The following is a 72089-nucleotide window of genomic DNA, read 5'->3' as shown; positions in this document are numbered from 1 at the left end:
TGAGGTCGGCCATTTAGGAATGAGACAAGGAGAAATTTCTCCACCCACAATTTTGAACCTCTGGAATTTTCTGCCACAGAAATCAGTTAAGGGCAAAACATTGATTGCTTTCAAGAAGGTGTTATATATAGATATTAGGGTTAAAGGGTTCAACTAGTATGGGCAGAAATTGGGAACCAGGTACTGAGTCGGGTGATCAGCCATTCATAGAATCCCTACAGTGTGGAAACAGGCCCTTCTGCCCAACAAGTCCACACCGACCCTCCAAAGAGTAACCCACCCAGAACCATTCCCCTATCCTATTACCCTATATTTACCCCTGACTTATGCACCTAACCTACACATTCCTGAACACTATGGACAATTTAGTACAGCCAATTCACCTAACCTTTGGATTGTGGGAGGAAACTGGAGCACCTGCAGGAAATCTATGCAGACACTGGGCAAATTCTACACAGACAGTTGCCTGAGGCTGAAATTGAACTCGGGTCCCTGGTGTTGTGAGGCAGCAGTGCCAACTACTGAGCCATCATGTTGCTATGAACATATTAAATTGCAGAGTAGGCTTGAAGGACCAAATGACCTATTCCTTCTCCTATTTTCTTTGTTTTTCAAATTTCTATGCATACGTTCAGATTGTTGTGGATGATTTCAATTATTTCTTATACTTATGCATGTAAATCAACTACAAAGCAAACTGAAAAGCAACAGAAATTATCATGACTGACTACTGCATTAAAAGTGTGGAATGATCGTGCAGTAATACAGTGCTGCATATAAATGCACAAGAATAAAGAGTTCTGCTGCAGCTATGTACTTGTTAACTACGGTATTCTTGATTGGGGTTGTATTTTGACCTAGTCTATGTAATCAACTAAATCACTCATGCCCCACTGCAAATGAAGAAGAATGATAGCTTCATGCTATCGCAACTTTCAGTTATACAAACATAGCCACTTGGATCCAGAATTACCTTGTGTGCAAGACTACGGTACAATGCTATTTTAACACCCCAATAACCAGAATACTGGGCAAAAGAAAACTGTCAGCAAAATAAACAAACTACAGGAATAGCAGCATTTCATTGCAAAAGTAACTAAAGCAGAGGGTGAACTGTAGTAGCAATCACCAGAAAACACAAATCATCAGTTCACTGGATGACCAGTTTCAAAAAAGTCTGGTGCTCCCATTTCATTAGTCGAATGGCTTGCCACAGATAACTACAAATGAATGTTCGAGAGAAAACCCCAATACAAAATGCAGAAATAAAAAATCATCAAAACATCAGGAAATTGGGAGCCATAACTGACCTACTCTCTTTTACTGGTGAGAATCAACACCCTGCACAAAATAATCATGTGGAAAAACCTTTTTCTAAAAAGTCACATGAGCATATAATGAACTTGTTGCCAAATAACTCTCTCGTAATTAATTCTGTGCCCATTTTATTTATCTAACATTTTAGAGATTGAAATTCTTCACTTTTTATAAATAATTTTATCTCATTCTACATTTTAAAAAAAATCATTCAAAGCAGGGTCGATGACCGATAAAGAAAACTGAAAGTGCGCATGAAATGAAACACAATCGGAGGATGCATTGCCCAAATGTGTTGGCAGTGATTGATTTTCTAACCACCTACTGACAAAAACTTCATTGTTGTCAGATTATATATTTGAAAGAACCATCAGAGCAACAGGACAGCTACTAATCTGCAGCCAAATATAACCAAAATCCATCTGCTTGTACAGATCACCTGCCAAGCTAAAATCCCAAATATTCATAGTTTCCTCGCTGTCACTGATGAACGATACAGGTATCAACCAACTGCAGCTTATGAAGCAATGGCCATTTATGCACAGATCCCACAGACTGTCAACTTAGCAGATAAGGCAAAAGTGAGGACTGCAGATGCTGGAAACCAAAGTTTAGATCAGAGTGGTGCTGGAAAAGCACAGCAGGTCAGGCAGCATCCAAGGAGCAGGCAAATCGATGTTTCAGACAAAAGCCCTTCATCAGGAAATGTCAATTTTCCTACTCCTCGGATGCTACCTGACCTGCTGTGCTTTTCCAGCACTACTCTGATCTAAACTTAGCAGATAATGCATTTTGCTCTTTGAATGAGTCCATTGCAATTTTTTTTTAAAAGAACTCTGAATTTAGTCCCAGTCCCCTATTTTTGTGTTCTCCTGCAAGGTGTTAATCCAATATCTTTCTTCCAACTACTGTTGAATTTGTTCCACCACCCTTTGGGTAATACACTAGTCATCATGCAGGAGACAGACAGGATCACATGCAGGTACTTTACTTGGCATGATGTGACTAATTGTGCCAGAAAGATTTATGATGAGGGCTTAACTGCTCACCTTATTTCTTAATGACTTTGGGCTGGAATAGAAAGTCATATTGACATTTCACAACCAATTGGTGGCATTGTAAGTGGAAGCATATAATTATCAAGATGTATTGACGGATTAGGTAGAGGGACAAACAGATTTTAATCTAAATAAATATGAGATCATCCACTTTGGATTTCAAATTTATTAAACACGGTACTTCTTAAAATGAAAATAAGCAACAACACAGGAGGTCCAAACATCTTACAAATGTTTGGTTACACGTGAGTTGTATCAAAACTTTTGGAAACTTTTCCATTGTGAAGCCTACTGAGATTTTGCATTGCATCTTACCAAAAACTTGCTTTATTAACTACCTACCCATCCGTGTGGCACCATCTGATTCTATCCTTACTGTACCATAAGCTGTCTTTGAAACAACTCACTGTACGTCCACCAAAACACTAGCACTAGCCTGGCATACATGTCACATTCAGAAGCCTGAGACAGAAGTGGGTACCGCAGATGCTGGAGATCAGAGTCAAGATTAGAGTGATGCTGGAAAAACACAGCAGGTCAGGCAGCATCCGAGGAGCAGGAAAAATCAATGTTTCGGGCAAAAGCCCTTCATCAGGAATCAGATCCTCAGATGCTGCCTGATGTGTTGTGCTTTTCCAGCACCACTCTAATCTTGACTCATATGCAAAAAGCCACCTAGTGACTTCAGCTTCCTGCTTTCTGGGAGGAACTTCAATGTTTTTCACTGCAACTGCATCTCAGCGCAGGAACCACGCCCATGTGCTGGTCGGAGCAGGCAGAGAATTAACTCCAGTGCTGTCTGGAATCAGCCTTGTGCCATCTTCAACCTGACCACAGGTACCTTGGTCAAGTACGCCACCACTGTCACAGATTTTATCAGCAAGTGCGTGAAGGACTGTATACTGAGGAATTCAATCTGGTGTTCCCCAACAGGAAACCCTGGATGAATCAGGTCATACAGAACCTGCTAAAAACCAGGTGTGAGACCTTCAGATCAGGAGACCCACTCAAATAAGGAATCCAAGTATGACCTTCGCAGAGCCTTTAAAACAGCCAAGGACCAATACCAATCCAAACTAGAGACCCAAACAGACACCCGGCGACGATGGCAAGGACTGAATGGCAACACAGGTTCAAAAACGAGACAGTGCAAGATAGCAGACAATGACACATCCCTCTAAGATCGTCTCAATGCCTTCTATGCTCGCTTTGAGCAAAATTTCCGCGGAAAGGTAACACCTATTCCGACAAGTCCTGACGATCCTATCCCAACAATCACTGCATCAGAGGTCAGATCAGTTTTCTTTCATGTGAATCCAAGAAAAGTGACAAGACGGAGTACCAGGCCATACACTCAGAGCACTCGCAGACCAATTGGCAGAGCCTTCTTGGATGTCTTCAACCCCTCTCTTCAGCAGACCACTGTCCCTGTCTGTTTCAAGAGGGCCAACATCATCCCTGTGCCTAGGAAGGCTCATGCAGCATGTCTCAATGACTACCGCCCAGTGGCCCAAACTTCGGTAGTCATGAAGTGCTTTGAAAGGCTGGTCACGGCATTAGGTAAAAACAATGACTGCAGATGCTGGAAACCAAATTCTGGATCAGTGGTGCTGGAAGAGCATAGCAGTTCAGGCAGCATCCAAGAAGCAGTAAAATCAATGTTTTGGGCAAAAGCCTTTCATCAGGAATAAAGGCAGTGAGCCTAAAGCGTGGACAGAAAAGCTAGAGGAGGATGGGGGTGGGGAGAAAGTAGCATAGAGTACTCAGGTGAGTGGGGGAGGGGATGAAGGTGATAGGTCAGGGAGGAGGGTGGAGTGGATAGGTGGAAAAAAAGTTAGGCAGGTAGGACAAGTCATGGGGACAGTGCTGAGCTGGAACTAGGGTGAGGTGGGGGAAGGGGAAATGTGGAAACTGTTGAAGTCCACATTGATGCCCTGGTGTTGAAGTGTTCCTCCTCTCTCTTCTTCCTCAGGCAGCTGAGAAAATCTGGCATGACACCGAATACCCTTGCCAACTTTATAGAAGCACCATCGAGAGTATGCTGTCTGAAAATATCACTACCTGGTATGGCAACTGTACCATTCAAGATCGGAGACTGTTACAAAGAGTGGTGAACTCGGCCCGGACAATTACAAAGGCCAACCTCCCACCTACAGAATCCATCTACCAGACCCACTGTCAAGGAGAGGCCGCCAGCACTCTTAAAGATCCATCCCACCTCGGCAATGCTTTCCTACAACCTCTACCATCAGGGAGAAGGTACAGAAGCCTGAACACACGTGCCAGCTGGTTTTGAAACAGCTCCTACCCTAATGCTGTTAGGATACTGAATGGATTCTCAAACTCTGAGCATTTGCCTGTACCTGTGTTTTTGTTTTTGCCGCTGTTTATCTATTATTTACTTATTTATGCTATTTAACAATGTGATCTGCCTGTATTGCTCGCAAGACAAAGCTTTTCACTGTGCCTCGGTACATGTGACAATAAATTCAATTCAATTCAATGGGTACTAGTCGCAAGCTTCCCTTGTCAACAGACATTGATATCCATTCATTGCTAACCCCTCAGGATCCTTGTGGTACCTCTCCAATATCCTTGTAGACAGCTTAGCACGGAAGTTGCCACAAAAAAAAATTTTGCGGACAGGGACAGATAGCCAGCTCACTGACTGGACAAGGTTGCATCTCAGGATTGGGACTGAGTCAGCTGTAACTGGAAAACAGTAGTTAGTGATAGTGAGTGTGGAGGAAAGGCCACTCTTCTGCAAACAGCTATTGGCTCCTGGCCAATTCTTACTTAAAAAAACTAAAAGTTACAGATTTTGTTGAAGACAGGTAATAAGAGATACAGGGTAAAATAAGGTGTAAGGACAAGACCTCAGATGAGTAATGTTCTCTTTGAACAGCAAAACAGGTGTGAAGGGCCAAATGGTTTTTTTTTCCAATCATTTCTGCTCATCACAATATGTCAATACCTGAAAAGAAATATCCTTCTGCCAATCCTAATCTTTTACTTATCAATCTAAATCTGTGTCAAGTGGTTACCAGCTCTCCAGAGAGTGAAAATAGTGGGCAATTTTAATTTTTATGCATTTAACTCACCGACTTCATCAACCAGAGGCAAGTTCCACAATAGAGTTATCAACCTGGTTTGTGATCAAGTGTTAGCTGGAGGAGATAAGAAGACCACCCCTTCCTTTTTTCCCACCACCAATCAAGGCCAGGTCAGAATGCTTGCAGCTGGCTCCCCAACCTACATGCCAAATGAAGGCCTTAGGTGCACAATTAGTGTTCACTTACGGGCCTCACCTCACCACTGATACTTACAAAGTCAGATTTGCTGCCATACATCCAAAGTGGACTGCAGCAGTTCCCAAAAATGAAACTTAAAACTGCAGATGCTGGAAATGTGAAACAGAAACAGAAAATTGCTGGAGAAAGTCAGCAGGTCTAGCAGCATCTGTGGACAGAAAGCAGAGTTAATGTTTCAGGTCAAGTCTCTTTTACAACTGGTTCGACCATATCTAGAATATTGTGCCCAGGTCCACTTTGTCCGTTGTGTCCAAAGACGCAAAGATACGATGGACATTGGGCTGGATTTTCACACTTCCAAAATGTACATACCCAATCCACGTGTGACCATGTTTGGAAATTCTTTCTTTTCACACATGGTTTACAGGGAACTTTGCAAGCTGTGATGGAGTCTTTTAGGCACATGGTGTGGAGTTTGTTCTCCAACATAGGTGTCCAGCTCTCTGCATAATTGAAAGGCCCCAAAACCTTACACCTTACCCGCATACACCTAATACCCTCTCACATCACGAAAACTAACCATAATAACTTATCCACCACCCACCTCATATCCTTTAAGATTACCTAATCCTAACTCCATGTCCCTCAATATACCCTTCATAGGTGATCTGGTATCTACTACACACAGTACTTTAGGGGCCATGCAATACCAGTGGGAATTACTTTAAAAAGTCATTAGTTAAAATAACCTCAAACAATCAAGTGAAACCTTAAATTCAAACACACTGGGCAGAATCTTGTACAGATGTGTGTTGGACTTTGAAAGGCTAAATACGAGAAGGATGGCTTTGCAAAGTCTAGCTACATTTCGTCACACATATGCAATGCATGCAGAGTGCACGTACTTGTGTGTCAAATATTGGTCAAAAAGAGATTGCATCATGGCTTGGTGCTAGGCAAACTAACATCGTCATTTCAGCAATGCAGAAGTTAGTGCGGTTAAATAATAAGAAAGAAAATTATGAGCAAAAGCACCCCATGACTTGTGGAACAAGGGGAACATTACTACATCATAGGTCATGAAGTATGACAATGGTCACTAATGAATGCAATATAATGTGCAGTGATTGAGATGGAATGGGAAGTGGGTCAAAGCCTAGCAGACATTCCTTTTTTCAGATGGAATGCATTATGCATGAGGCAACATCAGAATAAATTGATAGATCCTCTTTGTTATAGCCTCAGAAAATTCACTGAGGAAAACACATATGTGCAGTCTATGTGGAATTTAGCAAGGCTTTTAACATGGTTCCAAATGGCAGACTAATTAGAAAAGTAAAAGATACAAGTGGAAGATGCAATTTGCAACCACAACTAGCTCAATGTCTCGAAGCAAAGGCCAATGGTAAATGTATATATTTGTAACTGAAAGGCTGTTTCCTGTCTAGTCCCACAGTGTGATGTCAGCTTGAGTTATATTGCTAGCTCCTATAACATGAACATTGAGGCAAAGTTCTGAGATCAAGTATCAACAACTAAATAAATTATAACTCCATCACAGACATGATCATGGTCTAGGCTCTCTCACTTAAGATGCTGATTGACAAAGTGAGTTTCCTGATAGATTCCAAAGTACAGCGCCCAGTTCCACAAAGTGGAGATGACACATTTTATATAAGGGTGTTATGAGGCACGATGTCATAATATCACATAGCATGATGACATACCTAATGTTACACATTTGTCTGACCATGGGAGTGTTAGCATTAATATAGCAATGGGATTTAGATTTAAATGTTGGAGGGTACAAATCATAACAAAGTTGGCCATGTGGTTAATAGTGAAAATTGTAGGAAGACATCACTCAATAGATCTAATAACATGCAAAGAAATGGCAAATGAAATTCAATCCATCGAAATTTGAGATGATGCATGGGGGGGGGGAGGGGGAGACAAAGTAGGAAATACACAATAAATGATAGGATACAGAGAGGTATAGAGGAACAGAGGGACATTGAAATACATGCACAACTGCCTTCCCATACAAGTGTTCAGGGCCACATGCGATACCTGCCTTCATTACTTGAAGCATAGATTACAGGAGGAGGTTGGTTAAGCTGAATTGTACACCACACTGGTTAAGTCAGTGTAACAGTACAGTGGAGTCTTCTGGTCATCACAGTACATGAAAGATATAACTGCATTAGACGGAGTACTGAGGAAGTTTACATGGATGCTGTTAGGATGAAAGAATACTAGCTATGAGAAAAAAAATTGAATAGGAAGAGGCTGTTTTCGATGGAACAGAGAATTATAAAGGGAGCATAAACAGAAATCGTTGACAAAATGCAGGTCTGGCAGCATCTGTGGGAAGAAAGCAGCGTTAATATTTTGAGTCTCGCGACTCTTCACATCAGATGAAGAGAAGTATGAAGGGAAATTTATTTGGTGCATTTGTAATTAGGAGTACCCTAGATAGATTGGATAAGATGACTTATTTCCCTCACCAGAAAGATCAATAACTATGAAGCATTGATTTTAAATAATTAAAAGGATTGCTCTTTTTTTAAGGAGGTGGAGAGATTAGAGAACAGAAGAGAAAATCAAAGAATAATTTTACCCCAGAAGGTGATCTGAATCTGAAACTATCAGGAAGCTCTGGAAACAGAAACCTCTCATCACATTTAAAACATATGCGTATGAAGTGTTGTAACATGCATAGATTTGGAAGAAGATTTAAAAAGCAGCATTTGAAATGTTTAGATATTTTTCAACTGATACTGACAATAGTTTGAATGGTCTCCTTCTGTCATAAAGTTAGATGATTCTGTATATCAGAGACTGAATTGTAACTTACAACAATCACCATGTTCTAACTATTTGGCACAGTAGATCATAAAATTCCTATGGTGCAGGACAAACCATTTGGTCAGTCCACTCTGAACAGCATCCTACCTAGATCTGTGCCCCCACCTATCCTCATAACTTCCAAGTTTACTAGTCCACCTAGCCTGCACATCCCTGGACCCAACAGGACAATTTAGTATGGCCAATCCATCTACCCTGCACATTTCTGGACTGTAGGAAGCCATCACAGCATCAGCAGACACCCATGCTGATACAGGAAGAATGCGCTAACTCCATATAGACAATCAACCAAGGTAGTGCTAACCACTGCGCCACAGCTCGGTCCTAATTTCTACTGCTGGCTATTTCTGAGATCAGCAAAAAAAAAATCATGTCATGAACAATCTTTTGGAATTTAGTCATAAATAACTTTCACATACATCATTTATGCAATACAGTTCCATGTTCTGTCACAATATTCAACCGAAACAAATATTTATATCCTCTGATAAAAAAAACTGAAACCTTCAAAAATGCATTTTAACTCCATGGCACAAATAAAGGTTTTTATTGCATTTGGGTACAGCCATAATGAACTCTAGAACACTATAGTCTTGAGTCCTCTCTCTCAACCTCTGACATTGACTAGGAAAAACCTTCAGTAGAATCATCTCTATTAAGTCTCGCCCAACCTATCATCCTGATCACATATCTGATTCCAGATTCTCCTTTACCAGTTGAAGCCAGTCTCTGAGCAGTTATTCCTATCCATTGGTCTGTTTCCCAAAAAAACTTTGCTTTGCTACCCTTTCCCTGTATTTAAAAATCTAAAATTTTATATAACACACATGATACTGTATCACAAGTTAATGATAAATTACAGTTGCCAATTTTACCTTTGTGGCACAGACTGTATTTAAGTCCAAAGTCAGAACACAAAAATACAGTACTCAATACTTTATGCGTTAACATGGGTGGGTTGGCTCCTCCCTCAAGTACTAGCCTTATGACTAAGATTTGTAAAAATGTTGACAAGTTCACAATTTTGTTTCATTCTTCATTCTGCAAATCATGGTAGCATCACTGGCAAAATTATTTATTGTTCATTCCGAATGACTCATATGTGGCAGTGATATTCCTTCTTGAAATTCTTTTTATTTCAAAAATATACTTTATTCACAGAAAATAAATCTTTGGTACAGGGACAGTTCATGAACCCGCTCAGATCCATACTCTTTTTACTTACAGACAAATTAAGTCTTTGATGTACACCATAATCTATATTTACAGACAGCCTGTTGGGCTATAGCTGTGGTGACAGCAGGGTCCAAGAAGGATATTCCTTCTTGAAATATTGCATTTGAACTAAAAATTCAGTGCTGTTAGGAAGAGAGTTTCAGAATTTTGACCCAGTAGTAGGAACTGTGATATATTTCTAAGTCAGGGTGATGTATAGCTTTGGGGGGAGTATTTAGATGTTGGTGTTGGATTCCTTGCTCTTCTTTGCAGTAGATGTTACAGATTTCAAAGATGCCATCAGGGAGCATGGAAGATATAGACACTGCTGGCACTTTGTGTCGGTGATGGAAGGAGTGCATGCTAAAGGTGGAAAATGAGGTGACTATCAAGTAAGCTGCTTGGTCAGGATTCATCAGTATGGTTGGAGCTACACCCTTTCAGGAAATGGGCAGCATTCTATCACAATCCTGACTTGGGCCTTACAATGGTGGCCAGGCTTTGATGAATCAGGAGGTGAGTTACTTGCTGCAGAACTCAATCACTGACTTTTTATTGCAGCCTCAGGATTTATTATTGCTCATCCACGTTAGCTTCTGATCAATAGAAATGTCAGGGATGCTTATGGTGACAAAAAAAAACTGCAGATGCCTGAATCCAAAGTAGATAGGCAGGAGGCTGGAAGAACACAGCAAGCTAGGCAGCTTCAGGTGATGTGGAAGTCGACGTTTCAGGTATAACCCTTCTTCAGGACTCCTGAAGGGTTACACCTGAATCGTCAACTTCTACAACTGCTGATGCTGCCTGGCTTGCTGTATTCTTCCAGCCTCCTGCTTGTCTACTAAGGATGTTGATGGTGCCAGAGTTTGCAAAAGTTTGCTGTTGAATATTGAGGGTTAAACCTTCTATATTTGGAAATAGTAATTATTTGGCATGAAACATTATGTCAGCCCTATCAGCCCAAGCATAAATTTTATTCAGATCTTGATGCATGTGGACATGGCCTATTGCAGCATGTGAGGAGTGGGGTAAGGAAAGGAAGAGATCAAGCAGAGCAATCAGTGAACATTCTCATTCTTATCTCATGGTGGAGGGAAGTTCATTGATGAAGAAGTTGGAGATGGTTGGATCATCATGAAGATAATGTATCCACTCACAAGCATAAGGTTCACTTTGTTGATTTATACTGTATAGAGACAAAAAAACTGCAGATGCTGGAATCCAAGGTCGACAAGCAGGAGGCTGGAAGAACACTGCAAGCCAGACAGCATCGGGAGGTGAAGTAGTCAACATTGCGGGTGTGACCCATCTTATTGTATGATACAATGACATCCATTTTATAATTACTGGATGATGCATCCCAACTTATGTACTGTGAAAAAATATCCAAAATAACAATGTGTTGAGTAAATTCTTGAAGCATAATTATATGGAATATTTCAAATACAGTTTGATATACCTTCTCAGGGGAAGAGGGAATCTGATACCTTGTCTCACACTTGATATCAATCAATCATGAAAGTGCACTTATATTGGAGAAGAAGTCGTATTCTGAATTCAAATCAATCTGTCACTGAGCTAACATTGCCAGGGTGAATGTAGATCATTTAGAATATCGTTTAAATGTTGTAAGTTTCAGAAACAGTTCATCAATCTTAATTTAATAGCTTCAGACCTTATTGGTGTGAATTTAGGAATTTAATTAAAAATCTGAATCTGTTAGCTGACAACCATAATGGCAAGTGATCTATTTCAATACAGTAAAAATTCTGACAAATGTGTGTACTGACTATGACGATCCTCAGATTTTGGGAAATAATAAATTAATCTCTTAAATGAGTACAATCAACTTGTTGATGAATCATCCACAGGCTTAGCACATATTGCCAACCGATTGCATACTCCGCCCACACAATAATAATGTTACCCAATAAACAGGATGCTCACATTATTGTCTTCTATTTATAATGCAAGATGTCGAGAGAAAAATTAATAGCATCAGTTAAATCACCTGTGGTAATTACAGGAATTATTTATTTGTACTGTTCAATACTTAGTAACAAAATAAACATAACACATTACGTATATCATGTCTTTCTTACGTGCTAACTGGACAAGCTGGAAAGCACTACCGCACTGTAGTTCAAACTTGAAAAGACTGGTTACATTGTCAGACATAAAATAAACAGTCCAAAGATTAAGCTGACAAATGGTAATGTCTGACAGGCATATACTGACAGAGGCATACAATTTCCATTGTTGCAAATGGAAAACCACTTACTGGGAAAATGACTAAGTACCCTGCAGTCAAGTAACATCACAAAAATGTTTACAACAGTGAAAAAAAATCTAAATAATTAAATAACACATTACTATTTAGAGAGTTCAGATAAAATTCCATTTATTCCTATTCATTGTTACCTGTTGCCAGGTAGCTCTCTATCCAAGTTAGTAAATTGCCCTCGATCTTATGCACTTCAATTTCAAAAGCCTTCCAAAAGTGCAACTAAACCAAATTCACTGGCTTCCCGTTGTAAACTCCACTGGTCACATCCTTGGATAATTCCAGTCGATTTGCCAAGCACGATTTCCCTTTCATTGATCCTTGCTAACTCTGTCCAATCCCATTACTGTTTCCAAGTACGTTCATTTCAAATATAATAGACTGTGCATCTCCACTCTAGTCCAAAACTTGATCACCCTTAAGATTCTGACCTGTCGACAACAAAAGAACATCAATACATGCCTAAGTCAGCATGACACCTGTCTTGGAGAAGTTGAATGTTTCTACCCATACGTTTGTGTACCTCCTTATGTCATACAAACTTGATTGAGTTTTTTTAAGAAGTAACAAAGAGAATTGATAAGGGCAGAATGGTATATGTGATCTATATGGACTTCAGTAAGGCGTTCGACAAGGTTTCCCATGGGAGACTAGTTAGCGAGGTTAGATCTCATGGAATACAGAGAGAGCTAGCCATTTAGATACAGAACTGGCTCAAAGGTGGTGGTGGAGGGTTGTTTTTCAAATTGGAGGCCTGTGACCAGTGGAGTGCCACAAGGATCGGTGCTGGGTCCTCTACTTTTTGTCATTTACATAAATGATTTGGATGCAAGCATAAGAGGTACAGATAATAATTTTGCAGATGACACCAAAATTGGAGGTGTAGTGGACAGTGAAGAAGATTACGTCGGATTACAACAGGAGTTTAATTCAGATAAATGCGAGGTGCTGCATTTTAGGAAAGCAAATCTTCGCAGGGCTTATACACTTAATGGTAAGGTCCTAGAGAGTGTTGCTGAACAAAGAGACCTTGGAGTGCAGGTTCATAGCTCCTTGAAATTGGAGTCGCAGGTAGATAGAATAGTGAAGGGGTGTTTGGTATGCTTTCCTTTATTGGTCAGAGTATTGAGTACAGGAGTTGGGAGATCATATTGCGGTTGTACAGGACATTGGTTATGCCACTGTTGGAATATTGCATGCAATTCTGGTCACCTTCCTATCGGAAAGATGTTGTGAAACTTGAAAGGGTTCAGAAAAGATTTACAAGGATGTTGCCAGTATTGGAGGATTTGAGCTATGGGGAGAGGCTGTACAGGCTGGGGCAGTTTTCCCTGGAGTGACAGAGGCTGAGGAGTGACCTTATATAGAATAACAAAATTATGAGAGGCATGGATAGGATAAATAGGCAAAGTCTTTTCCCTGGGGTCGGGGAGTCCAGAATTAGAGGGCATAGGTTTAGGGTGAGAGGGGAAAGATATCAAAGAGACTTAAGGGGCAACATTTTCACACAGAGGGTGGTACGTGTATGGAATGAGCTGCCAGAGGAAGTGGTGAAGGCTGGTACAATTGCAACATTTAAAAGGCATCTAGATGGGTATATGAATAGGAAGGGTTTGGAGGGATATGGGCCGGGTGCTGGCAATTGGGACTAGATTAGGTTGGGATATCTGGTCAGCATGGATGGGCTAGACCGATTGGTCTGTTTCCATGCTGTACATCTCTATGACTCTCTGACTCTAAATGTCACCAAGGAAAAGCACAGATTGGGAAAAGTCTTTTCCTCTCGTCAATATTCTGAAAGTTTACAGCTTGGGATGGATTTTGACAGCGTGCCAAAAGGATCTGCCAAAGAATTTCAGGCCCCAACCCAAAGCCTGAACAGAGTCACTCTTACACTGTGATTCTTACTGTGAATTCAAATGACCTAATGGGTCAGGAAGCCAGCTTCACCCCTAATAAATGGCGCGAAGTGGCAAAGATAGGTGGCAGTTATGTTTGTGTCTGCTGCTCCTTGCTAAAGAGGGTAGGAAGCACCAGACAGGGGCAGCAGCATTGACAGGACTGCAAGAGGCCAAAAAGGGGGAGAGAAGGCCCTGGACCCACACCTTTGCAAGTAAATTCCAGAAATAACATGTTAAAAAAGTAAATAATTTACATGGCTCAAAAGTAAAACTGTACACCAACACTCTCCAGATTCTTAGTTTTTGTATAAAATAAAGTTTCAAAGTTCAAGTCTGAATTAATTCAATCAAGCTCTGGATAAACTCCTTATGGAATTTAATGAACCATTTGTCTGCAAAGACTGCCTTTCCCACTTCCACCACTCTGTCAGCCTTTGAAAATGGTGAACTATCAAGGAGGTATCAGGACTTTGAGATAACCTCTTGATGTCATAATGTTTGAACTCCCCCTCATTGGGTACTGCACTGGGTGAGAGCCTCTCTTGTTGGGCAGGACCATGATATCCTATCAGGGAAGTATCAACTTCTACAAGCATGAGTGATTCATCCTGGCTGAACAATAATTTGTCCACCCAAATCTAGTATCTACCTCTGTCTCTTGCTCCTCCCTTCTTTAAAGCTCCATTTTTTGTTGCAGCTCCATCAACAGCAGTCTAATTTTCCCTGACTGTCAAAATATCTCCCAAGAATTATTCAGCTCATTAAATATTATCAATTTTTAAATCAATCAATCTGTTCAGAAATGTTATGATATACTTCTGAAGTAGGTGGGACTTGAATATAGACTTCCTTTATCAGAGGCAAGGACAATATCACTGCAGGAGAGCTTCTCGTATTGGGCAGGACCATGAAACCCTACCAAGTGCATGCATGACACCCACTGACTGACCCATTTGCACACCAGTCAAAATTACCCCTATCTACTCACACAAAGTATTTGGCATGTCCATATTTGTTTCTTTCAAAAAGGTGCCACAAAAAAAAATTCAACTCTATTTATCTTTCTTTAATTTGACTCTTTTTTTCCTGTTCTCCACTAAAGAATTGAATTACAAGAAAATCTCTTCACTTTCTAAATCAAAGCTCCTAGTCTCGTCATGAAATGGAGTTCCTAGCTGTTAATTACTGCTGGAGCTCAAAGATTCAAGTCGTTGCTGATTTTCAGTGACAAAAACTAGGACCTTTTTTAAAATACTGTAATCTCTAATCAATTTATAAAATTTCCAGTTCTTTAAAAAAAAGACAACGTTGCCAAATGAGATAATTCTATAATTTATATAATGTTTCACCTTAAACACTTCCTTGAAAAAAAAAACAAATCTGAACTCAAGTGAAAAAGTTTGAATTGACTTGAATCAAAGGTTGTGAAAACAGGGAGTGCAGAAGTGGTCTACATGGACTTGACTTCAAATCCCTTAGAAACTGGATGGTATGTGCATGTCCAGGCAGGTTGCTAAAACCTGAATAAATCAAAAGTCAAGCAACTGGACAAGTTGTCTCAACTTAAAACTGTCAGTTTCTCACAAATAAGTGAGTGCCCTCATCTAAATTTGTAGTTTCTACTTACAATCCTTGTGAAGACATAAATTGTTAGTATTAAGGGATAACTGTCTTTTTAAATAGAGTTCCTTGACCCTGTGGGGTTACCTTTCTCAATTAATCTGCAACTCTAAAATAATAACTTTCCCTTTCAAAAACTAACTAGATACCAGCAAGTCATATTTGTGTGTGTGTTTAAAATGTTAACATATCCAGGTATCTCACAGGAGCATTATAAAACAAAGCACGGTATAGAGCCATGTAAGGAGGTACCAGTTCTGATCACTGAAACTTGCTCAAAGAGTTAGGAAGTTGAACCTTTCCTCCTTTTGGTATGGATGTTGCAGAATGAAGGTGTTGATGTGAACTCTTTCTCTGCAGTCATCAACTCTCTGAAGGATTAGATTAGATTACTTACAGTGTGGAAACAGGCCCTTCGGCCCAACAAGTCCACACCGACCCGCCGAAGCGCCACCCACCCATACCCCTACCCCTACCCCTACATTTACCCCTTACTTAACACTACGGGCAATTTAGCATGGCCAATTCACCTGACCCACACATCTTTGTGACTGCGGGAGGAAACCGGAGCACCCGGAGGAAACCCACGCAGACACGGGGAGAACGTGCAAACTCCACACAGTCAGTCGCCTGAGGCAGGAATTGAACCCAGGTCCCTGGCGCTGTGAGGCAGCAGTGCTAACCACTGTGCCACCGTGGACATGACCATCAGGATGTCAGGTAAGCACAAAGGAAGGAAATCAGGCTCTGCTACTAGCTGCACATTGCATTCCATCAAGAGCTTCAACTTAAGCACTTCCAAGTGCATTCAGAAGCCCCACTGCAAAATTACACCTTGTTCTATCACATGTAAAGAAGTTTTAAACAGTGATATGATTAAAGCTTAGAAAACAATATAACTGACCCTGAAAACATGATTTTACTACTTTTGATTGTTGTTCAATAATTCATATGTAGATTTTTACACTAAGTTTTAGTTTTGCTTTTTAAAAGTTTGTCCAGAAATTTTAATGGAGAGGGATTATGTTTCTCAACCAATCAGATGCTTTGATACCTAATATTTTGACCTATGCAGCAAAATCATTTAATTACATTTGACCAGATTTGTCCTCATCCATATATAACAGATGTGAAATCATGCTCATATGTTTATTACCCTTATTCAAAGATTAACCACACAAAACAGCTTTTCTGTAACAAGCCTCTCACATATAAAACTTTGTAAATCCCCAAGGTAGCTTCACAGAATTCTGCTTGATTCTCATGAATTTACTACTTCTATTCTCCTGTTCGGATGGTAACCAATGTCCTATTTATGCACGAACCCAATTATTAGACCATATAGAGTGATAGAGGTGTACAGCATGGAAACGGACCCTTCAGTCCAACCCGTCCATGCCGACGAGATATCCCAACCCAACCTATCCCACCTGCCAGCACCCGGCCCATATCCCTCCAAACCCTTCCTATTCATATACCCATCCAAATGCCTCTTAAATTGTACCAGCTTCCACCACATACTCTGGCAGCTCATTCCATACACGTGAAAGTGTGTGGAAGACCCTTAGGTCTCTTTTATATCTTTCCCCTCTCACCCTAAACCTATGCCCTCTAGTTCTGGACTCCCTGACCCCAGGGAAAAGACTTTGCCTATTTATCCTATCCATGCCCCTCATAATTTTGTAAACCTCTATAAGGTCACCCCTCAGTCTCCGACGCTCCAGGGAAAACAGCCCCAGCCTGTTTAGCCTCCCCCTGTAGCTCAGTTCCTCCAACCCTGGCAACATCCTTGTAAATCTTTTCTGAACCCTTTCAAGTTTCACAGCATCTTTCCGATAGATATTGCATGCAATATTCCAACAGTGGCCTAACCAATGTCCTGTACAACCGCAATATGATCTCCTAACTCCTGTACTCAACACTCTGACCAATAAAGGAAAGCATATCAAACACCTTCTTCACTATCCTATCTACCTGTGACTCTACTTTCAAGAAGCTATGAACCTGCACTCCAAGGTCTCTTTGCTCAGCAACAATATACAGGATCACATTTTAAAGTTGGAGTTCTTGGCACAATTAAATGATCAATGATCATGAAAATTAGAATCACTAATCTTCATTCCGATTATCCTATTAAGTGAAGCGGTTTAAGAAACACTAGCTTTATTTATTAAGATTTATTAAATAATATTCAGTATTTTCTGTATCATAACTTTCTGGCATTTACAGAACTGGCCTACATCTCTTGGACTAGTTCACTTCAGTTTCAAGCAGGATAAATGCTTCTTATGTCAGCCATGTAAATCTTCTCAGATTGCATGCAGATTATCCACATCAGAATTAATCAAGAGTGAATGATGCACTTAGGAAGGTTGTGAAAACGGAGTGCAGAAGTGGTCTACATGGATGAGAAATTTCAGTTACAAAGATAGATTGGAGAAGCTGGGTCTGTTTTTGGAGAAAAGGAAATGGAGAGAAGTCTGATTAAAGTACCCAAAATCATGAGTGGTCTCGACAGAGAAAATAGGAAAAAATATTCCAATCGTGCAAGAATACAGAATGAGAGGGGACACATTTTTAGCAATACAGGAAGCAAAAGTGATAAGCTGGAGATAATGACAGGAGCCACAAGCATCTCAACTGGATGTGGATGGAATATAACAGCTCCCTCCATCTCAGCCTTAAACACAGACAGAAGCACCTCGTAAGAATGGTAATCAATGGAAGGCACAGTATCATTATTTTCAATACACCCGAGTGATGTTAGCTTTTTTCACGTTCATTGATTTGTGTAGTTACGAAAATATTGTTTATGATTTTGCTCAGACTTCTGTGTACTAGTGGATCTTAACAGGGGATGAAAAGTTCAAGGAGTAAAAGGGTGATAGTGGGGAAAGGGCAAGTGAGAGGGAAACTCATGGGTGTGGGTACTGGATAGCAATGGAGACACCATGTTCCTTTATGTGGATGGCAATGGAATTATCCAGATGTGTGCACTACAAGGAAATCTTGTCTCGATAGTTCAAGTTCAGACTGGGAGTCTCGTGATATTGGCTTGGAAGGCATTCAGGTAAAGAATTGAGAAATCAGCATAGCTTCTCTGTTCTGACATGCCAGCGGTACCCTTTAATTCATATGTTCTGGGTTCTTCTACAGCCTTCCCTTCATCCTTGTTCCTTCCTCTTCCCCATCATCGTATGAGAAATAGTAAGGCATCATCCCCCCAATTGTCCAGCTCCAGGCCTCTTTGAATAGAGGCATTCTGAAACACAGATAATCACAATATAGGAGACCATGACTGGCTCATAGTGGAGGATGTCTCGAGCATTCAAGATAACAGATGGCATTTTCAGCTTGCCAATGATCAGCTCTGTGCAGTGCAGGTAGATGGCTCCAAATTTTCACCATATCATTGCAATGTCATGTCTCTAGGAATTCAAGATATCTTTTAAGTGGATAACCATAATCTTCCAGGAACCACCTGCAGAATTTGGATGCTGTCTCAAACAGGTTCACACTCATGGTTCATGCAGGATGTAAGAGTCAAGGTAGCTGCTCAGGAATCAAGTGCAGCCCTACGTAGACCAAGTCAATATTCGATGAGTAGAGTCCTTTATAGTTGAGGAGTCTGACTGGTTCACCAGTGTCCTATTGACTGCAAGGGTACAATCGATGGCCAAAGGCAGTAAAGGACAATACTCACGTGTCTGCACTCCATCTTGTATGTCAAAATGGATACTTTCCCTCACTCTCCAGAATAGGGTGTCCAAGAACTGCATGAACACTTGACGAGTTGTTCAATGTGTCGAGGTCTGTGGATGACCTCGAGAAAAATTCAGACGCATGAACATTCATTACCATGATGACTTATATAGCCACATGTGGTTAACTAATGCAGGACTATAACCATTGAGATCAACATGGCTCAATGTAAATTTCTGAGTCCACTCGCCTGGATAGATGCAGTTTGCTCTTAAACTGGCAATCTGTCATCTGCAGAAAGTTGATTCTTGCCCAACTCACCCAATGTCTTTGATAGCGCTTCTTGCAGCCCGTGTCCCAATCCTTATTAGAAGCAGGATGCCGGTAGCCTGTAAACTATAGTCTGTTTCCATCTCCAGTCCATGCTTATGTTTCATGCAGTATGGCTTCCTCTGCCAACAGCTTTCAACAAGAGCAGGATAAAAGTTCTGATCAACCAAGTAATTGAAAGAAATTGTTACTTCTATTATCACTATATCAAGATATCTTTGTTTCCACAGCATGCTAGACCTCTTTGTGCTCACAGAAGTTGACTCTTTTGCTGAGTGATTAACGTGTATCAGATTGATGCTAACAGAAGGGGGTTTGATTCTGGGTGAGGGGTAGGGTGGTTGGGGGAGGTATTGATGGATTTCTGTGCATACCAGTGATAGAGGTCGTAAAGCTGAGAGTCAAGCAGAAAATTAAAGAAAGTTTGACCCTCTAATAAAAAATCAAAAAGAATGTATTTATAGCACAACAGGGCTTATTCTGTATCCATAATTTAATAACACTTCATTAAAATTCATGAACCACACTGTGATTGAGAGAAATTAACTGCCATTAAAAAATCCAAAAAGAAGCTGAAGTCTTCTGCTGTTAATGAACTTGACTGGGTATTCTCATTAACTTAGTAGATGAAGATCCAAGGCTGCAAATTAGGATGCAATCCACTTTAAAAGATGTGCAACAGCAAACTGAATAAATCAGAATGAGTGTTTACCTGATGACATTTCATAAAGAGATTTTGAGGAAAAGAAAATAATAAATACTTGTCTAGAACTCAGCTCAGCACATGGGACTGATCTTGTACACTTTTGTCATTTTATTTCCAGTCATTTACATAGAATGTAATTTTTACTGCCAAATTAAGTGTTGTTGGAAAATAAATATACACACAAGCACTAGGTTTTATTTATCATTTCACCTCATTATCAGTACTGTAATGTCAACAGAATGACAGACAGCAACCAGAAGATGAAATGTATTGACAGTGGGTAGTACAACGTAGGTTTACAAGAATGATATCTAAACATGGATTTATGAGAAGAGATTGCACAATTCGATCCATTTTCTTTCGAATGTGCATGTGTAAGAGGTGATCTAATCTAAGTCTTCAAATTATTAATAGGAAAAGACAGGGTATATAACAATGTACTTTACTGGTTCGAGATTCCAGAACTAGGTAGCATAGTCTTAAAAATTAGAGCCAGATCATTCAGGAGAGATGTTAAAAGCACTTCTACACAAAGAATGGTAGAGATCTGAAACTCTCTTCCACAAATGATAGTTGATGCTAGATCAGTTGTTAATTTCAAATGAGGCAAATAATTATTTGTTAAGCAAAGGTATAAAGGGATATGGGCCTAAGTCAAGTATGTGGAATTGGTCAGAGATCAGCCATGATCTCATTGAATCATAGAATAGACTTGAACAACTAAATGGCAGATTCCTGTTCACATGTAACTGTCTGAGAATATATTTCAATGCAGAATGAAATGCATCAAGTACCTGCAAGTGCGGCTTTACTTAAAGATGTTTAAGTAAAAATTTCCACATTGTTCAACCAGGCCATTCACAGTAGGCTGTGCCGATGAGGAAGGTTCCAATTCCAGTTGTGTCTCTTTTGCTAACGTCAGCTATATAGGGCATAGGAACTCTAGTTGTCTTCAACATTATTTTATAAACTGAACTATCTTGCTGCCTTTGCTGGAAATTTAAGTACTGTATTTGTGAATGTGAGGACGGAATAAGATTCAGCCATGATGCACTCCTCCCCTCCCAATAATCTTTTACCATTCATCAAATAATGATTTATGCTCACTTTGGTTAAATCCCAAGTGACACTGTACACAAGCAATTAATCGATAAAGAAGGAAAGATAGTTCACTGGATGTGGAGATAAGATGTGACATGAAAATTTGACATGAAATTCAGAGAAGTGAATTTAATCCCATACAAAATGACCACTAGATGGAGTCTGTGTACTAATGTTTGAAAGCTTTGAAGATATCCTCCTTGAAGATATTAGAATTACAGAAATAATGTTCAGTGGCCATGATAACAATAATGCTGGTGGAAAGAAAGAATAGTTTACATTATTATGAAATGTGTATCAAAGCACAATCATTGGATGAATCATGTCTTGGTCTGGGATTAATCAACCAAAAAACATTTGCATTTATATACAGCCTTGCACTAACTTTAAAAATCGCAAAGCACTTTGCAGACAATGAAATATTTTCTCAAAACACTTCATGGCAATTGAAATATTTTTCAAGTATAGCCAGTGTTGTAATATAGGGACAGCAGTGGGCAATTTGTGCACTGCAATGAGATCGTGATCAGATAATCAGTTTTATTTTAGTGACTTTGGTCGAGGGATGATGATGGAAAACTCTGCTTCCCTTCAAAGTAACGGTTCTTTTTTCTTTTAGTTAATGTCACTATATGGGTGATAACATGCTGGAACATTTTCTAATGCAGTACTGCCAGGGAGATGAGCAGGAAGACATTTCCCTCAGGTATCCGCAAACACTCTAGACTGAGATAGTGAAGGCAATGAGAGCAGACAGCTATTGTGGTCAAAGGCAACAATTGAGCCATAAGAACCTGGATGTCGGACCACAAGATTGTTTTGATCACCTGTAGTTACATTTTTATTTTATATGAGAAAGAAACAAAACAATGCTTCTCATCTAATTCAACTAATTAAATGAACCTGGACAATTTTCTACTTTATGAATGGGTTCTTTATAAATACAGAAATTTCTTTATATTTTAGTGATTTTTATGAGTATCATCATTTGCTCCCTTCCTGCGTGCATTGGTATGTGGCAATCAAAATCGTTTAGCAAACATGATCCAAATGACAGAATGGCATCTACTGGTGCACACTGCGTTCTGAGTACTTGCAAAAACCAGAACATAATGACCAATATTTGATGTTACTCAGTGATCGAACAACACAATCTCGATTGTATCAAGACCAATATTAACAACCAATTTGCGATTATTAGTTGTGCTTGCTGGCTCACGTGCTCACTAGAAATCACATTCACACAGAGCGTCCTGTTCTTTGCATACAGAAAGAACTGTATTCACACATTCTGCCTTTCTCAACTAAACAACAGTTCGGGAGACAGCAATTTTCTGATGCTATTCCCATGACAATGTCTTAACCAATCAGAATTGACTTTCTGGTTTGAATTTAAAAGAAAACCTAAGCAGTGAACAGGTCCCTGCTGCATTCTCAACGACGTATATACCAATCAGAGTTCACTTGCCAACTAATTCGCCCCCCCTTCTCATGCGGTACAAATGATTGTTTACTTTGAGATTTGATATTCTTGAAAATCTGTCGTAATGAGTGCAAGATGAAAAGCTTTAATAACTTTATTGCTGAAACAAGAGACATTAAAAAAAGGGAAAATGAAGAAGCATTAATCCAATTGTTTGTTGCATGTGCCCCAAGTGATAAATGTAGCTTGAAACTTTGTCATATTTGTGTTTTGTTGGTGGGTCCCTCAGGTGTAGTCCTCAAAACTGAAAATTACACACTGGAATTTATCTAAATATTGACAGCTCTGCAGTTCATGCACTATGGTAACAAAATAAACATTAATCTACCAAAATAAATATTTCCATAAATGCTCTACACAATTAATATTACTAGTTAAGTAATGCTTTAAGGATCTAAGCACAAGGTGCCATCAAATAAATTGTCAATGTTTTAGCAATGCATGAAGTTCATAGTCCCGCGTGGTAAAAAGCTCTATTGGGCAGAATCAATAGTGATCTGTCTCAATAAGTGTCTATAAAGCTCACACCTTGAAAGAGTTTGTCAGTTCAAGGGATCCTATATGTATTGTAATTCATCATCTAAAATCAGTAAGAACTTCCCAGAGGCGAATACTGATCCATAATTTAATTCATGAAGAAATTTCCTTCTTGTAAGAAATAGGTTTTAACTCAAGAAATACTATGATAAACACACTTTGCATTCTTTGCTAACTTATTGTAAATTAATTACTTGTAGAGATCTTGCAAAGATGAATAGATACTTCATAAATGCAAGCTTTATAGTCTTTACAGCCTATTAGAGCTATGTAATTAATACTCCGTACAAGTATTCCCAGTTGCACATTATTCTAAAAGGAAGTGCTTGTACTTACCACACTGATTTCTGTAACCACAATATACACTTCTGGGAAAGTTCCTAAGATTACCTTCAAGAGGTGGACAACTGATAAATACTTAATGCCTATGTTATTCTTTGTCAAAATTCCACTCCACTTCCCCAGTTTGTCCTTCTCTGGCCACTTTCACTTCCTTTCACTGTATCACCATCCTCCTTAACCACAATACTTATGCCTTTTACCCAGACCAGAAAATCTATACTCTTCTAATCACTGTATTTATAACTATGAACAAATGACTACTTTTAGTTCTTTCACATCTTTACTTGACATTTAGTTCAAAACTATTACATCCATTCCAGTCCACTAACCAGTCCAAGATCATCCTCCTTCACTGATGAACCCCAGCCAACCTTGGACCTCCCTCAACAACAATTCAGAGTGTAAGAATTCCCTTATCACTACAGTTATATCCCAGTATTATAAATCCACATCCTCTGTAATACCAGACATATTCTGCATACTTGCAATGTCTTCCTTATTCGCTCATTGCCATCACTCACTGTAGAAGGCTCACAACTTCAACAGCACAATTTTGACATCACATCTAATTGAAACTGACATTGCACTATCATCCTGAGAGTACTGCACTGTTGAGGTATCATTTTTTGGGGATTAAGTAGTAACTAAGTACATGCATTTAATCTGCTACCTTTTCATTACCCTATGCACTATGATATGATCTGCCTATATTGCGCACAAAACAAAACTTTTCACTCTGCCTAGGTACATGTGACAATAATAAATAAACAATATCCCATGGAGACAGAGGTGGCATTTAATCAGAGGGTGGGACGTACAGCCCTACCACCTTTCCATGGTCCCCCCTCCAAATAAAATGCATGGAGGAGAGGCATGTCGATGGAAATCCCAAGTCACAACCAACACCTCCTTTGGGCTGGGTTCAGTAATATCCAAAGCCTCAGTTGGATGTCAAATTAACAGCAAACCACCACCTGCCCCATTGCATGAACATTCAATAAAGCCTTGAATTGCCTCCATTAGATTGCTTCCACATGCCTGGTCAAAACAGAGTTAAAAATCATCCCATCAGCCAAAACCATCAAATCAGATTATGTAATCATAAACGTTATTTGTCTTTTGTTGTGCAAGCATCATATAATGCATCTTTTTCTCCCTATTTCTTTGTTCACTTTTGCTCTGTGTATCAGAAATTTAAAATGCCTAAATTCAGTGTATAAACAAAAAAATAAGCAAAGCCTGGAGCAAGAGTTATCAATGACATAATTTATCATAATCTCAACAGATTTCATTAACATCGACAACTCTACCAATAAATGGAGTGCCTGTATTCCTGTTGGCATAACAGGATTCATTTACCCCAAAAGTTAGCTTCCCTACAGTGTGGAAACAGGCCATTTGGCCCAACAAGTCCACACCAACCCTCTGAAGAGTAACCTACCCAGACACATTTCTTTCTGACTGATGCACTTAATATTATAGGAAATTTAGTTTGGCCAATTCACCTGATCTGCACACCTTTGGATTGTGGGAGGAAACTGGAGCACCCAGAGGAAACCCATGCAGACACAGGGAGAATGTGCAAACTCCACATAGACACAGTCACCCAAGGCTGGAATTGAACTCGGGTCCCCAGCGCTGTGCAGCAGCAGTGCTAACCACTGAGCCACTATGCTACCCATAAGCATTCCCTTATCATTACAGTCATTCCATACTTCATTAAAACCGACTCAAATTCACAAACAGTAAAACATGGCTTTGCTGTACCTGTTTGCTTGGCAGAAAACAGATGAAAAGAAATCCAATTCTGGGAGACAATCTCCCATATTCAGACAGAATGAGAAAATGTCCATGACTAAATTTAGGCCCCAGATACTACCTAACGTTAGGCCCCACATATATGCAAAAATGCTAAATGCTCCCTAAATGCAGCAGATACTGAGCCTAACATATTCAGGGTTATTTACTTAATCTGCATGAAGCCCTTAATCTGGATTGCCACCAAAAAGGCACGTCTCTTTAAACTCCCATGATGGATTTAAACCCTCAAACCGTGGAAGTGCCTGTGATAGAAATTATTTGCTAACTGCCTGGCTAAGTAGGACAGACTCAACCAGGACAAGTTTGATCCAATGGATTTCAGATTTATGGGAACAAGTTCTCTTATAATTAGCAGTTTTTGTTTAAAGAAATGGGAAAGCAATGTCTGTTTGGTGTAAATTGCAGTTGAAAACAAGAGAACAATCAGAGGAGTTAAATGCCAAGTCATTTGAAATAGAACTGATGACCACAACATATTAATTATCTCAATAGTTAGAAGATTGAGATAACTATCTCAGTCTTCACTGTCTGTCAGTAACCTGTTTAGGAAGCTTTTGTACAACCGTGGTTAATTGTGTCACATAATGCCTCAGACCCTTTTTTAATCGAATTGTAGAAAACCACATTAATTGTCAATATTCAGTTTCATGTGAATAAAACTAACATAAACATATGACTATGGTTTCTCAATCCACATGTTAACATTCATGTAACTAATTGCTTTTGATGCATTAAAAATTCAACATGACTGAGACTGGACTTACAGTCCACTTTAAGACATACAAAATCACAATGGATTGTGACGAGACATTTTCAGGTTTCACTACTTCTACCTAATACTGCTGACTGAATTTTTTTTCCTGTTGTCACCAAGCCAGCTACCCAAAAAGCCTCATAAGCATTTTGGTGATAGTCATCACAACTCCATGCCATTTACTATACTCATGGAGAGGGACAGGAGCAGACGTTATGGGAAAGTACTTAATTAAGTGAGGGGGAATTACAATGCTATTAGGCAGGAACTGGGTCGCCTAAATTGGGATCAGATGTTCTCAGGGAAATGCACAACAGAAATGTGGAGCTTGTCCAGGGAGTACCAGCTGATAGTGCTAGACAGGTTTGTCCCACTGAGGTAAGGGAGGGATGATAGGTTGAAAGAACCTTGGATGACAAGGGATATGGAAAGATCTAGTCAAGTGGAAGAAGCAAGCTTGCTTAAGGTTGAGGAGGCAAGGATCAGAGAAGGCTTTGGAGGATTACAAGGTAGCCAGGAAGGAACTGAAGAATGGACTTAGGAGAGCTAGAAGAGGGCATAAAAAAGCTTTAGCAGGTACAATTAAGGAAAACCTTAATGAATACGTTACATCAGTATTCACTACTGAGAGGGACCTTAACGTTTCTGAGGACAGCATAAAACAGACTGATATGCTAGAACAGGTTGAGGCTAGGAAGAAGGATGTGCCGAAAATTTTGAAAAACATAAGAGTAGCTAAATCCCCTGGGCCAGATGGGATATACCAAGATTACTACAGGAAGTGAGGGAAGAGATTGCTGCACCTTTGGAGATGATCTTTGCATCCTCACTGTCACTGCAGTAGTGCCAGATGATTGGAGGTTGAAAAATGTTATTCCCTTGTTCCAGAAAGAGAATAGGAATAATCCTGGGAATTACAGTCCAGTCAGTCTGACATCAGTGGTGGGCAAAGTATAGGGAGGATTCTGAGAGACAGGATATATGGTTACTTGGAAAACCATAGTTTCATCAGAGATAGTCAGCATGGCTTTGAAGGGGGCAGGTCATGCCTCACAAGCCTTATTGAATTCTTCAAGAATGTGACAAAACACATTGTTGAAAGTTGAGCAGTGGATGTGGTGCACACGGATATCCAGCAAGGTGTTTGATAAGGTTCCCCATGGTAGGCTCATTCAGAAAGTAAGGGGACATGGGATACAGGAGAACCTGTGTCTGGATACAGAATTCCTGGCTCATAGAAGACAGAGGATGGTGGGTGATTGAAAGTATTCAGCCTGGTGCTCAGTAACCAGTGGTGTTTTGCAGGGATCTGTTCTGCTCTTTGTGATTTTTATAAATGACTTGGATGAGGAAGTGGAAAGGTGAGTTAGAATGTTTGCTGATGACACAAAAGTTGGTGGAGTTGTCAATAGTGTGGAAGGCTGTTATAGAGTGCAAAAGGACATTGAGAGGATGCAGAACTCGGCTGATGGAGTTCAACCTGGAAAATTGTGAAGTCATTCACTTCGGAAGATCAAATTTGAATGCAGAATTCAGGGCTAAATGCGAGATTCTTGGCAGTGTGGAGGAACAGAAGAAGCTTGGGGTCCATGAATATAGATCCCTCAAAGTTGCCACCCAAGTTGATAGGGTTGCTAAGAACTGGAGTGGTGGCTTTCATTAGCAGGGAGATTGGAGTTCAAGAGCTGCGAGGTTATGCTGCAGCTCTGTAGAATCCTTATTAGACCACATTTGGAATATCGTGTTCAGTTCTGATCGCCTCATTACAGGATAAGTATGGAAGCTTTAGAGAGGGTGATTTACCGGGATGCTGCTTGGACTGGAGGGTATGTCTTTTGAAGAAAGATTGAGGGAGCTAGGGCTTTTCTCATTGGAGTGAAGATGGATGAAAGATGACTTGATAGAGGAGTACAAGATGTTGAGAGGCATAGAGCGAGTGGATAGCCAGAGACTTTTTCCCATGGTGGAAATGTCTATCACGAGGGGGCATAATTTTAAGATAATTGGACAAAGGTTTTGGGGGGTGCGGAAGATGTCAGAGGTAGGTTCTTCACTCAAAGTTGAGTGCGTGTTGCTGGAAAAGCACAGCAAGTCAGGCAACATCCGAGGAGCAGGAAAACCTGATGTTTTGGACTGGAGCCCTTCATCAGGAATCAGCAACACACACTCAACTCTGATCTCCAGCATCTGCAGACCTCACTGTCTCCTTCTTTACTCAGAGGTGGGTGTGTGGAATACACTGCCAGCAGTGGTAGCAGAGCCAGATACATTAAGGACATTTAAGTGACTCTTGGATAGGCACACAGAACACAGAACAATGATGGGTATGTCTGATCTTAGAGTAGAATAAAAGGCTGGCACGACATCGAGGGCTGTACTGTTGTACGTTCTAGCGCTTATTCGCAGGAGGCAGTTTCAAATTTATCTCTCTAGAGTTCAGATCTTGAGACAGCAATACCAGGGCTCTAGACCTTTCTGCCATTTATCTTTCACAATTGGAAGTTCACACAGAAAAGGAGGAAGTAATTGCTGTGCAGTCAAACAAGTTCCCAGAACATTTTCTGTCACAATAGGGATCAGTCACAAAGATGTGCGGGTCAGGTGAATTGGCCATGCTAAATTGCCCGTAGTGTTAGGTAAGGGGTAAATGTAAGGGTATGGGTGGGTTGCGCTTCGGCGGGTCGGTGTGGACTTGTTGGGCCGAAGGGCCTGTTTCCACACTGTAAGTCTAATCTAAAAAAAAATTACATGAACTTGACTAACTGAAACAGGACTGTTTTACTATTATGGGCTATTTGTCACATTCAAGTTATCAAATCCATTTTGCACCATTTTGATTTGGAATCATGCAATCGTTACAAAGATACATACCAGTTAGGACCAGGAGCATCATGTCGAGCCTTAGACTCACTAAATTTGGAATATGCAGATTGTCCTATAAGGAAAGAGTGACAGGCTAGGTTTGTATCACTGGCATTTAGAAGAATAAGAGACAACTTAAACCATGAGGGTTCTTGAGAGGTTTTCATTTTGATTTGATTTGTTTTATTGTTGTCACATGTACCAAGACATAGTGAAGCATGTTGTTGTTTTGCATGCTCAACAAGTAGATCACACCATACAAAGTGAATTAGGTAGCAGAACATTATGCAGAATTTAGTGTTAGAACCGCAGAGTTGGATGTGGAGAGGATCACTATTTAAAAATTAGGGGTTATCCACTTTATAAGGATTAGGTGAATCATTTTCTCTGAAAATCGTGGTTCATTGGAACACTCTTCCTGAGAAAGGTGGTAGATGCATTGTTCCTGACTTTTTTTAGGCAGAGGTGGATAGATTCTTATTAAAGAAGGGATTAAAAAGTTATCATGGTTGGGAAAAAAGTGGATTTGATGTTACAGTCAAATCAGCCATGATCTCTCTGAAAGACATGGCAGACACAAGCGGGAGAATGCCTATTGTAGCTTTGTATGACTGCATGCATTTTCTTATCAGCACTTCATACAGAAATCCAGCCTGTCTCATTTCTCGTTTCTATCCTCTAAGTCTTGTCAATTATTTTACTCTATTTTCCATTCAATTTCCTTTTGAAGTTGTACTGCAAAGTTCATTGTGAAGCAATGTGTTGCTTTAACACACCAGTTATTTGTTTGTTGACATTTCTAGATTAGATTAGATTAGATTAGATTATTTCAGTGTGGAAACAGGCCCTTCGGCCCAACAAGTCCACACCGACCTGCCGAAGCGCATCCAGACCCATTCCCCTACATTTACCCCTGCACCTAACATTGCGGGCAATTTAGCATGGCCAATTCACCTAACCTGCACATTTTTGGACTGTGGGAGGAAACCGGAGCACCCGGAGGAAACCCACCCAGACACGGGGAGAATGTGCAAACTCCACACAGTCAGTCACCTGAGGCGGAAATTGAACCCTGAGCTGTGAGGCAGCAGTGCTAACCACTGTGCCACCGTGCCGCCCATGTTGGATGTCAACTCTGCAGCTGTGTCCAGGCTTCTGACAGGAGAGGTATGCCAAGTCAGGAGAGAATACACCTTGCCACACATTACCAAGCTGTGATCAGATGGCCTTGTTTGAACATAGGCAAGATAAAGGACTGATGCAAAGACATTGAGTCATATTTCTGTCAGGAATCTATACACAAACAAAAAATATGCTGCCTCTGATCACAAACAAACAATCTTGATGTTGAGTGAATGGAATCGCTTTCTATTCAGAAATCTATTAGGATGATAACCGGTAGCATGCAAGGCATTATACATGCTATAAATAGTACCCCACATCCTGGAGTTTTCTGCAATACAGATGAAGCCCAGAAACATCTCTTCCCATTTTAACCTGTCCGTGGGAAAAAAGCTTTAGGTTTTTCTCTTAACATAGAGAATTCTGGTAAGATCCTTGATACAATGGTGAATTGGGAGATATTGCTGATGTCAGCTGCTGCAGTCTGGAATGAATCAGGTACATGAAACCAAAAGGTGTCAATAATCTTGACAGCCATACACAGTACTACCCAGGCCCTAGTTTGAGGTTCAAGTTGTGGCTATAGCACGTGACATAACTCAGACAGCCTCCTTTGTGAAGCATAGATAACTGGGATATGGTTCCACAGTGAAGTTCAGGTAAAGTGCTCCGGAAAGACCCACTGTGGGTATAATCTCTAATTCCTCTCTTGTCGCTTTAGCGGCTTCTTCTTTCCTTTCAACCACAAAGGGAGCCCTACCAACCACAGTTGTGTGGAGCACAGTGCCTGGAAATGTAATGGAGGTAGATTTAATTGAAGACATTCACAAGAATACTGGATGATTATTTGGATGGAAATCTTGTGCAGGGATATGGGGAAAAGGCAGGAGAGTGGCAGTGGGTAAATAAAAAATAATAAGTAAAGTTGGCATAGTCCTACCAGACCATGAAGAGGTTGAGAAGCAAAGTCATTCACAGTAACATCAGCTGGTATAGGAATTGAACCCATGCTGTTGGCGTTACCATGCATTGCAAAGCAGCCATCCAGCCAACTCAACTAACCAATCCACAGTGTGGGTCAAATAGCCTCCTTCTGCATCATAACAGTTCTGCAAGTCTGTAACATCACAGTAAATACGTTTAGAAAGCAAACAAAAATAATATCCAAACTTTTCCCCACAAGTCAGGTATCACAGAAAGGATAAAATTGGTTCAAAAAATCCAATACTTAAACTATTGCTGAAAAAACAGTTAACTTTTATGCATTAGTGTAAATAGCACTGTGTAAAGTTCTGTGCTGTCTGCTAATGCCACAGGTTGCAAATGGCAATCAGGAAAGCCATACGGTCTTCACCAAAAGTAGCTAGAAATGTCCCAGCCAACATTGTGTGTTTGGGGTTGCCACAATGCCAGCACCAGTGGTGCTATGGAGTTGAATTTCTGGGCCCTGAAGTGTCAACTGTTAATCTTGAATTGAATCGTAAACAGCTCAGAACATTGTCAACAAATGCCTTCATTTCATATTGATGAACAGCTATTCATTTTAAGTAAATCATGACTGTTGTATTATTTACTAGCTTTGCTTCAAGATCTTTAAAGACAGCTTTTCATTTAAGACATTAAGCCAAGGCCCTCAGGGGGGTGTGGTATTATTGCACAGATCTCAGAAAGTCACAATGAACAATCTTCTTCATCATCGGGTCAAAATCATACAATTCCCAGTCGAACAGCATTGTGAAAGTACCTTTGCCACAAAGACTATAGAGGATGGTCTACCATCTCCTCAAGAGGAATTAAAGATGAGCAATAAAGACAAACCTTACCAACAATGTTCACCTTTTATGGACAAATAGTTAAACTGCTTCATCAAATTACATATACATGCATACAAGTTTATTGTTGTATATCTCAAAGTGCTTCTGTTCCACAGCAACCATATTGACATGCCGGTGATAATTTATTATTTCCACAAATGAAAATGAAAATGAAAGTGAAACTTATTTTTTCCAAGAAACTGCTTAACTGCAATCCAACATCTCCCTCCAAAGCGGGTATTAATTGTTTTGCATGATGGATGTACATGCATACATAACTTGTCAAACAGACCCAGCTTATTGCTTGGAATAAACTTACACTAAAAAAAACTGTTAGAATTAAAATCAAAACTGCAGTTTTTTAAACTTGGATTGACAGATCCAATTGTAACCACCCACCTGCATTCTGAATACATTTGTCTTACGGGAATATACTTAATAGAGTATAAAACCCATTATTCCACCTACTACTGACAACGTTAAAGAGGTGAAGCTGCAACTATTTGAAATAGGATAATTTCAACTCACCAAGTTTGAAAAGCAATTCCCACATACCTGTATTACACTTCTTGGAACACGAAAATAAAGATAAAATCCTTGGATGTTGGACATTCAAAATAAATAGAGAATGCTGGAGAACTCAGCAGTTCTGGCAACATCTGTGGAAGGAGAACCTGTGTTCATGCTTCAAGTCTGGAATGAGTCTTCTTTAAAACTTTCTCTAACAGTAAAGCTAAGAACAATCAATACATAAACTAACGAGTTATATCCCTGACCTACTCAATACTTCATCCTAATAACCATCTGATGTTACACAAACCCACATAAAAGCTGCAGGCCGAAGACTTTTAATGTAATACTTTTGAAAGAATTAAAATCCACATTCTCTCATCACCTGGCTATCACAACAGATGTATTGGAAACTGTTTCAGCCAGCCCAACCTTTTCTTATTACAATTATATTTCTAAATTAATAATCTCTATGGAGACAGATGTTTGTGTATACCAAGGTCATTAGATCTATCAGTTCATCAAAAAGAAAAAAGTTAAATGTACAAACTTATAAAATTTTACTATGTCTTTTTTTATCCCCCCAGAACAGAAACAGATCTGCAGTCCTGCCACTTCCAGTTGTAAATGATGTGGACTATTCAACAAGAGGAGGAGACGGCTCCACAAGTATCTGCATCCTCAATGATGGGACAGCCCTGCACATCAGTGCAAACAATGAGGCTGAAGCATTTGCCACAATTTTCAGCCAGACATGACAAGTGGATGATCCATCTAGGCTCCTGCAGAGTCCCCAGCATCACAACTGCCAATCTTCATCAAGTCCACAAGTTAACAAGAAATTACTAAAAACAGTGGATGCTTCAAAAGACAATTAGCTGGATGTCGCAAAGGCAAAGGCAATGAGCCTTGACAACATTTTGGCAAGAATATTGAAACATCTGATCCTGAACAAGCTGCTCCAGTGCAGCTACAACTCTGTCATTTACCCAACAATACTGCAAATTGGGCAGGGATGTCCTGTACACAGAAAAGAGGATAAATTCAACCTAGTGAATTGCCACCCCAGCAGTCTACTCTCAATCAGAAAAATGATTGCAGGGATATCGCCAACAGCGCTGTCAAGCTGCAATTACTCAATACAGCAAACTTTATATTAACCAGCACCTGATAGACCAGGAGTGCACTGGGTGATCAAATATTTCAGTTGACTAAGAGGTCCACATAATCAATTTTAAAACACACTAAGTAGTAGAAAGGTAATGCAGGGAGTTATACTTTATTTATAGCATAAATCACTTAAATAATAATGAACTTTGCCTGAAATAAAACTTACCAGCAGATAGCCTTCTCACTCACCCTCAAAATGACGACATGGGACATTGTGGAGATCGTAACAATACAGTAAGCTTCCAGTATTTCAGGTACATAATCCTTGCTGGCTTATAAAGAGTGTCAGATAAAATAAAGTTGACTGCAATAACTTGCTTACATACATTGAGTTTGGGTTCTGCTTGGCCAACTCAGCCCCTGATCTCAGTACAGCCTTGTTTCAAATAGAGACATATGAGCTGAAATCAAGGGGCAAGTGTGGATAACTATCCATAATTGCAAGGCTGCATTTGACAAAGTGTGGCATCAAGGAGCCCTGGCAAAATTAGAATCAATGGAAACTAGAGGGTAAACTCACTGCTGGTTGAAGTCATACCTGACGCAAAGGAAGACGTTGTGGGCTTCTTGAATGCTATCATGTGGATCGCCATCAGCAGCAGCAAGGTGGGTCAGTAGTTTACACTGCTGCCTCACAATGACAGAGACCTGGATTCAATTTCACCCGTGTGCTGTCTGGAGTTTGCACGTTCTCCCGGTGTCTGTGAGAGTTTCCACCAGACGGTCCAGTTTCCTCCCACAGTCCAAAGATATACATGTTAGGTGGATTGATCATGCTAAATTACCCATAGTGTTGAGGGACATGTAGGTTCGATGCATTAGCCATGGATAATGCAGGGTTACAGGAATTGGGTAGGGAGCGGAGTCTGGGTGGGATGCTCTTCAGAGGGTCAGTGTGGACTCATTGGGCCAATTGGCCTGTTTCCACATTGTAGGGATTCTATCTTCATCAGCACCGCATCATCACAGAGGTCTGTCATGTCGTCTGCAGAGGAGTTTGTCAGAGATTAAAACATCATCAATTACGACAATTAGGTCAGAAGGGGAGATGTGCACTAATATTGCACAACACTGAACACCACTGAAGACTCCTCAAGTATTCAAACAGTCCATCTGTTCAAATGCAGCAAGACCTAGACAATGTTCTGGCTTGAGTTAATAAGTAGCCATCAACATTTGTACCATACTGCAGACACAAGAGAAAGGTTGGGAATTCTGCAGTGAGTATTCACCTGTTTCCTCAAAGCCTGTTCATTACTGACAAGCATAAGTCAGGAGCGTGATGGAATACTCTGCACTTTCCTGGAGAAGTACAGCTCCAATAACTCTTAAGAAGCTTGATACCATCTGGGACATAGCAGAATGCTTGGTCGGTTACCATGTACAATCTTTAAACATTCACTCCGTACATCATTGATGCAGTATGCATCACCTCCAAGATGTAATGAAACAAATCACCAAGGTTCCTTCAACACCAACTTCAAAATCCCAACTCCTTCCACTTGAAGGAACAGGGCAGCAGATGCAGAAGAACACTGCAGCACACAAGTTTCTCTCCTAACCACTCACCATCCTGACTTAGAACTACGTCATTGTTCTTTCTGCCCATGTTCAAAATCCTGGAACTTCCTCCTTAACACCACAGGAGTGTTCCCTACATCACACGGGCTGTAGTGGCTCAGGAAGGCAGCTCACCACCATCATTTGAAGGAAATTTTAATGAATTTTATGAATTCAAAAGAATACAACTTAATAGAAAAATGTATATATATAATGCGTGTTAAAATCCTCAGAAATCACCTCCTGCATATCCTTCATCAGAATCAAATCTAACATTACAACCTGCTTCTTGAATGGTATCATGAGGATCATCACTATCACCATCAGTATTCACATCATCTTCGAATGTAGAAAGAAGGAGGAATAGGATCTTCAAGCCTGCTCCGGTATTCAACATAAACATGGCTGATGGCATGCATGGCAGTTCAGTGGTTAGCACTGCAGCCTCACAGCACCAGGGACCTGGGTTCAATTCCAGCCTTGGGTGACTGTCTGTGTTGAGTTTGCACATTCTCCCTGTTTCTGCATACATTTCCTTTGGGTGCTCTGGTTTCCTCCCACAATCTAAAGAGAGACCTAAGGGGCAGCTTTTTCACACAGAGGGTGGTACGTGAATGGAATGAGCTGCAAGATGAAGTGGTGGAGGCTGGTACAATTGCAATTGGATGGGTATAAGAATAGGTAGGGTTTGGAGGAATATGGGTGCTGGCAGGTGGGGCTAGATTGGGATATCTGGTTGGCATGGGCAGGTTGGACCGAAGGGTCTGTTTCCATGCTGTTCATCTCTATGACTCTGTGTGCAGAATAGGTGAATTGGCTGTGCTAAATTGTCCAAAGTGTTCAGGGATGTGTAGGTTAGGCCCTCCTGATGAAGGGTTTTTGCCCAAAGCATCGATTTTCCTGCTCCTCGGATGCTGCCTGACCTGCTGTGCTTTTCCAGCACCACTCTGATTTAAACTCTAGTTTCCAGCATCTGCAGTCCTCACTTTTGCCTAGGTTAGGTTCATTAGTCAGGGGTAAATATAGGTTAATAGGGTAGGAGAATGGGTCTGGGTGGGTTACTCTTTGGAGAGTTGGTGTGGACTTGTTGCGCCGAAGTGCCTGTTGCAAATTGTGGGGATTCTATGATTCTATGATCATCCTGCTCAAAACCCTGTTCCCGATTTCTCCCCTATATCTTTTCATTTCTTTAACCCTAAGTATTACATCTATATCTTTCTTGAAAGTTTTCAATATTTTGGGCTCAACAGTTTCCTTTGGCAGATAATCCACAGGTTTACCACAGTGAAGAAAGCTCTCCTCTCCTCTGTCTTAAACAGAATACCCCATACCCTTCGGCTATGACCCTTGGTTCTGGACTCCTTGGTGATCAGCATCATGCATCTACCCTGTCTAATCTTGTCAGAATTGTATAGGCTTTAATGAGAACCCTCATTCATTGTTCTGAACTTCAGTGAACGCTATCCTAACTGATTCAACTTTTCCTCAAACATCAGCTCTGTCATCCCAGAGATGAGTCTGGTAGACAGCCTTAGCACTCCTTCAGCACCCAGAACATCCTTCCTCAGATAAAGGAGGCTAAAACTGTACACTGTCCTGCAAGTTTGGTTTTACGGTACACGTTACAGTAAATTCAATTAAATTAAATTCAATAGTCTGTCTGCTGTTTTTGATACCAAACTGGATAACCTCACATTACCCCACCAAGTATTTGCTCATTTACTTAACTTGCCCAAATCACACAAACACCCCTGCATCCTCCTTATGGCATACCCTTACAGCTTTGTGGCATTTTCAAACGTAGAGATCACATATTGTTTATTTATCTAAATCATGAATATGTATTGTGAATAACCAGGGTCCAAGCACCGATTCCTGTGGTTCCCCAGTATTCACTGCCTGCTTCTCAGAAAAAGACATATTTACTCCTACTTTTTATTTCCTGTCTACAACCAGCTCTCAATCCATTCCAGGGCACAAACTTTAATCCCATAAACTTTAATTTGACATGTTAATCTCTTATGTGGAACTTTACTGATAAATTTCTGAAAATCCAAGCAAAGCAAAACCAACTGCACCACATCCATCCTACTAGTTACATTCTCAGAAAATGTTCGGGTGTAACATTTGTTAGGACGGGCTACCATCCCCGTGTTCGTTTGAAGGAGAGAAACACTGGATCTGATTCAAAATATAAGCTGTTTACTGAGAGAGAGCCGTACACAAAATACAGTGAGGTGTTTTCAGCTCACTGGAGAAAGCGCCTTCTCACTATTTTTTAAATTCGTCTATCCTTTTGTTCTCTCACATTCCAGAGTTACATCCTTATTTGGTAAAACTCAGAATTTTCATATGTGATTGGGTCTCGCCTGATAACGTTCTATTACCTCAGTTTGAGCTACGTGTATCTAGACACGGCTCAAATGTCCTGTTATCTCTCACCCTCCCTGGGGCCTCTTCAGGCTATGCCATCAGCTTTTCAGTCTGTTCTTAGTGTAACATAATGGCTTACTGTTGTCTAGTGAAGCTAACAAGTTCCAGACTTGCTAATACTACCTTACGTGAGCACTACTTAACAATAAAGTTTCTTACACTGCCTAACCTTAATAATGGATCCCAACACATTTCACAAATAATAATTACTAATAACCACGCATATTTTATGAATTATTTGTTGACAATCTCTTATTTCATCATAGGTCTCTCTAACCAATTCATACAGGATTGCTAATGCTGGCGCCTATATGTTGTCTCCTTTGGTGAATATCTTCTCCCCTCTGAAGATCCAGTCAGTGCATTTTTTTTTCTCATGACAAGGTATCTCTGAGGACTGGTTTAGAAAGACATCCAATAATAGAACAAAATCAGTTAAGCCAGGATGAATCACTACAATATCGCTGTTTTGTGCAGTTATCTGCAGCAACATGATCGACAAGAGGTGATCTGAACATGTCCCAATTGAGAAGACCTTTTATCTCTATACTTCTCTTGGTCAAAAACTCTAACACATGACCAGAAATGTTTGAAGCCACCTTCATCCATCCTTTAGCATCCATGTGGGTGACTACTTCTGAGTTTTGCTAATTTAGGATGAGTTTTCTCTTGAAAATCACCATGGCTTCAGTTTTGTCCTGTTGGATATACACAACATCACAAATATAAATAAACTCTTTTTATAGCCAGTTCTTTTCATCAACACTCGCCTACTTGAAGTTTTCTCTCCAATTTTGTTCATTATTCAGCTGGCTGACATATCAGAATTCATAGAAGCTGACTTTGAAATGTGCAGTGTCTAAATTTCTTGCTTACTTCAACATGGGGATTCAGAGACATCCTGAATAAGTCTTTTCAGCAATTTTCATGGATGCGACTTCAATTTCCAGCTGTGGCCACAGGTCAGGTTTTTTAATCTGTTCATTTATTCATGGATATCTGCCCAAGCTATGTGGAGAAGTTCCTACAATCTCTAAGTTTCTTCTCAGATGTCTGGAAATTTCTACACAAATGTTTGTTTGTTCTGCAATTCTGTTACATTAAATTGGAATTGGGGCTATGTCGACTATTCCTTCATGATTCATGTTGCCAGGAAGATGAGATTGGTGGTAAAGCACTAAAATATTCTTTCATTGAGCATGTTTACACCAGTGTTTCAGGAAAAGCACAGCAGGGCAGGCAGCATCCGACGAGGAGGAAAATCAACGTTTCGGGCAAAAGCCAATCATCAGCTTTTGACTCTAATCTTCAGCATCTGCAGTACTAACTTTCACCATGTTTACACCAGGCCAAGGTTGGCCTTATTGGCGAGCATATATTAAGTACAACAAGGATGTAGTCAATAATATGGACAAACATGGAGTAGAAACACTTGGGATTAAATGGAGATGAATAAATGTGCAAAACTTCAGTGGGAATGGACGACAGGACCTTTTGATAAATATGAGGAACTGGGATACATAAGTATGGAGCTCTGGAAAGCTTCTTGCAAATGTAGACTAGTTATAATGGGAGATTATAATTGTCACATCTAGAAGTAAAACATTGTTTAGAGGACAACTAATTATGAATTATGAATTTATGAAAGGCTTTGAGAACAATGAACAAAATCTGAACTGTTTGAGCCCCCACATGGTGTAGAGACTGACAACAGATTGTGAACCTGCCTGATCTATTGGCAAGCTTTCCTGAAATTCTTCAGCATTTTCCATTTCCATCCTCCAGTGATAAGACACCCTGTCACTCAGATAATACAAGTTCACGGGGAAGGAAATCTTGCCCCAGGAGGCTGCAGATGTCGGTGTTGAAACTGACTGTGGAAACTCCGAACATCCTGAGGCATACATTCTGGCATCCATCTCAAAAGATCTCCCCTCCTTTGAGATGAATGAATCTGTATATCTAACTCCTTTCTCAAGTCAAGCTTCATGTGGCTAAGGAGAATCTCATTTTTATCAGAAATTTTCCAGAAGTAGATATCCAAGTGGCTACGATGAATGAGAAGTTGAAGGAATTTAGCATGAGAAGTATATACTGTAGAAATTAATAAGGAAGAAAGTTAATAAAATTCCCAGGATATAATGATTTCCATGCCCAAATGTCAAAGATGGCGGCTACAGATATGGGTAATGCATTTGTGATTATTTTCCAAAATTCTATAAGATTCTGAATGATCCCTGAAGTAGCAAATTTCATTCCACTGTTTAAGGCAGCCTGGGAGAAAATAGGGAATGACAGGTCTGTGAGCCTTATGCCAGTAATAGGGAAAATGCTAGAATCTATTATAAAGGATGGGATAAATGGACATCAAGTTGACAATAATCTGATTGAAGGGCATTCCTGATGAAGGGCTTTTCCTGCTCCTTGGATGCTGTGCTTTTCCAGCACCACTCTAATCTAAACTCCAATAGTCTGATTGGACATAGTCAGCATGGATTTGTGAATGGGAAATCATTTTGACAAACTTAGCTTTTTTTTGAAGATGTTACTAACAAAATTGATAAAGGATAGTCAATGAAGGATAGTATACTTAGATTTTCAGAAGACTTTATCAAAGGTCCACCACAGGAGGCTGGTTAGGAAGATCGAAGCACAAGAGGATAGGATGCAATGTCTTGGCATGAATTAATTATTGATTTCTGCCTACGAATTAGACAGTAAGAATAAATGTGGCATTCTCACATTAGCAGGCTGGGGTAGCAGTACTTTCATCAGTACTGGGATCCTAGCCACTCACAATATGCTTCAATTACTTGGAAGTGCAGAACAACTGTAACATTTCCAGATTGTTAGATCTTACAAAGCAAAGATGTGAGGGTGAGGAAAACACAAAACAGCTTCAGGAGAATTTAGACAAACTTGGTCAGACAGATAAAATATTGAAGTAGAAAAATGAAAGTTTATCCACTTGAGCAGTGTATTTCTGAAAGAGAGGTTGGCAAGTGTAGATGTACAAGGAGATCTATTGATGTCCTAATAGGTAAGTCATTGAAAGCTAATGTGCAGGTGCAAAGTATTAGGATGGAAGACTACCCTTTATTGCATGAGTATTTGAAGTCTTACTTCAATTGTATATGAGCTTGGTTAGATCCGCCAGGAATAAACGTGTGCAGTTTTGGTCTGCTAATTTCATGAAAGATATTATTGTCAAAAAGAAAAGTGCAAAGGTTCAGCATACTTGTCCCTAAAATGGTAAAACTAAGTCTGCATTGTCTGGAGTTTAGTAAAACAAAAAGTTATGTATTGGACGTTACAAAATACTTAATGAAATAGATTGAGTGAATACTTGCAAGAGTTTTCCCTGGTTGGGAAGTCGAAGAGGCACAATTTAAAAAGAAAGGGATGCCTCTTAAATTCAAGATAAGGAGAATTTATTTTACAAATCAGAGGGTTGTGAACCTTTAGAACTCTCTACCATGGGGCCATGTGGTGGTTCAGTCTTCAAATATGTTTTAAAGTAGAGATTGATACATTTCTGATTACACGTGACAGTCTAATTATGAGGACAGGATGAGTAAATACATATTAAAATGTTTCATCAAATATGACAGTATTGAATAGCAAGATCAATTCAATGGTCAACCCCTGCTCCTATGTCATCAGAATGTAAGATAGGACTGCATACGCTGCTCCAATACAGTGAAGGATCACTATAGGGAAGCACAAATTAAGGTGAGTGAGGCTTAAGCAAATAAATGTACATCCAAGAAGTTGGAAAACACCAATCAAGTAGTGAGGGCGCACACTCACAGTAAGTGTAGTTTGTCAACCATGCAGAGCTGCAATTATTCAGATTCACTATTTGTTGACTACACCGAGCTCCATCAATTCCATAGAATTGGCTCTCCCTTGTTGACCCGGAAAAGGTTGACACAGTTCAAAGTTGATACATTACCTGCTTAAATCCAGAAAATAAAAATAAATCAATTAAAATTAATCAAAATTTGTAGTATTCTGGTGCAGGTGAAATTTGAACCCAGAAAATGAACTTGTTCAGGTATGTTATGCTAGATATCTGGGCAGATGGGATCTGTTTTATTTCAAAAGTATACTTTATTCATAAAATTATTTGGATATCTATACAATTGGTCATGCCATTCTTGTGCACACATTACATTGTTTTGCATACAGACATTGAAATTTATTTTTCATGTATACAATTCTGTACATTTACTATCCAGCTCTTCTGCGGAGGTGTTCAGCAGAGCCCAAACGACTGGGTGGGCCTCCTGTTATTCTTAGGCAGGCAGATGTTACACGGTGGTCTTTCCACACCACGACTCGTCGGCAGCTGCCCCAACCTTCAGCGCGCCCCTCAACACGTAGTCCTGGACCTTGGAATGTGCCATTCTGCAACACTCAGTCGGGGCCAACTCCTTCAGCTGGAAGATCAACAGGTTTCAGACAGACCTGAGAGCATCTTTCACTGAGTTGATGATCCTCCAGGCACAGTTGATGTTCGTGTTGGTGTGCATTTCAGGGATCAGACCGCAGAGCATGGAGTCACGCATCACAGCACTGCCCAGGACGACCCTCAACAAACACCACTGCATTTCTCTCCAGACTTCTTCTGCATTGGCACATTCCAGAAGAAGGTGTGTGATAGTCTCGTTTTCCCGCACCCCCCCACCCACCGCAGCCCCTTCGAGGGCAGCGTGCAGTGCGGCAGAGAGTCTGGGACAGCATAAAGCAGAGCCCTTCTCACCACCAGCCAAGCCATGTCTTGGTGCTTGTTGGAAAATTCTGGCGATGAGACATTCTGCCAAATGACTTTGACAGTCTACTCAGCAAACCGCTCAACAGGATCCGCCCTCTCCTTTTCCTGAAGGGTCTCAAGGACACTACATTATGACCACTTCCTGATGGACTTGTGGTCAAAGGTGTTTTTCTTCATAAATTTCACCACGAAGGACAGGTGATACAGAACAGTCCAACTACTTGGAGCATTCCACGGCAGTGAGGCAAGGTCCATCATTTGCAACACTGGGGACACGTAGAACCTCAGTACGGAGTGACACTTGGTGTTTGCGTACCGGGGATCCACACACAGCTTGATGCAGCCACACACAAAAGTGGCCATCAGGACGAGGGTGGCATTTGGTGTGTTTTTTCCCCCCTTGCCCAGAGCTTTGTACATCAAGTTCCTTTGGACCCTGGCCATCTTTGATCTCCATATAAATGGCCCGGGTGACTGCGACGGCACAGGTTCTGGGAATATGCCAGACCTGTGCCACATATAACAACACTGACAGTGCTTCACACCCGATGACCAGGTTTTTTCTCCGCGATGGAGAGCGACCGTAGCTTCCATCTGCCCAGTTTCTGCCTCACTTTCTTGATACGCTCCTCCCAAGACTTGGTGCATGCCCCAGCCCCTCCGAACCAAATATCCAGCACCTTCAGGTGTCAGTCCAGACGGTGAAGAGGATGAAGGACTGGTCGGCCCAGTTCCCGAAGAGCATGGCCTTGGTCTTGCCTCGGTTGACCTTGGCCCCGTGGCCTGTTCGAACCGGTCACATATGCACAAGAATCTGTGCACGGAGAGCAGATCAGAGCAGAAAACAGCAATATCATTCATGTACAGGCAGGCCTTAACCTGCAGGTCTCCGCTGCCAGGAATAGTCACCCCTCTCAAGCTCGCATCCTGCCTGATGGGCTCAGCAAATGGCTCTATGCAGCACACAAACAAGGCAGGAGAGAGAGGGCAGCTCTGCCTGACTTCAGATCTGACTGGGAAGCTGTCTGATTCCCACCCATTGATTGAGACTGCACTGACAATATTGGTGTAGGGCAGTCGGACCAACTGCAGATTCCCTCCCCAAAGCCCATTTTGGAGAGAACATCTCTCATATACGTATGTGATATCCCGTCAAAGACTTTCTCCTGGTCCAGGCTGATGAGGTAGGTCTCCAGCCCCTTGTCCTGCACGTAGGCGATCGTATCCCTGAGGAGTGTGAGACTCTCAGCGATCTTCCTGCCCGATACAGCACAGGTTTGGTCAGGGTGGATAACCGATCCTGGAGGAGACCTGACCCGGTTGGTGATGACCTTTGCCAAGATTTTGTAATCTGCATTTAATAGTGAGATTGGTCTCCAATTTCTGATTTCCTCCCCCTCCCCCTTCCGCTTGTAGAGGAGGGAGATGATGCTTTGCCTCATGGATTCACTCATGGTACCTGCCAGAAGCATACTGATGTACACCTCCAGCAGGTCCTGGTCAATCAAGTCCCACAGAGCAGAATAGAGCTCGGACCGGTAAGCCATCGCTTCTGGGAGTTTTAGTCTTTTCGAAGGACTCGAGGGCCTTGGTCAGCTCACCCAAACACACAGAGGTACAGGCATTACCACTGCACCACAAGACAAGACATCCTATTTATGTTCAGATAACCCCTTCAGGCATATTATGATGAATTTCCACGACAGGTGGAATTTAAACCCGAACCCAGAGATCAGGACATTAAGGAAGGTCTTGTGGTGCAGTGGCAATTACGTTTAAAATCAATCTGGAGACAGATAGGGCCACTGATACTATGCCACAACAGCCTTTGTCAAAACCAGAATGCAGATTCAAATTCCATGTTAATTGCTCCTGCATAATTAGGGCGGCAGTGACTCAGTGATTAGCACCGCTGCCTCATATTGCCAGGGACCCAGATCAATTCCATCCTTGGGCAACTGTCTGTGTGGAGTTTATAAATTCTCCTCTTGTCTGCATGAGTTTCTTCTGGGTACTCCAGTAACCTACCACAGCCCAAAGATGTGCTGATTTATGTATTATGTAGAATGACCAAACTAAACCAGAATGTCAAAGCTAGGTGGACTAGCCATAGTAAATGCAGGGCTACAGGGATAGGGTAGGGAGGAGGTTTGGATGGAATGCTCTTCAGAGGGTTGCTGAGCTAATTGGCCTACTTTTATGCTGTCAGGATTCTATAATTCTGAAATAATGTAATGACTTATGTGACAGTTACACAGAAATTCAAGCCTGCCTGTAAACCTGCTCGTTCAATCAACAAGCGTGGCAGATCTGTCAGATCCTACCAAAGTCCACCCCCCTGCACCCCCCACCCTGACCATTTCAGTTAGATTTCTACCCAAAATGTTATTAAACCAGCAGATAGTCATCACTCAGTCTAGTATAGTCTAATGAACCAAAGTTAGTTAAGTATTTAAAAATAACAACACCCAACTAATGATAATAACCATATGATTGAAATCTAATAAACAGAATTCAATGAGAGAAGTGTAAACCAAGCTTTTAAAGTTAGATATACCTAACTTGGAAGGGACCAAGCAGAAGGTGACCAGATTAAACCAAGCAGAATTGTTAATGAATAAAGTGACAGACAAGAAAAGGAAGGTTTGAAGTAAGTATTGTTAAAAAAGGAAGTTTATGTACGTCAAGTCGTCATTAAAACCATGGTCAACAAAGAGAGACAAAAGATGGGGACTCTGGTAGTGTCTCTACTTCTGGTCAGGACACAAGTTCAAGTCCTACCTGCTTCAAAAGGAATGCAATAACACCTCTGAATAGGTTGATTGGAATTATCTGAAACCAGGACAAAAGGCTAATACAAACGATAAAGAGAGACTTGTTTTTAATATAGTGTCTATCAAAACCTCAGGTGTTCCAAAATAATGTATATCTAAAGTATTGTACAGTCACTGCTGTAGATCATACAGCCAATTTGAACACAGCAAGTTCTCACATGCAACAATGTGGCAATGACCAGATAAGCTGTTGTAGTGATGTTGATTGAGAGGTGACTATAAGCCAGGACACCAGCAATAAATTCTCTGCTCTTCTTTGAAATAGTACTGGATTTTTGCAATCATGAGAACAGACAGAAGCAGTTTAAAAACATTTCTGAATGACAGCACGTCCAACAGTGAAGTGCTCCCTCAGTACTGCAATGAAATATCACCCTAGATGTCTCTAATCTCTGGAGTGGGGACTTGAAATTTCAGATTGCTATCAACTAAATCATATATAACACTTTTAAGTTACAGGATATTGGAGATATGCAGCTGTGAAAATTCTAAAACAAAACGATGGGATACAAAGAAAATAGTGAAAAATACAACACCAGAACAAAAACTCATGAGAAATATCAAGGATAACAACATCTTATATTTATAGTTGAGTGTATGGTGCTGGAAAAGCACAGCAAGTCAGGTAGCATCAGAGGAGCAGGAGAATCAACATTTCGGGCATAAGCCCTTCATCAGGAATCTTGAAAAGCTTCAGGGCAGAGGAGATCACCTGGGGGTGCAGTGACAGAGGGCCTCAGTAAGATCCTTGCAGAGAGGAGACGACCTTCTTCAAGATAGGCATCCTTGGAAAAGGCTTCACAGTAAAGTTAAAACCAACTATGAGAAAATGAGGATTACGATTCCTGATGAAGGGCTTATGCCCGAAATGTCAATTCTCTTGCTCCTCAGATGCAGCCTGACCTGCTGTGCTTTTCCAGCACTGCACTCAACTTTGATCTCCAGTATCTGCAGTTCTCACTTTCTCCTGTATTTATATTATGAATTTAACAGAATAAGACTTTTCAAAGTAGGGTGACACGCTGGCTCAGTGGTTAGCACTGCTGCCTCACAGTGCCAGAGGCCTGGATTTGATTCCAGCCTTGGGTAACAATTTGGAGTTTGCATGCTTTCCTGTGTCTGCATGCGTTTCAACAGAAGGTTCCAGTTTCCTCCCAGTCCAAACATGTGCAGGTTAGGTGGATTGGCAATACTAAATTGCCGCTGAAAATGTGTTGCTGGTTAAAGCACAGCAGGTTAGGCAGCATCCAAGGAACAGGAAATTCGACGTTTTGGGCCAGATCCCCGGCCTGAAACGTCAAATTTCCTGTTCCTTGGATGCTACCTAACCTGCTGTGCTTTAACCAGCAACACATTTTCAGCTCTGATCTCCAGCATCTGCAGACCTCACTTTTTACTCGAAGATTAATACTAAATTGCCCCATGATGTCATGGTTTGTGTCGCCGAGGTGGACTGGTCATGGTAAATGTAGGGCAAGGCAGGATGTTCTTTAGAGGGTTAGAGACAAAAAAAACTGCAGATATTGGAATTCAAGGTAGACAAGCAGGAGGCTAGGAGAACACAGCAAGCCAGGCAGCATCAGAAGGTGGAGAAGTCAACATTTTGGTGTCCTAAAGAAGCGTTCCACCTGAAACATCGACTTCTCCGTCTTTTTAGGGTTAGTGCAGACTTAAGTGGTCCAAAAACTGCCTCTTTCTGCACTGCAGGGATTCTATGATTTTAAGATGCTCCACAATGTAGTAACTGAATTCTGGACTAGGCAACTAAAAGCATGGCCACCAAAGGCACAGCAAATTAAATCTACAAAGTATTTACAAATATATTTTTTTAAATGTTGGCTAAATATAGTGTCTGCCCTTTAAAGACAAAGAAAGCAAACACTAGAATTACAAATAAAGACACAACAGAATGGTTGAATGATAACATTGGATTGTTTGTCATGGTTTGGGAAGATAAAGTACTCGAGATACCAGAAAATATAAAAATAAATCAAGGGAAGAAACTATTAACAGAAGAACATCAATCTTAAGTGTCATGAACAAATTTTCAAAACTTTCTGACAAAATGAATATAGGTATTTTAGTTATGATTATCAATATTATAAATTATAATCCCACTGGTTAATTTCTGTTGTGGGAAATTTACTCAAACCCATCATTAGTAACAGAATATGGGGAGGTGATGGCCTAGTGGTATTGTCGCTAAACTATTAATCCAGAAATTCAGCTCATGTTCTCGAGACCCAAGTTTGAATCCTGCCATGGTAGATGGTGGAATCTGAATTCAATTTTTTTTAAAATCTGGAATTAAGAGTCTATTGATGACCATGAAACCATTGTCAATTGTCATAAGAACCCATCTAGCTCATTAATGTCCTTCAGGGAAGGAAATCTGCCATCCTGACCTGGTGTGTTGTACATGCAAATCCAGTTCCACAGTAATGTGGTTGACTCTTAACAGCCTTCTGAAATAGCCAAGCAAGCCACTCAATTAAAGGCATTTGTCAAGAGGTCTAGCAAAAATGAAAGTGCACAGAATGACGCAACATTTAAGATAGGTAAATAATTACACAAGAAATAGGAGACGGACAGCAGGCATAATGGATATTTCCTCTATTTAGTGGGATTTGGCTTTTGGGATTTACATTGGGGTCTCAGTTGTTCACTATATTTATCTGTGCCTTCAATGAGAGACAAAGAGACTGTATCAAATTAGGTGTCACACTAATGAATGTAGATAGGATTAGAGAATTAAAGTAAAGAAATGTGGTGCTGGAAAAGCACAGCAGGTCAGGCATCTGAGGAGCAGGGGAGTCGACGTTTCGGGCATAAGCCCTTCATCAAGAATGATCTCCAGTATCTGATCCAGGATTAGAGAATTGTTAAGAAACAGCAATAGATTAAAGTGGGGAAAACTGTGTCAAAGAAAGGTCGATGTTAAAATTTATACTATCATCAATTTAGTTTTAATCCAAGAAAATACATTAGAGTATTTTCCAAATGGTAAAAAAAAACTAGGGACTGTGGATGAGTAGTAAGATTAAGCACTCACAAACAAGAAAAAATCACTAAAAGCTAGTGAGTGAGCACAAATAAAAATTGAAAAAGCAAATGGAATGTTAGCAATCATTTCAGGGGGCAGAAATATTAATTGGAGGAAGTTCTGCTATATTTTAGAAAACTATGGTTAGACCACTTCCGGAGGCCTGCATTTAGCTAGGAGCATGGTGATTTGAACTGCATGCATTCAGATTTGCCAAACTATACTGAGGCCAAAAAAGTTAAAATTATGAGTCGAGGTTTTAAAGGTTAAGTATGAATACAAATGTTTAAAGTGTGATCTAATTGAGGGACTTAAGATGATTGAAGCCTTTATTTCTTTGTTCATGGAATGTGAACAGCAAAGCCTCGACCACAATTTCCTACTCTTACCCAATAGTTTTTTCTTAATTCTTTCATTGGTCTTGAGAAGACCAATACACCAATGTGGTCAGGAGTTTGCCTCGTTTTCACATAAGAAAGGGATGATGTGAACAAAATAATTTGCAAGGAATGGTGAAGGTAGATAAGTCATCCAAGGTCAGTTGGATTATTCCCTAAGACATTGAAGGGTGTCAGGGAGGAAATAATAAATGCTCTGATGACTATTTTCCAATCTTCACTCAACACAGGTGAGGTGCTAGAAGACTGGAAGAGTGCAAATCTGGTTCCTGTAATGATTGGAAGCATGTCCAGGTGGATCTCATTGACTAGTGATACTTGATTGGGGTTGTTAACCTAAGCCAATCAGGGAGCACTGACTGACAGATGTAACCAGGAGATTACTCAGGTGTTTTTCTATCTTCCTGGTGGTGGAAATTGAATAAAGATTTGTACACTTTGTATCTTTCACTGTGTCTCACACCTGCACACACACACACTAAGGGTGCTGGGGAAAAAATAAGCACTACCACAGTTAGGCGGTAGTGTGGGGGTTAATTTGAAAAAAAAGGGAAAAAAAAAAGAAAAAAAGTAAACAGGAGATTACTCGGGTGTTTTTCTATCTTCCTGGTGGTGGAAACTGAATAAAGATTCATGGACTTTGTGTCTCTCACTGTGTCTCACACCTGCACACACACACGCACCATGGGTGCTGGGGAAAAATAAGCACTACCACAGTTAGGCGGTAGTGTGGGGGTTAATTTGAAAAAAAAAGGGAAGAGAAAAAAAAAAGAAAAAAAAGTAAACAGGAGATTTACATTAGAGCCCGGGTGTCTTTGGAGTAGGAGCACGCGGTCGCCACCAACACCCTGGAATTGTTCAGGGAGAGGCGGGCGATGCAGGGAGTGGAGTGCATTAGTTCCCCCTCCAACTCTATTTTGATTTAGTCCCTGCCCTCCCCTTCACTGTTTGATCACAAAGCATTGCCCTTTGATGTGAAGGGCACTGCTTGTCCCTGGCCACCCGGGTGTTTTCCTATCTTCCTGGTGGTGGAAATTGAATAAAGATTCGTGCACTTTATGTCTCTCACTGTGTCCCACACTTACACACACACACACCATGGATGCTGGGGAAAAATAAACACTACCACAGTTAGGCGGTAGTGTGGGGGTTTAAAAAAAATAAAGAGGAGATTGCATTGCCTTTTGTGAAGGGCACTGAAAGAAAAAAATACCAAAAGGACAAATTAAACCCAAAGGACAAATTCACAATCACTGAATGAAAGAGAACATCAGTGTGCAAACACTTTGTTTAAAAAAAAGTAAACAGGAGATTTACATTAAAGCCCGGATGTCCTTGGAGAAGGAGCACGCGGTCTCCACCAACACCCTGGAGTTGTTCAGGGAGAGGTGGGCGCCGCAGGGAGTGGAGTGCATTGTTTCCCCCTCCAACTCTATTTTGAGTTAATCCCTGCCCTCCCCTTCACTGTTTGATCACACAGCATTGCCCCTTGATGTGCCTCCCCTGGAACAGTCCATTCTGATTTTAAACTTTCTGGGCACCCTATCAGTCATTGCTTACAACATGCAACTGTGGACACAAAGATCCTGTCCTGGCAAAACTAAAACAGCTGGTTGTAATGGAGGAAACAGAAGGGTCATCGCAACCAGGATTGAAACCTTTCTGGATCTCCAAGACCAGATCACCACATATTACTGTGGAGTGCTTGTCCCAAGTAAAGGTCGCTGCCAGATACTGGCTGAAGTCCACTAGCGTCTCAAAAATGAAGATGTTGGCAAGTTATCTGGTAGCCAGGATTGGATGCTGACAGTTCCATTGGTGGGGTTGTGCATCTGTGCCAACAAGGACAAATTACTAATCATCAGTGCCCCCCCCATTCATGGGAATGGCTGCATAAATCGTGCACCCTGTTATATGTCAATTTCGCTGGTTCTATCATGGGTCAATGTTCCTGGTCATTGTGAATGGCCATTCAAAGTGGTTGGGTGCGTATAGAACTCATCAATCAAATTCAGGGATCACAACTAAAAAGCTGCAAGCATTGTTTGCAACACATGGAACTCCCACAAGTGTTGGTCACGGAGAGAGGGACATTATTTACCAGCAAAGGATGAATATTTCTTGATGTTACAACATGGGGTAAACCCTTCTCCTCCTCCTCACCTCCCCCACCCCCTCAAGCAGGTACACAGAAAAAAATTACCCCATTCAGTAATGTGAAAATTCGAGAGGCCAAGAAACATCTAAAGTAAAAAGTAACAATTTTATTTCTTAAAGTATAACAGAGAATAAATTAACGAACAACCATTACAACTGCTTCGACAATACATATCTTTTACCTTCCCTTCTATAATACTAGTCTGATAAAACCCCTCACTAACATTTACCAAAAGTTCAAATTTCAAAACCAGGCAACTGTCAAATCTTCCCTGTGTAGATTTCCTTCTTCTTAGGGATTTCTGCTTCACAGGTCATTGATAGATCAAGGTACCTTGAGGAGAGCTGTGTTTCGGGCAGTCTGTACATGCTGGTGGCTTGGCAGTTCTCCTCTCAACTGTAGAATTTTTCCCAGTCTTATACCCCAAATCATTGGATTGTTTCATTCGTTTTTGTCAATACACTAAATTCAAACTTGATTGGAGATTGGTATTTGGGGGTATCATTTAAACTGATTGGCCAAATTCGAATTAAGTTTTGGCTGAGTTGTTATATGACAATGCTAACTGCTGAACCAAATGTTACATTGTAAATTCTCCAGCACACGGTGTGCTTTCTAAGTCCTTGACTCTCTTAAATGTACAGTACACTTCTACAGCTTCCTAACACTAAAGTCAAATGGCATTTGACATTTTCAGACTGCTCCATAGCATCCATTGTCCAATGTTCTGGTGGAAAGAGCCTGGCAAACATTGAAAGCAGGCCTAAAGAAATCACCTGCAGCTTCATTCAATCAAACTGCCCCACTTCTTGCTTAATATTTGTAGGACAACACCTCGTTCAACCACAGGGATAGCTCCAGCAGATTTGCTGATGTGGAGAAGTCTCCACACAAGGTTAAACCTGAAATTCCTGGAAAAGGTGTGATTGGGGGCCTTAACTACAGCAGAAACATACCTGAAATCTCAGGAGAAGCTACAAAAGTGAGAAAAAGACTATATTCTGAGGGTGGGGTGTTGGGGGGGGGGGGGGGGGGGAAGAAGCAATGAAGTGCTTTGAACCAGGGGCCAGTGGACCTCTCACTGAGATCCTTTTTAATGGGGTTGTTAACCTCGGCCAATCAGGGAGCCCTGGCTGACAGAGTTAAACAGGGGGTTTCACACAGCATTGCCTTTTGTGAAGGGTACTGCTCGTCACTGGCCACTCGGGTGTTTCCTTTCTTCCTGGTGGTGGAAATTGAATAAAGATTCATACACCTTGTGTCTCTCACTGTGTCTCACACCTGCGCATAAAAATGAAAAAAAAAGAAAAAGAAGAGAATAAAAAGCAGAAAAAAAAGGAAAAAAAATAAACAGGAGGTTCAAAAAGTCTCCTGAGTCTAGGGACTGGCTTTGAGCTGGCAGGTGACACCCCATGTTCAATGTACGTGTAAATACATGTATACGTAAAAAGAAAGGGTAACGTGGTGACAGGACACTGCCTCTGTGCAGTTATTTCCATTCCGTTGTTTAAAAGGGTCTCAAAAGAAATGGCTAACAATTATAGGCCAGTCAATTTTACTTCACTGGTAGGAAAACAATAAAAATCAATCCTAAGATTGGGTGAAGTGTTCCTTAGAAAGGCATAAACTAGTCTGGGATATAGCATGGTTTTAAGGGAAAATCTTACCTTACAAATTTGATCCTCTTCATTACTTGCTCAAACGAATTCAATGCTGGTAATGCGACAGATGTTGTCGACATTGAGTTTAGAAGGCATTTGACAAGGTCCCACATTGTTAAAAAAGTAAAAGGTCGTGGGATACATGGTAATGTTTCAAATTGGATCCAATGTGCACTTGCTAATAGGAAACAAAGGCTATTGGGCAATGGTTGCCCTTGTGAATAGAAAACGATTTCAAGTATTGGGACCCCTGCTGCTTGTTTTATACGTTAACAATTTGAACTTGAACATGGGCAGGGGGGAATTCAGAAATTTGCAGATGACAAAGATTGGCCATGTAGTCAATAGCGTAGAGGATAGCTCTAAGCTCCAAAATGATAAGGATGGGCTGGCAGATGGAATTCAACCAAAATGTGAGAATACATTTTAGGGAGGTCAGACAGTAAAAGGAATGCACAATAAGTGGGAATGTAGTGAGGGATAGGTAAAGTGAGAGTTCTTGGTGTGCAAGTGCACAGATCATTAAACCCAGCAGTTCCAGTAGATAAAGGTTGGAACAAATGCATATGGAATGCTCCTTTTCATAGGCAAAGGTATAGACTACACAAGTAAGGATGTAATGATTACTTTTGGAGAAGACACTGAGGCCACATCTGGAGTATTGAGAGGTTCTGGTTACCACTTTACAGGAAGGATGTAATCATGCTCTGGATAGAGTTGTGGAGAGGATTAAACAGAATGTTGCCAGGCTAGAGAATTGTAACTACAGGGAGAAATTTGTCAGATCGAGGTTGATTTCCTTGGAACAGAAGACTGATTGGTGACATGGTTGAGGATTAAAGGGGACAGGAGGAGAAACATCTTTTCGACAGAGAAAGTGGTAAGTGTCTGGAATTCACTGCCAGAGTTTGTGTGAGAGGCACAAAACTTTCATAAAGTACCTAAAGTGCTGTAAACTACAGGACTATAGGAGGATTGCAGGAAGATGGGATAGTTAGAGCATCTGGGTATCTTTCAGTCACGTAGAAAATAGTAGGCCAAATTACCCCTTCCTGTGCCATATCATTTCTATGGAGTGTAAAGGAATTATCCCCACCTGCCTGGATGAGTGCAGCTCCAACAGCACTCAAGAAACTTTGGACCTTCCAGGTAAAAGCAGACTGTCCCTCAGAACTCAGTCGCTGAGGAAGTATGGACACAAAATACTGGATATCTGGTACTTTCAGTCTCCAAGATGTTGTGGAAGTTAGATCATTGGAAAATTCTGAATCCAATGCAGATTGATCTTTGTAGTTGAGTAAGACATCCACCATGATCAAAGTGAATGATGGCTTGAGGGACTATATGGACTGCTCCTCCTTCTAGTTTCATGCACAAGGCATGTAAACTAAGGTGCTCTTGTACCCATTCAAATGATTAATACATCAGAGGTTGTGACATCCTGTAACAAAGTTCAAAATCATACATAGAGTCAGAGATGTACAGAATGGAAACAGACCCTTCAGTCAAACCTGTCCACGCCGACCAGTTATCCCAACCCAATCTAGTCCCACCTGCCAGCACCCGGCCCATATCCCTCCAAAACTTTTCTATTCATATACCCATCCAAATGCCTCTTAAATGTTGCAATAGTACCAGCCTACACCACATCCTCTGGTAGTTCATTCCAAACACGTACCACCCTCTGCGTGAAAAAGTTGCCCCTTAGGTTTCTTTTATGTCTTTCCCCTCTCACTCTAAGCCTACACCCTCTAGTTCTGGACGCCCTGACCCCAGGGAAAAGACTTTGTCTATTTATCCTATCCATGCCCCACATAATTTTGTAAACCTCTATAAAGGTCACCCCTCAGCCTCTGACGCTCTAGGGAAAACAGCCCCAGCCTGTTCAGCCTCTCCCTATAGCTCAAATCCTCCAACCCTGGCAACATCCTTGTAAATCTTTTCTGAACCCTTTCAAGTTTCACAACATCTTTCCGATAGGAGGGAAACCAGAATTGCATGCAATATTCCAACAGTGGTCTAACCAATGTCCTGTACAGCCGCAACATGACCTCCCAACTCATGTACTCAATACTCTGACCAATAAAGGAAAGCATACGAAACGCCTCCTTCACTATCCTACCTACCTGCGACTCCACTTTCAAGGAGCTATGAACCTGCACTCCAAGGTCTCTGTTCAGCAACACTCCCTAGTACCTTACCATTAGTATGAGTCCTGCTAAGATTATTCTGGGTAATCCAAGATGGAGGATAGGAAAAATTTCTGGTTGTAAGAGCTGCTAATTTTTTTGAGGCATTTTAGGTGCTGGAGGCGATCTCCTCGAATTCCAGGAGCACCAACTACTGTTTTATATGCTGTTGCATTGTTTTGGAACTTTGGGGAAAAAAATGTCAAAACAACAGCAGTTTAAAAGGCCAGACAAAGGACGTACATGGTGAGGACAGTGCAGGTGACAGAGAGAGCGCGAGAGAGAGAGCGAGAGAAAGCGAGAGAAAACATGCACAGTTACTGCCTTTGCTTGTTTTAAATTCATGTGTTCCTGGTCATCGGAGTGCATCTGTGAAAATTAACAAACAGCGAATTTCACAACTAATCTTGGAGGAACCGGTTTGGGCGAAGTTCACAACACAGAATCAGATAAGTTAATTGTTGCTTTAAGTCTATCCAAGAGAAAGGCTATATTAGTGAGTACAGTGGGTTCTTTCTTGATTATATGTTTTTGGAGATAAGTCTCTTGATTTGACCTGGTGCAGTGTTTTGTAGAGGAATAAGATGGTGTTATTTTCTGGGTCTGTAGATTGTGAAGGAGCAAAAATGGCTTTTGCAGTGATATGTACTTCTTGTCAGATGTGGGAGTTTAAAGAGAGTTTAAGGGTTACTGGGGATTATATCTGCCATAAATGCTGTTGGATGCGAATCTTATCAGATGAAGTGGATCAGTTGGAGAGACAGATAGAAGAAATGAGGAATTTGCAACAGCAACAGTGTGTGATGGATGGCAGTTATAGGAAGGGGGAAAAAGTCTCACATACAGTCATATAGATGGGTTAACTGCAGGAAGGGTAAGAGAGGTCAGCACCTTGGGCAGGAGTCTTTTGTGGATATACCCATTTCAAACAGGTATGCTGTTTTGGAAAACGTAGGGAGTGATGGATTCTCAGGCAAACGTAGCACAAACAGCCATGTTTCTGGTATAGAGACTGGCTCTAATGCAATGAGGGATACGTCGGCTTCCAAGAGACCAATTGTGTTAGGGGATTCTGTGGTCCGAGGTACAGACAGACGTTTCTGTGGCCAGCATTGGAACCAACGATATAGGAAGGGAAAGGGTTGAGATTCTGAAGGGAGAATACAGAGAGTTAGGCAGAAATTTAAAAAGGTGGCCCTCAAGGGTAGTGATATCTGGATTACTCCCAGTGGTACAAGCTAGTGAGGGCAGGAATAGGAGGATAGGGCAGATGAGGAGCTCTTGTATGGGAGAAGGATTCATATTTTTGGATCATTGGAATCTCTTTTGGGGTAGAAGTGACCTGTACAAGAAGGACGATTGCACTTAAATTGGAAGGGGACTAATACACTGGCAGGGAAATTTTCTAGAACTGCTTGGGAGGATTTAAACTCGTAACATGGGGGGGGGGGGGACCCAGGGAGACAGTGAGGAAAGAGATCAATCTGAGACTGGTACAGTTGAGAACAGAAGTGAGTCAAACAGTCAAGGCAGGCAGGGACAAGGTAGGACTAATAAATTAAACTGAATTTATTTCAATGCAAGGGGTCTAACAGGGGAGGCAGATGAACTCAGGGCATGGTTAGGAACATGGGCCTGGGATATCATAGCAATTACGGAAACATGGCTCAGAGATGGGCAGGACTGGCAGCTTAATATTCCAGGATACAAATGCTACAGGAAGGATAGAAAGGGAGGCAAGAGAGGAGGGGGAGTGGCATTTTTGATAAGGGATAGCATTACAGCTGTGCTGAGGGAGGATATTCCTGGAAATACATCCAGGAAAGTTATTTGAGTTGAACTGAGAAATAAGAAAAGGGATGATCACCTTACTGGGATTATATTATAGACCCCCTAATAGTCAGAAGGAAATTGAGAAACAAACTTGTAAGGAGATTTCAGCTATCTGTAAGAATAATAAGGTAGTTATGGTAGGGGATTTTAACTTTCCAAACATTGACTGGGACTGCCATAGTGTTAAAGGTTTAGATGGAGAGAAATTTCTTAAGTGTGTACAAGACAATTTTCTGATTCAGTATGTGGATGTACCTACTAGAGAAGGTGCAAAACTTGACCTACTCTTGGGAAATAAGGCAGGGCAGGTGACTGAGGTGTCTTTGGGGCCAGTGACCGTAATTCTATTAGTTTTAAAATTGTGATGAAAAAGGATAGATCTAAAAGTTGAAGTTCTAAATTGGAGAAAGGCCAATTTTGACAATATTAGGCAAGAACTTTCGAAAGCTGATTGGAGGCAGATATTCGCAGGTAAAGGGATGGCTGGAAAATGCGAAGCCTTCCAAAATTAGATAACAAGAATCCAGAGAAAGTATATTCCTGTCAGGGTGAAAGGCTGGTAGGTATAGCGAATGATGGACGACCAAAGAAATTGAGGGTTTGGTTAAGAAAAAGAAGGAAGCATATGTCAGGTATAGACAGGATAGATCAAATGAATCCTTAGAGGACTATAAAGGAAGTAGGAGTATACTTGAGAGGGAAATCAGGAGGGCAAAAAGGGGACATGAGATAACGTTGGCAAATAGAATTAAGAAGAATCCAAAGGGTTTTTACACATATATTAAGGACAAAAGGGTAACTAGGGAGAGAATAGAGCCCCTCAAAGATCAGCAAGGCGGCCTTTTTCTGTGAGATACTAAATGAATATTTTGCATCAGTATTTATTATGGAAAAGGATATGGAAGTTATAGATTGTAGGGAAATAAATGGTGACATCTTGCAAAATGTCCAGATTACAGAGGAGGAAGTGCTGGATGTCTTGAAACGGTGAAAGGTGGATAAATCCCCAGGGACTGATCAGGTGTACCGGAGATCTCTGTGGGAAGCTAGAGAAGTGATTACTCAGCCTCTTGCTGAGATATTTGTATCATCGATAGTCATAAGTGAGGTGCCAGAAGACTGGAGGTTGGCAAACGTTGTGCTACTGTTTAAGAAGGGTGATAAAGACAAGCCAGGGAACTATAGACCAGTGAGCCTGACCTCAGTGGTGGGCAAGTTGTTGGAGGGAATCCTGAGGGACAGGGTGTGCATGTATTTGGAAAGGCAAGGACTGATTCGGGATAGTCAACATGGCTTTGTGCGTGGGAAATCATGTCTCACAAACTTGATTAAGTTTTTTGAAGAAGTAACAAAGAAGATTGATGAGGGCAGATGTGATCTATATGAACTTCAATAAGGCTTTTGACAAGGTTCCCCATGGGAGACTGATTAGCAAGGTTAGATCTCATGGAATAAAGGGAGAACTAGCCATTTGAATACAGAACTGGCTCAAAGGCAGAAGACAAAGGGTGGTGGTGGAGGGTTGTTTTTCAGACTGGAGGCCTGTGACCAGTAGAGTGCCAGAAGGATCTGTGCTGGGTCCTCTACTTTTTGTTATTTACATACATGTGCACCACTTGAACCAAGTGAATTGGACAATGGCAATGGCCCATTAAAGGTCTCAGTGACAGTGGACAAAATGCCAGACCAAGTCAGAAAGCAACATCCATATCACTTTTTTTTAAAACTAAAATAGCTGCAATTTCCAGGTCTTCTCCTACAGCATTTATTTGATCATTTATACCAAGAAACTTTGTCTCTTTCAAGACATTTAGTAGTCTGTGACAAACACTGAAGTTAATCCAGCCCCCTCAGACTGTCACTCAGTCATAACTTCCCCAACCCACATTTCAGGAATGTGTAGATAGCCACAGACCGAAGTGCATTATAATAATTAGATTTTCTTTGGCAGATAGGTACAATTTGTCACTCCATATCTATAACATATTAGGAAAATGAGAAGTGCCCTCTCTCTTTTCAATTTAATGTTGGAGTGTAACCAAATACTGTTCCCTCATCTGGAAAGCAGCAAAGCAGGCTAGGTTTATAGTGTTTCTGTTTGGGATAATCTATACTTATCTCAGATTGTTCCTGCTCCAGTTTTTTTATACTATCAGGATACAAGTTTCAATATCAACAACCTGATCTTCAAACCAGGTTTTTGTTTTCTTTCTCTTTCTAATGCTGAAATGAATTTTTCACATGGGTATGCACTATTTTGGCATGAGGGCCAAATCACATTTTTCACTCTGCCATTTTCAATGTTGTGATTCACTCAATTATTTCAACACAGCAGGAGACAATTCAATCCATCATATTTACACTCTGTAGACACAATTTTTCTTTTGTCATTCCCTCAACATTTCCTCTAGCCCTGCTCATTCTTCCTTTCTGGACAATACAATTTGTTTCTGAAACCTTCAACTGAATCTGCCTCCAACACTGTCACCATCGCTACTTTTTCTAATTGACATGTGTCGCTTGTTTTTGATCCTTCCACCAAAGGGAATGTTTATTTTTCTCCCCTTTATCTACACTATTTAGACATCTCTAACTATCCAATCTCCTCTCAGCTTTCTCTTTTAGGTGCAAATTTGGGAAAGGGGGAGGTTCAACAAGGTCTGATTCCTCTTGCACAGCAGTTGCAAAAAGTAAGCAGACAAGTGCAGCATGTGGTGAATAAGACAAATAGTGAGATCACAGCTGGACTATTGTGCACAGTTCTGATCTCCTACCTGACAAAGATGTTCTAGCTATGGACAAAGTGCAACAAAGATTTACCTGACTGATTCCTGGGATGGAAGGACTAACATCTAAAGAGATTAGATCAGTTAGGGTTTTATTCATTGGAAATTAAAATAAGAAGGGGTGATTTCAAAGAAACCTTTAAACCATAAATTCAGGAAGGATATTTCCAATGACCAGAGAGTCCGGAATATAGGAAATCGCAATTTAAAGATACAGATTAGACTATCTAAAATGGACATGGAAGAAATTTGCTCACTGCGAGTGTTGAGCTTGTGGATCTCTCTGCCACAAATGGCAATTAAAGCCAAACCATTGAATATTTTCAAGGAGTTAGATATAGTTCTTCTGGCGAAAGGGATTAATTGGTATGGGGAGAAAGTGGAAATAGGATAAGAGTTGGACGATTAGCCATGATCATGTTGAATGGTGGAGCAGCCTCAAAGGGCTAAATGGCTAACTCTCCTTCATTTTCTATGTTTCTTCAAAGAAAACAGTTCCAACTTCTCCAATCTAACTCAGTAACTGAAGCTCCTAATTCTGGAATCATTCTCAGGATGTGTTTCATATACCCTCTCCAATATAGTCATATCCTTACTAAAATATGGTGCCAGCTGTGAAGCAATATTCTATTGAGGCTGTACCAGTGTTCCATACATGTTGAAGGTAATCTCCTTGCTTTTACTCCAAGCCCCTAATTAATAAAATCAAGGATAGAACACATTTTATAAAATGCTCATTAAACCTATGCCACATTTATATATCCACGTCTCTCAACTCTTGCAGCCCTTTAAGATTGCATTTGATTTTTTATTGCCTTTTTTAAAGACAAAATGAATCATTTCACACTTTTGCATTAAATTTCATGTCACTTGCGCTCCTCTTCCACAAACCTTCCTTCCATTGACTCTATCTATACTTCCTGATGCCTCAGGAAAGCAGCCAGCACAATCAAAGATCCCTTCCATGCTGGTTACACTCTCTCCCATCAGGCAGAAAATACTAAAGTTTGAAAACACATACCAACAGATTTAAGAACAGCTTCTTCCCTGCCGTTAAAGTTGATCTTTCTCCTCAGCTACATCACCATATTCTGGGTTCTGTTCTATTACATTGATGTACTTGTGTAAGGTATCACATGTCTGGTTAGCATGCAATACAATACCTTTCACTGTATCTTGGTATATGTGACAATAATAAAACCAACCTTTCCATGCCTTTTGAAGTTCTACACTGTATTCATTGTTCACAATCTTCCAAGTTTCAAGTTTTGAAATTGTTCCCTGTACATCAAGATCTAGGCCATTGATATCGAAAAAGAAAAGTAAAGGTCCTGACACCAACTCTGAGAAATTCAACGTAAAGCTTGGTCATTAACTTCCATAATAACTACTCTCCCTTGTCTCAATTTCATATCCATATTGGTACTGTCTGCTTTATTCCATGAACCATAATATTTCTCCAACACTTTCACATGCAACACTTTATTAAATGTTTTCTAAAAGTCAAAGTACACCATCTTCGCCGCATTACCCTCAGCCTTCTGTTACTTAAAAAAAAACGCAAGCATGTTCATTCAGTATGATTTAACCTAAAAAAACAAATTGGCTGGCTTTCCTTAATGAACCTATATTTGCCTAAGTGGATTTAATTTTTTTCAGACTTACAATTTCTAGAAGCATTCCCCCCTTCAAGTTAAATTTGACTGGTTGCTGGGCTTGCCTTTACACCTTCACACAAATGTGTAACATTTACAAATCCCTAATTGTTGATACCAACCCAGAGTCTAAGGAAGATGGAGAAATTATGGCCAAATTACAGCAAATAATGCAAAATTAAAATATTTAGAAACTTAGCCATTCCCCTCTTTCATGCAAAAATCCTTTTCTTTGCTCTTTAATCAGACCCACACCCCTTTCACCACTCATTATTTGTATGCGTACAGAAGGGTTTGGATTTCCTTTCATATTAAGAGCTAGTCTCTTCTCATATTATTTCTTTGCTTTGTCACCTCCTCTCTGGATCTCTTTGTATTCAGCCTGGCTTAGCTATATTGTCCAATTGACATCTGTCATTTACACACATTTTCTTCTTCATCTTAATCTCGCTCTCTCTCTCTTTTGTCATTCAGACAATTCTGGATTTGTCTGCCCTGACTTTCCTTTTAATAAAGATACACCTTTTTCATTCCTAAACTAACTCTGTTTTTAAAGCAATGTTATGTTGAGATATCATTTTACCTGGCAGCCTTTGATTCTCATTGATCAAAGCTACATCCACTTTCACTCCACTGGCAATGGCTTTCTGCCAGTTAATTATTCCTACTGTGGGATTGCTCTTGGTCCCTATCCATAAACATTTGTCAACTGCCAAACATTTACCCTTCATTCCTAAGCACCACCAATATCACCTTTGTCATCAGACTGGAAACATACTGTCACAGAAAATCCTCCTGAACATATTCTAAGAACTCTTTCCTCCTCTATATCTATTCTGTATGTAAATAATCAAAGATGTTTTTTATGACACTCTAACATTCTTACTTTTCCAAAATTCCTCAAAGATTTGTTTCTTTACATCTTTTCCATTGAATAGTAGTCTATAGAGCACATTGAACCATATAATTATGTTTTTGTTCCTTAGCTTGAGTCAAATGTTTTTGTTCCCTTTGGGACATCTTTTTTTCCCAAGGCTGCAATGTTATTCCCAAGCAACACTACCTTCCCGTTCCTTTTTCTTTCATCAAAGTAACTTTAACTATAATCCTTATCATAATTTGAGGGGGGAGAAAGTAAAGAAAATAGTAATACTTGGAAATGAATGTACTGACTGCACTGGAGCTCTACTTTCAAGTATACAAAGTGAGTCAGACTGGTAAGTAGAATGTGTTAAGTTTACTGGCATTTTCTTGAGTCTCCGGAGCACTCTGCTGCCATGTCTATCTCCATGGCAATGGTGCCTCACCTGTAGTTGGTCAGTCCATCCCTCTATCCCACTCTCCTCCACTACTTTTAACCACACGTGTTCCATCACGCTGTTGGTTTTACAATGTCTGACAGCTCTGCATTCTTCTAACATGATGTCTTAAAATAGCATCTTTTTTTCTTGGATCATCTTGCTTCACGGTACGCCCACTGAAGTCTTTGTTGTTACTCCAATGTTGACTGGCAGGCCTAAAAATTCCAACAGCACTTTTCTACTGCTCCTTAAAATCTTTCAGAAGTTCTAAATTTTTGAACTATTCCACTTATTTCACAAAGAAACAAATATTTTAAAATGCATTTTTACTTTATTTGGTTTTAATGAGAAAAAAACTGAGAATGCAAGTCCACAACACTGACAAAAGAAACATGCAACAGCATTGCTCACACACCCAAACAGAAAGCAGTAAGAGAAGTCATTTACCATTTAACTTGTTCACCAGTTTTGGGAACCAGATCAGTTTGATGGAAACCTGTTCCCTCCATGTCATCAATTCAATTTCTAAAACAATGGAGAACATTTGGGGAAGAATGCCCTTCTAATTTAATATCCAAACCTGCAAACGGGATGTCAAGGAAGATTTTGAATGCTGCAGAGCAGTGGACTCCATTCCTTCCAGAGCTATTTAGCAAATTGCTGACCCACATGTGGAGTTTGCCTTGCCCTGGGTTCCTCCACATTTTCATTTTCTCTCACACAGGGATTCTGATGGAGATATGAAACAAACAAGAATTCCCATCAGGAATTATTTGCTCGTTAACTGTGCAAGAAAAGATGGGATACAGGATATGTGAAGAGTAGTAGACATAACCATCTACAGGGAATATGGAACCTGCAGCAAATCACACACGTGTCTCCCCTCCAGAGAAAATCATATAGCATGTGACCCATCCCCACAAGATTCTCTGCTTTGTGAGAGCATTAAGACAAGGCAGACACCAAGGAAACAAGTGACAATAAGTGTGGTATTATTGAACAGAGGAGAATAGACTTAATGACAGAAGAAGAAAAATGGTAATACAAGTCAATCAATGTAGCAAAGACCAATAATGATGAAGAGAAATGAAATTCTCCTAACCTCAGTCTGGAATTCAAGATGCAAGTCACCAATCATTCTCCTTTCATTCCCTCAACATTTGTATGTATACGATGAAAAGAACACAACTTGCATTTTGAAGTCTTAGATTATTTTCCCTAAAAATGCTCATAGCATTATCCAGATTAATGTAAAGAAGTAAAAACTGCCAGTGGTGGAAATCAGAAACAAAAACACAGAAATTGATGGAAAAACTCAGCAGGTCAAGCAACATCTGTAGAGAGAAAACAAAGTTGACATTTTCCGTCCAGTTTGGAGGACCCATATCCCTCCAAACCGTTCTTATTCATTTACCCATCCAGATGCCTTTTAAATGCTGTAATCATACTAGCCTCCACCACTTCCTCTGGTAGCTTATTCCATAAAGGTCAAAGCACAGCAGGTTAGGCAGCATCTCAGGAATAGAGAATTCGAAACGTCAAATTCTCTATTCCTGAGATGCTGCCTAACCTGCTGTGCTTTGACCAGCAACACATTTGCAGCTGTGATCTCCAGCATCTGCAGACCTCATTTTTTATTCCATAAAGGTACCACCCTCTGCATGAAAACGTTGTTTTTCAGGTCTCTTTTATATCTTTCCCCTCTCACCCTAAACCAATGCCCTCTAGTTCTAGCCTCCCCCATCCCAGGCAAGAGACTTTGTCTGAATTAATGGTGCTGGAAGAGCACAGCAGTTCAGGCAGCATCCAAAGTGCAGCGAAACCGACGTTTCAGGCAAAAGCCCTTTTGCCCGAAACGTCGATTTCGCTGCACTTTGGATGCTGCCTGAACTGCTGTGCTCTTCCAGCACCATTAATTCAGAATCTGGTTTCCAGCATCTGCAGTCATTGTTTTTACCTAAGAGACTTTATCTATTTATCCTATCCATCCTTGCTGGAGATCAACAGTTAATAATTAGATCTGCTTGCATAATGTCCTCCTTGGTACAGCAAGGCAATTATCAGACCAGGGTCAGACTGGCAGATCAAGAACAAACTATATTTGACACCTAAAAAAAAGGTGACCATCACTCTTCTGAGTCCAAACCTTGAAGTCAGCCAAAGAGAAAAGAGGATTGGGATTAATTAGTCAATGCAGAATATTTAAATGAATTTGCAAGTTCTCTGTGCTTTGCTGGCAATAAACATTGACATATTCTTTCTTCCACAACTATATTCAATTTTAGGTATTTTGCTTTCCACCAATTTCCTGTTCCTTCTATGTCTGTCTGAAAACTGCATGAACAACAAATAATAGAATAAACACACAAGCAGCATATTAGCAAAGCATATAATATCACAGTAATCAAACAGGAACTCTATAAAACACAAGTTTGCAGTCAGCTAGAACTCATTGAGAAACTCTGGTCATCCTATTGCAACTATGATGCAATTGTACTACACAGGGTACAGAGGAGATATTCCAGAACATTTCCAGGAATTGAGAATTCTAGCAATAGGGAATCATTGGCTAGGTGAGGATGCTTTTCTTTCGAACAGAGGAGACTGGAGATTTAAGTGAGGTATGTTAAATTATGCTAGAGCCAGTGACTGGGAAGGATATACTTCCAATAGAAGCCAGGTCAATATATTTTTAATGTAAATGGTAAAAGGTTCAGTGTGGAAACGAAGAGGAATATTTCACCAAAAGAGTCGAGAGGTGATTGTCTGAAAGAATGGCAGGCGGATTTAATAAGATTCAATAAGCACAGAAGTGGCTTAACCCACAGTGTTATTGACCAAAAACTGGAAGGTAAAGTAAGACCAAATTTATTTTGGTCAACTTGAACATAATCAACTGATTGGCCTCCTTTTTCTATGTTTCTTAGAAATTTAAAGGAAAAGACACCAACATAAACACAAGTCATTCTATTCTAACGCACATTTCGTCAGTGAATTTTCTGTAACATGACTGAAAAGTTGGAGATGCTGTTTCTACAGTGTGAACTTTTAAAACATATGTTGGCTGTAAAGCAATGCCAGCGCCAACACTTCACACCCTGTTTCTAAAGTGAGCCTTTTCTATAATGCAGAGTTGCACAAGAACACAACCATCACACTATAGAACTACATATGAACATGCAGCTTTTAAGTCACAGACATTTGACTATGATTTAGGGGAAGATGCACAGGATATGAGGAACAGACTACAACTGCTATTAAAAACATATGGCAGGGAGAGCATTCAGGAAGAAAAGGACCAAATAGCATAGCACAGAAAGGGCATCAGCAACCTCTGCAGCACCGCACTGGAGCGTGTGTGTGGGGGGGGTGGTGAGAGAGAGTGTGAGGAAGGGAGGGAGGGGGGAATGAGGGGCAGAAAACATCCTGCATAAAAAAGGCACATACAACAAGCTGAGGAATGAGTGCCGACTGCCTGCCACATTCCCTTCGTAGTGAATGAGGGGTCTGGGTTTAGCTGTAGCTGCTGTAGTTATCATATTGATATTCTAGAGAAGATACATACAGGATTGGAGTTGAGGCCAGAATCAAATCAATCCCACCTTCATGCATTAGCATCTCTTCCTCTTGTAAATTCCATTTTTTTAAAATCCAACAATTTATTTAAGGCAGATAACTTGAAACCACCTGGCAAGTTGCCCAGCTGGCAGCTCTTCATGTAAACAGCACCTTATGGTATACGCGTATGTATACTATGTTCCGTACATGGAGAATCCACTCACAGCAGGGTGCCTGCAGTTGACTTTTATCCAATTTGATAATTATGTTTCCTATTTATTTACAAACAAATGGAGAAAGCAAGAAAGCAAAGGAATATAATTTCACAATTAAACTGCAAATATCTACACAATACTGTTTTGATTTTGCAAAATAATAATTGGTATAATTGAGTTTAAAACTTGCTGGTTTTGGCAGAACTTCCTCTTCTTCTGCAGACATGCTTTGTGAAATATCAATTATCTTAAAAGTGGCAGGAGTTATGCAAAATTTCAGCATTTAACCATTTCTCCCAGAAGATTTCTCACAAATTATTGATGATTATGTCTGAGATGTGGAAAGTCAAGCTGTAATTATTTCCCTTCCCGCTTTGAAGCTTTCTCTATTATTAAATATGAATCTTTTCAAATCCTCCCTCATCACTCTAGATGTGCAGAACAAGGTTGTGCCAGGACACTGGGACAAAGGCCAGTAAGCATACTCTTCCCTAAAATCAGCCATTATACAAAGCATAAGTTAAATACATTATTTGGATTATAGCACAAACAAATTTGTTATTCAAATTAACAAACCTTAGAAAAAGAGTGATGTGTAAATTTGTCATCAGAAACAGACTCACAATTACAAGTCACAGAGCCATAGAGCTGCACAGCACAGAAACAAATTCTTTAGTCCAACTTGTCCAGGTCAACCAGATAACCTAAATTAATCTAGTCCCATTTGCCAGCATTTGTCCCATTACCCTTGAAGCCTTTTCTATTCATATACCCATGCAGATACCTTTTAAATGTTGCAATTGTACCAGCCTCCACCACTTCCTCTGGCAGCTCATTCCATACACGCACCACCTTCTGCATGAAAAGGTTGCCCCCTAAGGGTTCCTTTTAAATCTTTCCCCTCTCACCTTAAAACCTATGCCCTCCCCCACCTCGGGGAAAAGATGTTGGCTATTAACCCTACCAATTCATGCAAGGAACACTAATCTTTATATCGATAATCTTTGTTTGAACAAAAGAAAATTAAGGTTGGGCACTGGCTTTGAGGAACTAATGAGCATTCCTCAATGCCTTCATTTAAGGCATTTAACAAATCTCAATTGAGATACAGATTTGGATTCTCCTCTTAATGTGGGTTACTACTTCTTACTTATTCCACAGGTCACTTTCCCAAAGTGATAGATTTCAGTGCAATGGCATAATGAACAACGGTAACTAAAACAACAGAATATTATTCAGGAGAGGGGTACAAAAGCTGATTAAATATTAAATAGTGGTGGCGGGGGTGAGAGGTGGTCAGATCCAAGACGGTAGTGATCTAAAATGTCTGCTCTGCTGAGCTCTGCACCACAACTCAGTCGAAATGGTGCTTTCGCCCTCTCCACATAAGTTACTTCAGAAAAATTCAATAGTTAAACAGTTGTGGAATCATTATACTTTTTTTTGGCAAGTGAAGATGACTAAAGGTTTGATTAAGCCCCAATACACGGGACATTCACCAGTGGCATTGGGCATATCCACAACCACAACTGCAGCTACAGCCTACTTTGCAACTTTGTCAGAATTACTTACCCAACAGACCTTGGCTGCAGAGTTTCTGAAGCTCCGGAAAACGATCGAGGCATTGATCAAGGAGAGTCGCACCAGGCAGGAAACAATCTCGGCCATGCTGCACAAGAACAAGCAGGAGCTTGAAAGACTCGGAAAGCGAATAGAGGAGGTCAAACAGCAGGCCACAGCATCACAGACTGTGATCAAGTCGTCAACGGAGCAGATCCAGGCCTTCCAGAAACAGGTCCGGGTCTAAACTGAGCAGTTTGAGAACCTCAAAAATAGAGTTGGGCGGAAGAATATCCAGGTCGTCGGATTGCTGGAGGGAGTAGGAGGTGAGCAGCCAGCAGATCATTTGAAGACTGACTGCCATGATTTTTTGGTTGGGAGGCCGAAGTGGGCCAGGTGAACATCGACAGAGCTCATCTGCTTGCAGTGCACAGGCCCGGTTTGGACAGCATCCCTGCCTAGACCGAGTGTGATTCCAATGCGACAGGGAAAAGCAGAGAGTTATGGAATCTTCTAAAATGCAGGGGAAGGATCCACAGACTTCGATTTACAAAGGATCCAGGATAATGTTCTTACAGGACTTTTCTGTGGCCGTGATCCTTGAAAGGATGTCCTTTGATGAGGTGAAGAGAAGACTGAGGGGCCTCGTTATTCAATATTCTGTAAGGTACCTGGCAGTGGTTAGTTTTACTCATGGTGAGTCTGATGCACATTTGATTCTTCAGAAAAAGCAAAAAACTTTCTGGTCACTTCAAAACAGACAGGATGGTCTTAAGGATATGGAAAATAATGTTTTCCCTTTTAATGTATTCTCTCCTTTCCTTGAATATTTTTTTCCGATGCTAATTTGGGGTTAATATATAGTTGGGGATGGGGAGAGTGCTCACTTCTAAATTCTTTGTTCATTTTTTTTTCTTTCTTTTGCTTGAGTTTGGGGTGTGGCTCAAGCTGGAAGGAGTTATGGAGGTGTATGTGGGATGTGTAAGTGCCCCTGTGGGGAGGGGATAGAGTCCCCCATTAAGTGCCCTTTGTATTTCGTATTTGGTTTAATTTGTTGGTTTTTTGGTAGATGCAGTGTTTCAAAGTTCTGCTAGTTTGTTAGGTATTAGTAGTTTTAGTGTGCGTAGCTTTCAGACTCCATGAGTCTTTTTCCATTTATACTCTGTGATTTATAAGTCAAATTCTTTCTCTTGGGAGCTCAAGGGTTGTTGTAGAGGGTCATGGCTAATTGTGTTCTTAAATATTGTACGTGCAACAGTGAAAGGAAGTCACTTGTCAGTCAAGAGGAAAAAAGTACTTTCGAATCTTAAAAAGGAGTGTGCTGATATTGCCCTACTGCAGGAAATTTAACTTGATGATAAGGAACATCTGAAACTACAGCAGTGTGGGTTTGATCGGGTGTTTATTTCACCTTCGTTATTAAAAGTGCAGGGGAGTGGCCATAAATGGGACATTCTTCCGAACATGTAAGTTACTAGATCATGTTAAAGATGAGTATGGGCAGTTTCTAATTCTTAAAGCCTCAATGTACGGTGAACAGTATGGTATTCTGAACTTTGATTATCCGCCGGCGCATCCCCTTAAATTCCAGATAGATGCATTCTCCAAATTGATTGCCTTTATTTTGCGGCATATTCTCTGCAATTTAAGCAACTAGTTGATTTGTGTGTGAAACTGGGACTGGTTGATGTTTGGAGGTCTCTCCACCCTGTGGGTAGGGACTTTAAGTTTTTTGCTAATCCGTACAAGTGTCATACTAGGATTGATCTTATCGTAGACCCCGCAATTTTTTTTTGGGGATTCGGTGATGCCCTTCACAATTGGGAATATTACCTTTTCTGATCATGCAGCAGTATACTTAGTGGTCAATGTAACAGATTCACAGCACTGGCAAATGGACCCCTTTATTCTCAAGAACAGTAAGATCAATGAGTATTTCTGAAATGAGTTTTTCAGGTTATAAGACTAATTTTTCAAAATCAGAGGCTGTGTCTCTGGGTAGTCTTAGGGGAATATCTGACATTGAGAGTGAGTCAAAGTTTCCCTTTAAGTTGTCAAGCGGGGTTTTTGTTACTCCAGTCTTCGATCGGTTATTTAAAATTAATTTTGTTCACTTGCTTGACAAGATTAAACAAGATCGTCAAAGGTAGGAGACCCTTCCAATATCCTGATTAGGTCAAGTAGCCCTTATTAAAATGAATGTCCTTCCTCATTTGCTATATCCTGCGTGAATGCTACCCTTGATACTTCCCAGGCAAACATTTCAGGGACTTATTGGCTGGTTTAGCATTTTAACTGGCACCACAGGCAGCCCCTTATTAAGCTCACCAAATTGCAATTGCCCCATGGGGGGAGTGGGCCTCCTGGATATAAAAGATGTCAATTTAGCTCCCTTTTATCTTTTGAGAGTGACTGGGCTTGAGAGGACCTGGCGTCTATATGGTTGGGAATTGAGGCCTACCAGGCAAAAGGTCTTCTGTTGTTAGCCTCTGGTCTTAGACAAAATGTCGTAACCCATGGAGGGCTCTGCAGCAGAGTGAGGGCAATATATCTAAAACTTCTTTTTTTATCCCTGTAGTTGGTGTGCCAGGATTCCGGCCAGGGACAATGGAGCCCAGGTTTAAACACTGGGCAGCTCATGGAGTTTCCTGTTTGAGTGACTTATTTGAGATGAAACAATGATGTCCTTTGACCAAATAAGTTGCAAGTATGGATTATCTAGCAGAGACCTTTACCATTTTCTCCAGATTAGGGATTTTATTCAAATTGAACTACACTTGCCATGCAGTTGAAAATTCTTCATAGGATCCATCGGGTCCCAGATCATCTCTCGAAATTTAAGGTGGGAGTAACCGCAGTGTGACCCAAGTGTAAAATAAGTACTGGCACTCTCAATGTCTGTGGTCCTGCCACAGGCTTTGTACATGCTGGAGCGCTGTGGCAGGAATAATAGAGGGGATCTTGGGACCGAAATTAAGATGGACCCAATCTCTCTACTCCTGGGTCTGCCCAATTTATCTTCTTTAGATACTCATGAAAGAAAACTTTTTAAGACCTTTACTTTCTGCACAAAGAAAAACATTTTGATGTGTTAGGTGTCCGGACCTGTCTAGTTGGTATAAGCTAATCATGGAACAGATCACCCTGGACTTTCTCACAAATATGGCACACCAAAAACTGAAAATATTTATAAGACATGGCAGCCCTTTTTGGATTACCTAGATGCAGATTTGTCTGCCATTTTAAATAGGGCTTATGTATAGCCATCACGATCTGACTTAGCAAACTTGGTATCCCAAGAGGAAGAACTTCAAATAAATGCGGGTATAATATTTAATGCTTGATCTCCACTGCCAGTTTAAAAATGAAAAATAGTGAATTATAACCATAAAACATATCAACCGTCCTTAATGATCTGATTCCACCAACTCAGTGGTAAATCATTACTGACAGCATTAATGTCAGGGTGAATAACACATCACCTAGTAGTATGTTCTGTTATCAATAATCTAAAAGTAAAAATGTTCTGTTATCAATAATCTAAAAGTAAAAATATGCACCACCGAATAAAACATAGGATGCTTCAAACTTTATCTTCATATGTTAACCCTTACTCTCAGCAGGTCTGACAGCATCTGTGCAGAAAGAATTAGATTATATTTTGTTGTCATATATACTCTAGTATAGGGATTCAGGAGTACAGTGAAATGCGTACAAAGTCACCATTTCTGGCACCATCACAGTTATAAAGATGTTAGGTACAAAATCCTAGGAATAAAATTAGAAAAAGAAAGAAAGTTAGAAGTTCAGCGTTATAGTCCTTCAAAAGCAGAGAAAAAAAAACTAAAATAAAAACAGATGGAGCAGACGAGCTTGTGCTGGGCTTCACTGAGTCTGTACTGGGCCTTACTTCGAGTTCCGGCTGGGAAATGTCAATGCTTTGAGTCCAACATGACTCTTCAGAACAAAGCTATATTAGACAAATACACCAGCAAAGAACATCAGCCAGGTGCTCCATGGTAGCAATACCACACCAACTCATGTTCACACTCAACTCCAACTAATATCGTTCAAATTGACTGTGGGTGGAAATCCAGGGCAGGTTATGAGCCATTGCAATATCAGACAGCTCACAGGTCATATATGCCTATGCTCCTGATCATGGTCATGATGGTCAAGTGAAAGATTTGATGCGAGTCCTCATGCTAGTATCACAAAAATGAAATGCAAATACAAAATTGGGGAGGCAACAGGCAAATGTTATTTTCATTGGACTACTAATATTCTGGGGAAGTTGGTTCACATCCAACCATGGCAGATGGTTCGATGTGAATTCAATTAAAATCTGGAATTAAAATAA

The sequence above is a fragment of the Hemiscyllium ocellatum genome, chromosome 4 (assembly GCF_020745735.1).
Source record: "Hemiscyllium ocellatum isolate sHemOce1 chromosome 4, sHemOce1.pat.X.cur, whole genome shotgun sequence".
Classification (NCBI taxonomy): Eukaryota; Metazoa; Chordata; class Chondrichthyes; order Orectolobiformes; family Hemiscylliidae; genus Hemiscyllium; species Hemiscyllium ocellatum.
Note: the sequence above shows the minus strand (reverse complement) of the source record.